The 62705-nt window shown below is 44.9% G+C and overlaps 8 protein-coding genes across 9 annotated transcripts; 2 read left to right on the forward strand and 6 right to left on the reverse strand.

Annotated features, from left to right (window-relative positions):
* Positions 1–4216: 4216 nt before the first annotated feature.
* On the reverse strand, positions 4217–9157 carry LOC100838590 (serine/arginine repetitive matrix protein 1). The gene is made up of 5 exons (XM_003569516.4): positions 8838–9157; positions 7502–8047; positions 6029–6350; positions 5840–5917; positions 4217–4852 (listed from the first exon to the last, which is right to left on the reverse strand). Exons 1-5 carry the CDS (start codon positions 8930–8932, stop codon positions 4802–4804), a joined length of 1092 nt encoding a protein of 363 aa, XP_003569564.1. The 5' UTR covers positions 8933–9157; the 3' UTR covers positions 4217–4801.
* A 5726-nt stretch (positions 9158–14883) lies between these two features.
* Positions 14884–17381, reverse strand: LOC100839701 (cytochrome b561 and DOMON domain-containing protein At3g61750). Its single transcript, XM_003569520.4, has 4 exons — positions 17087–17381; positions 16529–16925; positions 15768–16051; positions 14884–15432 (listed from the first exon to the last, which is right to left on the reverse strand). The coding sequence occupies exons 1-4, from the start codon at positions 17270–17272 to the stop codon at positions 15172–15174; spliced, it is 1128 nt and encodes a 375-aa protein (XP_003569568.1). The 5' UTR covers positions 17273–17381; the 3' UTR covers positions 14884–15171.
* Positions 17382–19723: 2342 nt separating this feature from the next.
* Positions 19724–23207, reverse strand: LOC100839207 (O-acyltransferase WSD1). 2 transcript variants are annotated; one of them, XM_014898304.2, is made up of 7 exons: positions 22665–23207; positions 21245–21874; positions 21073–21139; positions 20904–21004; positions 20586–20801; positions 20363–20500; positions 19724–20186 (listed from the first exon to the last, which is right to left on the reverse strand). In XM_014898304.2, exons 1-7 carry the CDS (start codon positions 22938–22940, stop codon positions 20028–20030), a joined length of 1587 nt encoding a protein of 528 aa, XP_014753790.1. In that variant the 5' UTR covers positions 22941–23207; the 3' UTR covers positions 19724–20027. The 2 variants fall into 2 exon arrangements, with proteins under 2 accessions (XP_014753790.1, XP_003569566.1); XM_003569518.4 differs by having other exon boundaries at positions 20904–20977; positions 22665–23202.
* Positions 23208–24946: 1739 nt separating this feature from the next.
* On the reverse strand, positions 24947–30970 carry LOC100840314 (beclin-1-like protein). The gene is made up of 10 exons (XM_003569522.4): positions 30296–30970; positions 29123–29481; positions 28590–28760; positions 27701–27825; positions 27147–27195; positions 26567–26725; positions 26346–26428; positions 26111–26182; positions 25626–25775; positions 24947–25421 (listed from the first exon to the last, which is right to left on the reverse strand). The coding sequence occupies exons 1-10, from the start codon at positions 30444–30446 to the stop codon at positions 25232–25234; spliced, it is 1509 nt and encodes a 502-aa protein (XP_003569570.1). The 5' UTR covers positions 30447–30970; the 3' UTR covers positions 24947–25231.
* Positions 30971–31326: 356 nt separating this feature from the next.
* LOC112270759 lies at positions 31327–32439 on the forward strand. Its single transcript, XM_024458850.1, has 6 exons — positions 31327–31578; positions 31675–31767; positions 31854–31904; positions 31984–32061; positions 32138–32212; positions 32290–32439. The coding sequence occupies exons 2-6, from the start codon at positions 31684–31686 to the stop codon at positions 32437–32439; spliced, it is 438 nt and encodes a 145-aa protein (XP_024314618.1). The 5' UTR covers positions 31327–31578; positions 31675–31683.
* Positions 32440–33428: 989 nt separating this feature from the next.
* Positions 33429–36731, forward strand: LOC100840006 (replication stress response regulator SDE2). The gene is made up of 3 exons (XM_003569521.3): positions 33429–34147; positions 34692–35250; positions 36398–36731. The coding sequence occupies exons 1-3, from the start codon at positions 33528–33530 to the stop codon at positions 36557–36559; spliced, it is 1341 nt and encodes a 446-aa protein (XP_003569569.1). The 5' UTR covers positions 33429–33527; the 3' UTR covers positions 36560–36731.
* A 1407-nt stretch (positions 36732–38138) lies between these two features.
* Positions 38139–38903, reverse strand: LOC104582838. Its single transcript, XM_010233841.3, has one exon. The coding sequence runs from the start codon at positions 38754–38756 to the stop codon at positions 38382–38384; it is 375 nt and encodes a 124-aa protein (XP_010232143.1). The 5' UTR covers positions 38757–38903; the 3' UTR covers positions 38139–38381.
* A 982-nt stretch (positions 38904–39885) lies between these two features.
* On the reverse strand, positions 39886–51771 carry LOC100832857 (glutamate synthase 1 [NADH], chloroplastic). Its single transcript, XM_003566949.4, has 23 exons — positions 51526–51771; positions 50624–50981; positions 50413–50532; positions 50210–50323; positions 49969–50121; positions 49785–49885; positions 49508–49604; positions 48930–49039; positions 48737–48840; positions 48463–48642; positions 48041–48384; positions 47847–47911; positions 47298–47767; positions 45454–46323; positions 44766–44920; positions 44519–44680; positions 42769–44298; positions 42379–42597; positions 41767–42041; positions 41321–41626; positions 40931–41198; positions 40526–40780; positions 39886–40445 (listed from the first exon to the last, which is right to left on the reverse strand). The coding sequence occupies exons 2-23, from the start codon at positions 50957–50959 to the stop codon at positions 40188–40190; spliced, it is 6492 nt and encodes a 2163-aa protein (XP_003566997.1). The 5' UTR covers positions 50960–50981; positions 51526–51771; the 3' UTR covers positions 39886–40187.
* Between the last annotated feature and the right edge of the window lie 10934 nt (positions 51772–62705).

Here is a 62705-nt window from a genome sequence, read left to right on the forward strand (position 1 = left end):
CGTTGCAGTCACAAAAGAAGGAAAACGTACCCCAGCAAGAGTATAACGGCAAGTTGACAGACCCACAACCATTGCTTGTTCAAGCGACTAGTTGAGTAACAAGAGGACTGGTTAAGTAGTATACTCTGAGAGGAAGAGTACGATGCGGAAGCACTAAGCACCAAAAGCTCTTTCCTTTTAGTGTCCTGTGACACCCGTCCGTTCTTGAGCACGTCATTGCCGGCCTGGTCGATTCGAGACTAATAACTCCACGTCGTTTCTAGTATGAGTGTCATATATATGCCGCTCGCTGACGATGGAGCTTCCCTCTCCCACACGATTCCTACGTAAGGACTATCCTTCTTCTTCTGCCGTGACAGCATTGAAGACTGAAGGAAAGCATTGTGTCCATATATATTCTCGCACAGGGGCCGGAGGAACGAGCTGCTGCTGCGGATAAATATTTCTCTGTGATGAACTAATGATTTCGCAGTCGACATAGAGAAGGCCGGAGAAAACAAGACATCAGTTGGAGCAACGTCTGTTCGACCGATTGCTCGAAAGAAGAAGCAGACCATCGAAACAAGGAGATGACAGGATGAATCTCTGCTTAGCCATATCCCCTATGATATGTAACGAGATGAGTGACGTGTGACGGAGCTAACCATGTTGCCCTTAGCTTGCTGCGAGCTCCCTCCGCCGTCTGTCTGACCCTTTCTCTTGCCCAGATGCTTAACCAAAGCGACTTTTAATCAGTAACGGTTGAAACCAGCCATCTAAGCCCAAGCAACACAAGAGCTAATAACTCGATTGTGCCATAGATACGCATTCAGACGCGCGTCACACGACCGACGGCCTCTTTAGATAGATAGCGTGACTCTGATGTAAAGGCCTACACAAGGTCTTTTTTTGTGAGCTCTACCCGGCTCCGGTGACGAAGGAGCAAAGATACCCGTCTTTGGTTCGTTCAAATGCTTATTCTCGTCGGTACGTGATAGAGCGATCTACGTAGTTCTCTTTGTACTGTTGTTGATGTACTAATAGATCATTCGTCCTATCCGAAAAAATCTATCTATTATATACTAAAAGCAATATGAGGGGTACCGAGAGGAGTCTTCGCGTTGATCCACATCACCCCAATTATTTTGACCGTTAGATCTGAGAGTTGTAGAAAATCTACGTAATATATAAAGAAAATTTAAATCGTCTAATTAGAACGTGGAGGAACCAGATTGATACGCATATATGTTTTTAACCTCACCGAACTCTAACCGACTCTAAAGGTAACACGAGTCCCCCTTCCCAATCGCACAGCACCTTCCCGTCCGAGGAGAGCTTGAAGCAGAGAACACGCCGCGCAGGACGGCGGCCGGGCTAATTTGGTTTTTTGTAATCTATCTATAATATACACGTATTAATCCCTGTACGGATGGTCCAGTAACGGAACTAGATAAAGAACGTACGAGTAGTTTGTGTTCACGCAAACGCTAGCATGCAGTCCTTAAGCTGCTTCGTTCAGGTGTTTGTATCTTGGTATATATTGGTGCTTCCTCAGGAATAGCCACGATTTAGAGTAGCGATCTATTCATATGTACGGCGCGTAACATCGATTTTCTAGAGCAAACCATCGGGTCATTCTTCTCGCTCGATTTATTTGATTTTGCGTGCATGATTATTTCTCGAGAACCCTGCGATTCTGTACATGGACCGGTCAGTTTCAGCAAAGCATACTATTGTTTCTAAGAGAAAAAGATCCTAACAGTCATCGGTCAGGACTGAGGATCCCAATATGGTACGGGTGTGTTAGGTCATTATTTTCTTTTACGGAGCCACATCTAGTAGATTAAAATGTTACGACTTCTCAACGGATTTTTCATGAATCATGAGAATATTAAATATTGAGCTGAACTTCATCTGTTATAATCTACCCTCTCCGATCTATAATAAGTGTCTCAAATTCAGTAGTACAATTTTGTATCAAGTTAGCACAAAATCTGAGACACTTATTATGTATTTATGTATCGGAGGGGGTATATTTTTGCAGGAATGAGTTATTACCGGTATTAAAAAGAACTTTAACAATTACCTATGTTCCTAAATGTAAAAACTTATTTGTCCTGAGTCATACTTTTTCTATTTTGACCAAATTATAGAAAAATGTATCAACATCTAGAATATCAAATAAATATAGTACTTCATCCGTCCCAAAATAAATGACTTCCCAAAATAAGTGACTTTGGGACAGAGGGAGTATGAAAATATATATTGTGAAAGATTTAACAAAAATAATTTAGAGTCATTTATGTTGATAGGTTTTTCTATAACTGTCAAAATTTAAGAAGTTTGACTTATGACAAATCTAGGACTTCTTACAATTAGAAACGGTGGAGTATATATCAATACACGACCCCCAATTCTAACTTTACTTACTACCGCAAATATTAACTTGGATTACTAATTAACATCAAGCAAATGACCAATTGATCAACATGTGAATTCCAGTTTTTTGTACAATCTGATATATGATGTATGTATGGTCAACCGTCTGAAGTAGAAACTAGCAAACTGGTTGATGATCTGAATTTTAATTCCAGATACATAGGTAATATCATATTGATCAATTTATAGTACTCGCTATTAGCTTATGCCATGTCACATATAGCCAGCACAATAGTCAACATGTATAATAGTTAGCTATCAATATATAGTACTTTATTAAAACTTGGCCCGCATCTCATTCTCACAAGGAGCCTAGGAGCACGTATGCAGCTGGCTGTTAGCTAATAGCCCACTTCTTTCCTCTCTCTCTTCTTATCTTTCCTCCAACTCAGCAAAATATAGTATTTAAATTCTTACAGCCCGCATGCATCATCCTATTATACTTGCTCTAAATGGCACATTACTATTATATATTTGGTGGTTTAAAAATAGTACAACAAAATATCAATAAAGATGTTTCCCGCGCAATTGCGCGGGACATCATGCTAGTTTAGGAAAAAGCCCTACACCTACACGTGCGAGCAAGACGAAGCGCGCTTAGCTAGACGTATACTGGTTATGGTTGAGGTGGAACATCGTGATCAAGGCTCTCTTACTCAGGAAAAAATATAGAAAGAGTCGGAATAGAAGGATGATTCATTAGGAGGGGTCAAAACATAAGAATATGAAGCTAATATGATGAAATTGCAAAGGTTATGCATGAACTTAAGTAGAAATACGAAATCATAGCGGGGTGCCAGGGCTGGCCTGGTCCCTGCCTCCGCCACTGCTCTTACTAATCAACAGAAACTCGAGCACTGGATGCTTCGTTTTCGGTGGAGATTACTAGAGAGAATATCTGGTGCTCCCAACCCCTTAGGTGCTACCGTGCTACCAACGCACGGTAGCATCCCTGATAAAATTTCAAAAAATTCGAAATAAATTGAGTAGGTTCATAAAATGTGTGTCTATCACTTTGCAAAGTTTCAAACCCAAATTCATTATATGTATAGAGAAACAAAAGACAAATGCAAGCATGAATAGTGTCAGGAATTTTGTCTTTTGCGACCTATTCACATCATGATTTGTCTTTTTTGTTTCTCTACGCATATAATGAATTTTGGTTTGAAACTTTGCAAGGTGGTAGACACATATCTTATGAACCCACTCAATTTATTTCAAAAAATTTGAAAACTTTTTAGTGGTACTACCGTGCGTTGGCACCTAAGGGGTTGGAAGCACTGGAAATTCTCTCGAGATTACTAGTAGCTCGTCTATTCGCCAGTTCTTGATAATTATTTTCTGGAGTGTTAATTAGATTTTTCAGCTATTGGATCAACATCAAATTTTCACCATCTTCAAGTGACGTTATAACTGTAGGGCGTAATTTTTCCGACGGCACGAGTTTTGAAAAAAGAAGAAGCAAGCAACAAAGAACTAACACAAGCGAAATTATAAACGGGTCACCGCGGCGCTTCTGTTCCATAGATCTGCTAGTTCAGACACCAGATGCACCGACAGGGCGACACTTTTGATATTAGTAGCATTTGGCGTACGAATCCGTCGTGCAAGAGGCACGTCCACATGTGCACGGCCATTGAAGAAAGCTCTTGGTGAGACGGGGGGAGCAGTTTCAACTCGTTTGACGGAAATGCCAACTGCAAGTAGCATATGCATGAACCGAGCTGCCGGCGTACACTACAGTAACAACGTTAAAGCTACGTAGAAACCAAAGAAAAATACAAAACAGAGGACCCCCTTTTTTCGAAAATCAAATAATCGAGGACCACTTGCTCAATTGATGCATCTCTCTACAGGCGTATTCTCCGCTTGCATCACGCACTGTCATAACTCATAAGGGCAAAGTCCTGTCCGCTCATATTCACTAACACGTCGGATCATTTTGACTCAGCCGGTCAGTCTCGCAGCAAACAGAGAGCTAAACACAAAGAATAGAAATTGGCGAATAGCTATAAGCGCGAAGAGAGACACCATTCCAAAATAAACCCCAGGTCAGAGGAGACGCGAAGCCGCCGGCCGAGCACGTCACCGTCTGGCCGCCCAGAAGCGTAGTACGAGAGATGCCACGCGAACCCCAAAATGGTACTCCGAAAAGAGAAAAACAGCCGGGGCATCATCATCATCGTCTGCCGGGAGCTCAAGGGAAGAACATTCATGCCCGCGGCGCCTCCTCCGTCCTCCATTTACAAAAGACACGTCCCTTGGTTTTGGCTAAAGCTCTCTCTACGGGTGTTTTTCTTCTAATAACTTTCCCTTCTCCACTCACGGCCAGCACATCCCCATCTTTGTTGTCTGGCTTCGCAGGCCGGCGTCTCCTCCTCTTTCACTCCGAGTCGCTGTCCATGCTCTCCATCCCTTTCAGCCCTCTTCGCCTCTGCAATTTCAGATGAACAGAGTTTTCAGTCAAGTGCCAAGGTCAAGAGGAAACCTTGATGGGACCAAGTAATACTACTGTCAGTGCAGCTTAGGCGCATGTGACAATCTATATAAGCTCGACCAAACCTTAAGCTAGGGTCTTTCGGGGTTTTTAATAGCCGTCAACTAAACTGTGGAGTTCACGTTACAAGATTCCGTTCTCCCAAATTACAGCAAGAGATCCGGTCTAGAGCCTTGTTACTATTGACAAATACACACATGTCACAGAGATTAAACCTGCAGCAACTAAAGTACAAGCAGCACCCACTTTCTTCTTTTTCTTTCTTTTTTTTATGGTTACGATTCCAAGCTCTATCCCGCGAGCCATCATGTGGTCCTAGCAAGCGACAGTGTAGATGTACCCACGTTGAGGGCCACTTGTCGGCGATCCTGAGTTCAAAATCCCAATTTGCAAGCGCGGAAGTGAACCACAAAACATGAGACTGACAGGTGGACTCCATGCCCCTTGCACATATGCTTTTTTTTTTCACTTGTTACTACTAGTAGGTACTCCGTTGAATTGTTCAATTGAGTTTATTATTTATTTTGCTTTGGCAACCCACATGACGGATATTGATAAATCTAGCTACGCCAAGAAGACTTCTCAGGTCAGGCCAGGGCAAAGGGATGCACAGAGATCGCTCGCTTGCATCTCCACGTCCACAAAAGGCGAGCCAAATAACTCGGTGCCGTCATCAATGAGGACACGAAGAAGCATCACGAGTCACGGGCCCCACGTGAGCAAGTGGGCCAGCCCAAAAGTAAAGGGGCAGCTAATTAACCAACTTTATTAAGGCCTTAATTTGCATTGCAGCCCATCAATCACATGCCCCCCCAAATCAATCAAAAAGTGGAATTACTGCTGCCATTTCCTTTTCCTTCGAACAGATGGCATGAACTGGGCCTGTCGAATGCAATTGCAAAGGGGGATAAATTTTGTTTATACCTTCTTCACGCATTTCTTCTCCCGCACCTCGTATCGGCTCCTGGTCAAATCCGAGAGCCACATCCCCGGGAACACGAACTGCGCATCACAAAGCACACATGTTAGTCCTGTGATCAGAGATGCAGAAGGAAGAAAAAATAAAATAAAAATAGATCCGATTTGGATCTGTTGGGGGTTGCAGGGGCATACTTGGAGCGACTTGTCCACGTTCTTGGCCCTCTTCTTGGGCCTCTGGGGCAGCTTGGTGCCCTTCATGGCCAAGAAGTCGTCCTCCTTCTCCTTGCGCGACAGCGAGATGTAGATCCGGGGCAGCTCGAACCGCTCGACGGCGCCCAGCTTCTCGCCGCCGCCGCCGTTGGCGACCAGCGGCGAGTCGCTGTTGTGGTGGTGGTATGGATGGTGGTGGTTGTTGCTGTTCTTGGGATCCATGTGATCCACGGCGGCCGCCTTGCTGTGCGCCTTGTCCGGCGACTGCCGCTTCTGCGCGCCGCCCGATCGCTCCTCGACGGACCTGATCGCGCAACCAAAGGGAGAAAACATGGCGTTAATCATGGGATCGTGGTGGTGATGATGATGTGGTGGAGGTGGTTGGGAAGGTTTGCAGCAGGCAAAAGGGTAAAGGGGAAGAAGGGTGGGTAGGGATGGGTGGATTGGTGCTAGTCGGACGTACCACAACAAAGTTGGGATGGAAACAAACAACAATATTATGCAACACCAAGCAAAGCTACTCTGCTGCTGCTCGGAGTACTACTGTTGATGCCCATATAGAAAAGGAAAAAAGATGGGGGAGTTGAGATGTGCACACATATTTATAACCCATCTGCCCTACCGGTGGTACTCCTTTTCCCTTCCCCTGCTCCTCTTCTTGATGTTGCAACTCATATTATCATCGATGTAATGATCCCCGAAGTTCTACCAGATCAACCCAACAATCCACCGAAAATAAAATAGGCGGCCCCTAACCAAGGAATTTGAGCGGATATGGAAATTTTGTTGGGGTCCCCCAGGCATGATATGATACAGTGTGTTGTGACAAATACGGGTGCTGCTGCGGTGCTGCCTATGTCCACGGATTGGTCAAGGAGGAAGGTAAAGTTACCCCTCCGTCCAGATCCAGACAGACACTGGACTTTCCACAGAAAAAAAGAATACGATGACCTCAAAAAAACGTAAATACCACGGCAAAAAATCAGCAAAGAAACATAGCGAGCCGATACAGATCGAGAAACCCAACCAGCTGAATATATATAATACAGAAAAAAAAAGAAGAAAATAAACTAGTCTAGATTTGGGGGAAAACAGAAAAGGAGGAAGGAATCTTTGGTCCAACTCCAGCGCTCTCTCGCTGCTGTGCTAAAAGACGGGGCTCGGTACAGCTCACCAAAACCAAAAGGAACACCCTAAAAAAAATCCCCAAGCAGGAATAAATAACGCCACGTCGCCAAGCCAACAACAAGAACAAGAAGATGGCCAAGCAAGCGGCCGGACCGATTAGTTTCCTCCCCACCAGGGGCAGAAGCGGAAACCAAAAAGTCACCGGGCGGAAACAAACAGGTAGTACAGGCGAGAGAAGGGTGAAGGAGCGGGCTACCTCCCCCACCCGGCCGGGCTTCCCATCCAGGATATGAAAACGAAACGAGACGGGGAGAGGCGCTCGTATACCTGTTGTTGCCGTGGTGGTTGGCGTCTCCGCCGGCGGCGCGGGCCGGGAAGGAGGAGGCGGACCTCAGGTTGGACCCGCGCGTGATGGCGGTGGCGGCCGGGGGAGGCGGCATGAGCTTCTCCGTGGGCGCCGACGCGCGGCGCTGGATCTTGCCGTTGACGCCGCCGCTGCTCAGCCGGCGCTGCGGGGAGGGGGCCGCGGACGACGAGGACGACGCGTCGCGCCGGCAGCGGGACCGCTTGTTGTGGCCCCACTGCAGCAGCACGTCGCCGGCGTTGGAGCTCGGGGAGGCCGTGTCGGAGGAGTCGCCATGAGCGTGGTCCCGCGCCGGGCTCCTGGCAGTGGCCGTCTGCGGCGGCGGCGCGCGCGCCCGCGCGGGCTTCGAGGAGGAGTCCGGCTGGGAGGCGGCGAGGTAGGAGGCCAGCCGGGAACCGTCGGTGGCGGCGTCGTCGTCTTTGAAGGAGGATCTCGACGCCGGCTTGCGGGCCACGCCGCTGCCTCCGCCGTTCGCGAGCGGGAGGCAGTCCGGGCTGAGTCTTTGGTACCTGCAACGGCGACGCGGATTAGCGATTTTGGACCGGACTAAAGGGATCTGCTGCAGAATGCGAGGAACAAATCGGGGAGTGGGTGACGAAATGAAACGAAGAAGCGCACGGATCGATCGAACACGATAAGACTCAAAAGGATCGAGAACAGAAATGAACGTAAAATTCCAACAACCACTTAGCTCTTTCGAAACGCAAGTAAGATGAACGAAAGAGAACAAGGAAATACTTCGGCCGTGAACCATGAACTCCCATGGCCACAACATATCTTCAGGAGAAGAGAACCCAAGGATGCAAACAAAGGAGAAACGGCAGGATGCTTTGTCATCCATTCGGAACAACTGGAAAAGCATTGGAAACACGGAAATTGAGGAGACGATTGAGATTACGAGCAGAGAGACTGCGAAATACAGAGGGCAAGAGCACCGAATCCAGAGTCAAACGCAACCGCCCGAATTGGGAAAACTCGTTATCGAAATACCATAGCACAGATCAACCAAACCAGGGAAGAACAGAGACGGACGGTGGAGAGGGGACGCATCAGACAGATTAACAAAGCAAACGCAGAAAAGCTGGAAAATTTGCAACGCAAGCGGCCGGCCAGTTCCGGCAGGCGGCCAAATCGATGGAAATCACTCACCAACCGAAGCAACACGGAAGACCAAACGAAAAATCAAACGCACACAAGATAAAAAGTAGAGCACCTTCGATCTGAACACAAAACAGGCACGGAAGAAACGAAGAACCACGAGAAGAACAAGAGGAGAGAGCGCAGAGATCTGCCGGCTACCTCATCATGTCCAATGCCGGAGCAGATTTCAGTCTCAAGGGGCTCGGCGACGCGACGTCTCTGCCAATCGCATGGACCTCGAGGAGGCCACGCATCAAAATTGGCCTCCGGCCACCGCTCCAGTCAGGTTCCTTCGTCCTACCGCTCACCAATCACTCTCTTCTTTCTCTCACCGTCGGCGCCGTTCCAGTACGGAACAAACGAGACGCTTTCCGCCAGGAAATTTACAGGAAAATTGTGAGGAGAACAACGGACAGACGAGGGGAGGGAGGAGGAAGAAGAGAGCAGCAATGGCGATGAGAGCAGAGCCGGGGGTCCAAATAGAGGCTTTATCTTTTGCGCTCCTCCGTTTATGCCCTCGAGTAGGGGTGTTTATTCACCGTTCTGCCACCGCTTCTCCTTTGCCGAAACTACCCCGGGTGGGCCGAGGCTGTGGGGTTATTAATGCAGAATTTACGGGGTTTTATTTGCCAATACCGGGAGATCCGTGCGAATCCTCTCTTCCTTCTCTTCTCTTGCGTTGCTAGCTGGTACTGGAGTTTTCTCCAGAGACTAACGCCACGAGACACCAAAACGGGTGTTAAAGAAACGGGCAACGAGTGTGGGTTTTAAAACTAAAACAAACAACGAGTGTTTCTGCATGTCAAGGTTGTGGTGGAGCCACGATTTTAGAGATAAAAGGGACAACCAAACGAAACAATGCCAAAAAAGTTATGTGGAGTAAAAGCTTATCGTCAGGGGTTTCAAAATTCCTATCAATTGCTTCTAAAAAAAAATCCTATCATGTGCAGTGATGCAATATGTTTGAGTCGTGTTAGGAGCAAATGTAGAAATTGCGTTGCTGAGTTTGCTCCGGTTGTGCACCGAAGGCATACGAGAGTCATCACACCTCGGATTTGATGGAGTGGGCAATTTAAGGTGGGGCTCAGTAACGCTCAACTTTTATCTACGTCCCCGGACGTTGGATCGGCTGCAAACGCGGGCTTCGGCAGGGTGACCCCTTGTCCCCCTACTTGTTTCACATCGTGGCGGACGTCCTGCAGCGCCTGCTGTGTGACGCCTCGGGGCCGGGACGTCTTCTGCATCCCACTATGGACGATCTCCCCTGCCCTGTTGTCCAATACGCGGATGACACCCTCCTCACCCTGCGCGCCGATGAGGGGCAGCTCCGACGTGCGCGCAGTACTCTGCTCGAGTTTTCGCGTGCCACCGGCTTGGACATCAACTTCGCCAAGTCCGCGTTCGTCCCCATCCACGTCTCGGCCGACCGTGCCCAGCGTCTTGCCTCGATCCTTGGATGCTCCCCCGATGTGTTCCCGCAGAAATACCTGGGCCTCCCGCTCACTGCGAAAAGTTGCGTGCCTGTGATCTGCAGAACCTTGTGGTCAAGGTGGAGAAGCGCGCCCCGGGGTGGCGTACGCACCTCCTATCGGCGGGCGGCCGCATGGTCCTCATCGATGACGTCCTCTCTGCGCTCCCCACCTTCGCCATGAGCATCGTCCGCCTCCCGGGGTCCATGGTCGAGCGAATTGACCGGCCTCGCCGCACACTGTTCTGGAAGGGCGCCGCTCACTGCTCAGGTGGGGATTGCCAGGTTGCCTGGGCCCGTGCTTGCCGCCCCAAAACTGACGGCGGGCTTGGCTTCAAAGATCTCCGGTGCCAGAATGTTGCCCTGCTCCTTCGTTTTGTTCACAAGCTCCTCGCCGGAGCGGACACTCCCTGGGCTCAGTGGGTGCGTCGCTGGTACGGGCCTGCCGGCATTTGCTCTCCGGTTGTCGCGTCTGATTCGTTCATCTGGCGCGCCTTCAAGAAGGTGTTCCCCGCTTACAGGGCCATCTCCTCTGTGTCGCTTGGCGATGGCATGTCTACGGCGTTCTGGTTGGACTCGTGGCTCCGCGCTGGCCCGTTAGCCGGCCTTATGCCGGCCCTGTACTCGCACTTAGTCGCCCCGGCGCAGCTCGTCTCTGATGCTCTGCGCGACGGAGAACTGGTGCTTCACTTACGCCCCCGCCTGTCTGCTGCTGCTGCTCGGGACCTCGAAACTCTGCGGGTGGCGTTGCAGTCCGTCCGCCTCGCCGCGACGCTTGATGCTCGCTCTCTGGCCGGCTCACGTTTCTCTGCTACACGTGCGTACCGCTTACTCGTCGAGCCCCAGCCGGCGGGTGACATCCCGTGCTCCGATTTGAACTGGCGTTGTTTTGCTCCCCGGAAGGGCCAGATCTTCTTCTGGATTGCTCGCTTCGGGCACACCCGGATGCGCGTTCTGCTGCACGAGCGTGGGTTTGCGCCTTCCTCTCTCTGTACCTGCTGTGGGGATGTCCCGGAAGACATTCCCCACCTGCTGGCGACTTGCCCATCGCTTCGGAAACTTCACCTCGCGCTTGGGGTTGATCGTCGTGCTCTGAGAGCCCCCGTCTCTCTCACCGGAATCTGCGACGCCCTGCTGTCCCCGCTCCGCTCTTTCCCACCGCCGGTGGCGCGTACCCTTGTGCTGCTCACGCTGTGGGTCGTATGGAAACGGCGGAACGAATGCGTGTTCGATGGGGTCTCCGCCACAGATCAACGGCTCTCCGTCCTCCTCTCCGACCACCTTCATGTCTGGGTCCATCATTTCCCCCCGTGTTTTGTCTCTGTCCCCGTCGATGTATGGTGTTCCTCGGTCTGCGAGCACCTCCGTTAGTTGCCCTCCCCCCTTCTGCTAATCAGCCCTTCGCTGGTTAACTTGCAAAGATCCCTGGACGTTTGTATCCCCTGTTTCCTTTTGAATAAATTGGTTCGATTTCAGGTGCCCCCCCCCCCCCCCCACCCCCCCCACCCCCACCGTTGATGCTTCAAAAAACAACCCTGCGATAGTCAACTTCAAGTCGCATATGCTAGAACAATCGCCAAGCGAACCACCAAAAGGTTTTGTTTGAGGCCCTCAGAGGTTTCGGGGGCTGCTTCCCTTTGGATTTCATGTCGGAACACACGGTTAATTATGTATGATACCTTCTTCGGCTTTTGTGTTGTTGTTTTTATGCTCTAACTCAGAGCAGATCCATGAACGGCCTAGCGGGGGCGAATGACCTACTTGATTTTTAGGTCATAGTATGTGTTGCTCCACTCATCCCATGATGTTTGCCCTCACTCCTCGAGTTTTGTTGGTTATATTTTCAAAGCCCGTGCACGAGAAACAAAGAACTCGCAGCTCAACCCACTAACACGATATGGTCACACATGATATGTTCCAAACCAAAAGAAATGCACGAGGCATATATGTTTGTACTATGTAAAAACATATCATAATGCGTCTAAAAGACGAAAGGTAGAAAAGTGAATATCAAACGCGCAGGGCAAAGATGCGACTCGCCGCCTTTTTCCCTGGCCATGCGCTTGCCGGCCTCTGAGCCGACTTTCATCCTTCAAACTTGGAGAAGTTGGAAGATTGTTAGTATGACATCAAGGTAAGCTCTTGGCCCTAGGTTCTTCATTTGTCCCTATTTCTTATTTTCTGTTCTAATATATAAAATGTTGTTGACTTATTCTTTTCTATTTCCATGTTAGAAAGTATAAAGTGAGTGAGTTTATGTTCATCCAAAAACAACCATGTGTATAATTCATCAATTGGATTTGGGTTGATTAAGTCTAGCTTCACGTAATAATCTTATATTAAATAAGTTTAAGTATGTGAGAGTAGAATAAAACTAAAGGAATTTTCTAACTTCATACTATCATGTATGGCATTTTATTTATTGTTTCAACCATTTGATGCATTGGCAGGGAAACTAATGGAGAAATTTATGCAAAATCTACAACTCGGAACAAAGCTTTAAATAGTTCATTTGAACAAGCTTCATGTGGAAGATTATATATTTCAATCCCAATCAACATAAGAAGTTTAGGACAAAGTTTTTGATTTGCGTACCAGCCTTGTCCATCCAAGTTTAAACCTAGGATGATTGCAAATATTAAGTGCTAAGTCAATCTTGATTGCAAAGATCATTGCAATCAAGATTGAGTTAGCACTTAATCTTTGCAATCATCCTAGGTTAGCTAAAGTACAACCAGGGGAAGGACAGGGCATTTTGTTTGTGTGGTTATTTTGTTTGGGGACAACATTAAAGGTAACAGACGTGGACATGGCGCATTTGTGATGTGGTTCATGTGGGTGACCGTGATAGTTTCTACAACAAGCCTTTGAAAATATTGAGGATTTAATGAAAATAGCTCAATCAATCACTCACCCTTCACCCTTGCATAAGACAAATTCTAATATTGGAAAAATGTGCATCTTAACCACATAAATGATGTTGAAAATATGTTCTAGTAGGCAATAATAAAGTATTATTTTATTTCCATGTTTGTACTTAATGTTTATATTTCTATGCTATAAATGCAATCGTTCTTGAATATGAGATGATTTAGAGGAAAACTTAGTTGCATGTGTAGAAACATAAACACCAAATAGATCCCTAGTCTCACCTCTAACACTAGTTCATGTATTGCATATGATCATGTTTTATTGACATAGGGCATTGTTAAAGTAATAAGGATGCTGGCAATAATGAAAAAAAAATGGTTTTTTTTAAAGGATGAAAATACATTGTTAACATAACAATAGTGTGTTGCACAGACCCAACTTAAGATATACTACGAGATCACATCGTCACCATGTTGTCGATATTATCATATTACGTGTTAACGCTTACAATATTATGCGTGAACGCTTACGTTCTCAAATCATGAGAATATCGTAGACCTTCATACCAGATGGTTACCTTGGTGTTGTCAAACGTTTCCCATAACTAGGAGATAATAAAGGTAGTTTACATGTACACCGTAAAGTATGTCAAGGTGTGCTTGATGATTCAAAACGGGGAGTTGCTCCTTCGACGATGGAGAGACGCTCTCTAGGCCCACTCAGTATTAAAGTATCTATCATCGTATGGCCAGACACAACCGTGATAATGAACACGGGGATAATGGAGGAAAAAAAAACATGTAACGAGGATAACTTGGTATAGTGCTCAAAGAGTTGATGCACAAGGATACAATAAAGTCTTGCCTCGTGTTTTGTAACGTATTGCCAAGCAAAGGGGATTTTATGCGGTAACAAAAGGTTCGCTCGACAAAGATCTTCATGAATATGTGGGATTTAACATGGGTGTTGAGAGTTGAGACCCCGTTGTGAATTATTGACCAGAAGGTGTTCCAGGTCATGTCCCATATTACCGAACTGTAGGGTCACACGCTTAACGACCAGTGATTTTCGATGAACTGGATATCATAGAGAAATGAGAATAAAACTGGAAGTGTTCAGGTAATATTGAGAAGGTGTTGAAAGTATCCAGAAAAATCCTAGTAGAAACTTTTGAAAGGGTTTGAAACGTTCCAAATCTTTCGGAACATTTTTTAGGCTCCTAATTGGGGACCCCTTGGCTAGCCCATGGGCAAAGCCTATATGGGCCCATAAGGGAACCCTTGTGGGGATGCATGTAAAGGAGGAGGGGGTGCCCACAAGGCCTTGTGGGCACCCCATGGGCTTCGGGGGCACCCTCCTCCTCCAAGTCGGCCACCCCATGGGCCTCGGGCCCTGATCCATCCAAACTGTGTCTATTTCTTCAATCGCTTTGCATGTGGAAATTCTTTGGAATCTCCTTTCATAGATTAAAATTAGCAGAACTGACGTTGTTTTTAGCAAAATCTCCGTTCTGTCTTTTTCGCACATATGCGGTAAGCCTGTAACACAACTTTTCATTGAGCAAGAAGGACTCTGTAGGGATGGCAACTCGCAAGCAAGAAACATCATTAAACTGATGAGGGCGCTTTGCCGGACGGAATGAGTAAGAAGAACTATGGCTGCATGACCATACCACTCGTTCAGACTCCAGAAACCAACCGGTCTAATCACACTACTACCCGTACCAGGGCGGCGCTGCAAGCGGCCCCCAACTTAACTGAACCATGAAAGACATCACCATTCACTCCTCCTCGGGCGCACCAGTGAAACAAATCAGAACTACGAAACTGAAATACTGAATGCTGTTCTCCAGGATTCAGTTCTACAAGGGCAAATAAACTGTGCTATATACTCCAAATGGTAGTACCACCTTCATCATCGCAGGAAACCACTGGAGTGGCACATCTCAACACATTACACATACACTGATACAACTGTGCGATGGTATGTTTTTTTGCATCCAAAACTCGTCATCATAGGCTAGTCTTGCAGATCTCTTGCTAAAAGATCATTTACAAACATTACATGTTTACAACAACAGCATAACAGAGAAGAACTTGAAGGAACAGCAGGCTCAGCAGCTCCCAAAACTAGAACCTAACTGATCGTACTTGATTAGTATGTCGTCGTCGGAGTGCTGTTGTTTTTCCACCTTGTCCACGCCAGGACTTCCAGGGTGATAATGGTGATCAGAAGGATGGCCAGGTTGAAACCATAGCCGATCTTCCAAGAGTTACCGGCACCTCCAACTTTGATTCCCACGACAATGTTGATAGCTGCAAAGAAGAGTACAAGCCTGCCAGCCCAGTGATGGTACCAGTTCCAGTATTTCCGATACTTCGAGTCCTTGTTGGGCCTTAGGAAGAATGCTAGAATCTGTACAGTTCACATAGATTCAGATTCATATATGAAGCCTTTGTTTTAAAAAAAATAGTTGGATCATACTGCCTGTATTGGCATTAGTTCTTACTTCTTAGAGCAATTTTTTAAATCTTGTTGCAAGACTAATGATTAATTAACACAAAGTTGTAAAACAAGTACTCCCTCCGTCCCATATTAAGCGACTCAAATTTGTCCAAATATGGACGTATCTATATACTAAAATATGTCTAGTTACATGTAATAGAAAGTCACTTAATATGGGACGGAGGGAGTATAACACTACAACCAACTGACACTACTGGTGCAAAAGGGAAGCAGAAGGCACATACCTGGAGGATACCTAGCACAAGAACAAATATGCCAAGGCCCCTGTGTGCTGGATGGTCTGCTTGGATCTTGCCGTATAGTGATACTCCAGCCACAACGCCTGCCAGACCGAGGATGAAGCCCACGAACTGGATACCGGCATGAAGGTAGAACCACAGAGGGTCCCATCCCCTGCAGTACCGAGCTACAATGGCCCCGATAGGCAGTAGGACACCCCACGCGAACAGGTTGAGTGCCCCATGAGCCTTCTTCAGGCTACTTGGGAAGGAGGAGCCTGAAGAGCTGCCTGCAAACAAGGTAGTGCCAAATTAATTGACGATCTTTGGAATTGCTTAGTTTGTAAGATGAGCTGATAGCATAAGTTTCAAGAAAAGAATGACTTGGGGATTGAGTCATCACATCACTTGTGATTAAACTGCCCTCCTCAATTTATTTGTCAAAGATATATGGTATCTGATTCGACCAGCACAGATCAGATCACACTGAGCTGTCACAGCACGATTTCTTACAATTTATGTTAAATTTCTCGTCAATTATCCTTAAGGTGCTGGACCATAAAAAGTCAACTGATTAAATTTACCGAAGCAACGCTTCAGACATACAGGTATTGAGATTTCACTCTTTTTGATGGTCCACACAAAAATCTACTCGTATATCCATTTGATCAAGATAAGATTTGTATTTTCTTTAGAGATGATAGGTATGATCTGCATTATTAGATGGTTAGCAGAATTGCAGAACTGAGGGAAGTGAAGTGACTCACCCGTGGTGAAATCAAAGTTGACGGACGTCTTGTCCTGGTGCTCGGCGAGGCGGTCGTTGACGGGGATGGAGGAGCCGAAGGCGAAGAGCACCTGCTGCTGCTTGAGCGGCGAGGGGAACCTGAGCTGGAAGGCGAGGTAGATCTTGGCCTGCTTGACGAGGACGGTGTGGTCGCGGCCGTTGGAGACGAGGAATCCCCTGTCGGCGACCACCATGGAGGGGCTCTTGCCGTTGAGTGCGAACTGCTTGACGTGGGAGAGCCCCGTCTTGCCGACCCACCCCACCATGGCGCTCGAGCCCACCATCATTCCGTCCTTGGAGAACCCCATCCCCACCCACCCCGAGCTGTACATCGCCGACAGCACCACCCGCAGCACGTTGTCCCCGTCCTGCGCGTACTGCACGAACGGGATCCACAAGAGACAGCAGATTAGATTAGGCGTGTGACAGTGTGAGGGGGGAATTAAAGCGCTGGCGCTCCCCAAATCTCCGTGGATCTAGCTCTAGCCTAGCTCCTATCGGCTGGAACTGGAAGAAATGCCCGGGCATTGGTACGTACCCGGAGCACGAAGTTGTTCCAGACCGGGCGGCAGGCCATCCCGGAGTAGTTGCCGGCGAGCTCGGCCGGCAGCGCGTCGTCGCAGCTGCTGGTCTGCGCCGTCACCGCCGGCGCGAAGAAGACAGCCGACGCGGCAGCGAGCACGACGACGACGAGCAGCGCGCCGACGCCGGACGTGCGCGCCATTGCCGAGAGATCTGATGCTACCTCGGAGGGCAAGCTGAATGACTAGCTAGGCTCCTGCTGCTGAATTACTAGCTAGCCACGCTCGTGCTCGACAGCTCCAGAGCCAACAAACCAAGTGCTGACCCGATGGATTCTCTTTTGAGGCCCCTCCTACCACGGTCTTTTCACGATTTTTTTTTCTTTTTTGTTTCTCTCCTGTTGTCTGCCACTACGATTGTGAAATTTCGTTGCGATCCAACGATGGAATTTTCATAAAACTGCAAAACACCCGGTGATGTTTGGATTTCTCGCGGCCGTGCAGGACAGAACGAACATCCGACTTGTTCGCATGTTTCCCGTTGGATCAAGAAATATTTCGCTGATCCCTTCGGTGGGATTGTGCGGAATTGTGTCTACTACAATCTTGTGAAATTTCGACGCGATCCAACGGTGCAATCTCCGGCAAAATAAAAAACACGAAGTACTGTTCGGAGCCAGGTGGAAGGGATAGAAGAAAATATTATTTAATGTCCATCCTGTCTTTTTTAATGAAAGGGTACGGAGTGATCTGAATCATCCTTGTGTTTTCGTTGGGGAGGAGTGGCGTATTAAATCAGAAATCTTCTCTTTTCTTTTGTCTCTCGCTTTTGATGCTGGTGGGGAGGCAGGAACTTCAACTGCAGCTGGATGGATGCAGCTTGTGATCATGTGCTTAAGATATTCCTTGCTGGTGAGCTGGGCTTGGCGGAGAGCTTGTCCTGTGATGAGGGAGTAACTCGATCTGGAACCAGCATATAGCACACGAGGTAACGAGCACCATGTGTGCGCATGCGCCGCTAATTTTGCTTTTGTCTAGGCCCGTGCTTGCCTCCATCGATCCATGCCCATACGGGTTCAGAAGTCCTTATTATCTTGTCACACGTTTCAGTGTTGGATTGGTTAGCAGGACAAAGGATTGAGGAAAGGATTTCTCGTACGAGTTTTCGCCGAACCAAATATTCCGTTGGACGTTACTACCCATGTTTAGTCATCAGGAAAATGGATACCAGCGCACACTGCTCTCTTAATTAAACATTCATTATCCACGCCTATACTTGCAAGCACGTTGTTCTGCCGCCTCCTCGCAAAGCGCTGAAACCCTGTCGCCAAAACATAAAGCAGCAGGCTACAGGTTCAATGCTACCTAACTGCAGAGAGTTTCGCAATCGCGCTTCCCTCTGAATTTCTGTTACGTTACTATCAGACTTTATACAAACAAATTCGTATCAGACTAGGCACAGCAGACTTTGCTGCAGCCACGCAACATACTGATCATTTTCTGGAGCCTTTTTAGTAGACGACGGATGAGCTTCGTACCGATCTTATATGATAATCCAGCTCGATACCATGATTCCAACAAACACTGGATCTAATAAGGCGGTGTCGTTGAGCAGCACTCAGTGTATCGCTGCTATATACATTACTTAAGGTTTGAGCGTGATCGGTGCCTTCTTTTCTCGGTGGGAGCTGGTGTCAGTTTTTTTTGGACAACAAGGAGCTGGTGTCAGTTTTTTTTGGACAACAAGGAGCTGGTTCCAGTTGATTAAGAAAGCATCACACGACAAGTGGCCATGTTGCATAGGCAGCCTTACGGGAGGCATATGTGGGGGGTACAGGAGCAAATTAAGTGCTAGATAAACATAATTGGAATCAGCTAGGGCCTGAGAAATAGATTTTCTAAGTCGATGCGCGTGGGACGTTGGATCAGCATCAAGATTTGTGCAGTAGGAAAACAACGGATATTTTTAAGGAATAAATAAGGCAGCTTTCGTGAATATTCTGTACTATTGTTGTGGTCTCTTTGTCATGTATTGGGTTTCCGAAATGAGGTCTTGTGTTCGAACCTTCATATGGCCTGATTTATGTAAGTTTTTTTTCTTCACTTTATATCTTTTTTGTTTCTATTGATTTTTTTGATCATAAACACAAATTTTCACATTTTATTTGTGCAACCCTAGCATACTAACTGATGTTTGTTTGGTTGCACTGTAATTTTCTTAGTTGCATCAAGGGAGCAACTGTAATTTTTAAAGTCGTGCCCGTAATTTTAAAAATTGCACGCGAAAGTTTAGGTGCAAATTGTAAAATTGCAAGTGAAAGTTTATGCACAATTTAAAAAATTGCACATGAAATTTTAAAAATTGCAAGCGAAAAAAAAGTTTTAGCAGAGACTGTGCACATATTGAGCTAAGTTTTCATATAGCTGAGTGGGAGAAGCTAGCTAACTTCGGTGGTAGTGCACGTTGAATTTTTAGGGGACGCCCATCATGTTATACGGAGAAAAAAACACAAACACAAAACACTAATCACAAGAATAAAGAAAGGTTCAGGTCGAAGTGGTTACCGGCCTGCCATCGACTGAGAAACTAATTTCTCAGTCGCCTGAGCTCCAGGCACTCCCAACATAATTACTTTCAAATGTCGTTGCGTTCATGTTGTAGTTATCCAAATTTACAAATTAAGTAGTACACATGTATCGTCACAAAAAAAATTGAGGGAGTAGTTGTCAAGAGAGGAAAATGGCACCCAAAAGCATGTATTTTCGGGATTAATAGTAAAATAAAAAAAGTTGGACATGTAAATATTTGAGTTGTTTACATGTCTGTAAATTTTCATGACAAATAAATTTTGTGTTCCGTAAGAAAAAATTAATGCCCTAAAAAGGTACCCATCATCCACTGTGTTATAAAGGTATCCATGTGTCCCCCTATCCATGTTCTACCGAGAACACATCTTTTCATGTGTGTTGTGGTTGTCCTGGAGCTGCCTCCCGAATGAGCTTGAGAGATTCAGTGAAGTCATCTAGAAGCTCATGAGCATCTGGAACCTGTGTTTCATCGACTGCAAGGACTAGTTTGATAATTCTCATGTAACTCTGGTAATGCATAGTCAGGGCCTGTAGTAGTAAACACATTGAAACGAAATGATTAACATTCACATATGAGTCAAGCACGTGCCATTTCAAAAAGGAAAAAACAAGAACCAGAGATGTCCTATGAAAAACTGCTGAAAAAGACATACAAGGAAGAAGAAAATCATAATGAGCTCAGTAACATTGGGAGGAGAACTTACATGTGGATGGCCATAAACGCTGGGGGCAATGTAGACGATCGGGTGGCCGCAGAACACAACCTGCTCGCTTGGCCCGGCCAAGCTGGAGAAGGACAGGGTGGTGTTCCTCATCATGCTGTAGCAGAGAGAAGCTGCCGCCTGTACAAGTAAAGATATATGTTGAATTGGCAACCCGCTTTACATGGAAAAGATGAAGAAAAGATTAAAAAAAACGATCGAGCACCTTAATGCCGAAGATTTTCATTATGATTGACGCGCTCCAGTAGGTGAGGACCGATTCCATGGAGCTCTTCTTCCTGCGCGCAACCTTGGTGGCCTCCCGGACATACTCGAGATGGTCGTCGTGCTTGGCTAAGTGGAACGGGAGTATCATGTAGCCAAGCCGATTCCCCCACTTGGCTCCGCTGTCCTTGCCAGACTCCATCATGCTAGCGAGTGTCTGACGGCAACAAAAATTAGCAGGCGTTGTTGAAACCATGTGTCATGTGTGGTCTTTTTTTTCACAGCATAAATATCGATGAAACTTGGGGTCGGGGATTACATGTAGGCCAGGCGTCTTCCTTAGGTTGACAAGAAGGGTAGACCGCACCTTGATGCTCTTTCTAACATTTTCACCTGAAAATAAATCAAGCACACAACAACCTTTTATAAAGTCGGGCAGGGGCCAGGGAGTACTAACAACATAACCGGTTCAAATTACTCAAGCTCACCTGTTTTCCGAAAGTAGTATCGAGACAATGCGGCGGAGGCCACTCCAAGCAGCACATCGTTTACAGTCTGCGGGAAGATGAACGAATTGCAATTCACTGCTCCCGTTATTTGTTTCACCGTTCAGAGAAACAAAGAAAAAAATACTCACGAGGCTGAGGGATTCACACATACGCAGTTCATGGCGTTCTTGATGTGCTTGACGTCGTCAAGGCTGAGAGTCCGGTTCACGAACCGCTTGGGCCGGAACTCGACGCCCTCCTCCGCGCCTCTGAAGAGCGTCGGCGGGTCGCGCGCGGCCGACGCCGCCGTGGCGACGAAGCACGCCACGTCCACCGCCGTGTGCCACACGAGCACGAGGAACGAGCCGACCCACGCTACTAGGAAGACCAGCAGGGCGCCAAGGGACTGCAGCCGCGGGCGCTGCGGCGGCAGGGCGTAGACGGCCGGGCCGGCGCGGCGGGCGGCGGGGATGATCGCTGGCAGGGCGCTCGGGTCGGCGGTGCGGCGGGTGCACGCGAGGAAGAGGGACAGGAGCGAGACGCCGTCGCCGACGGAGTGGTGCACGCGGAAGGCGAGGGCGGCGGCGGCCTCGGAGGTGGGGAAGTCGAGGACGTGGAGCTCCCAGAGCGGGCGGGAGTGGTCCATGGGGAGCGTGGAGAGCGACGACACGTAGTCCTCGAGGGCCCTGTCCGGGTCGGCCGGCGTGGCGGTGATGGCGTCCAGGTCCGGGACGACGACGTGGTCGTCGAGGTTCACCGTGGTCCGGACCCACTTCGGTCTCGCGCCCTCGGCGTCCAACACCTGCGCGCATATATATGTGGACGTGGTTGGGTGCGTATGCGTATAATGAAATGTACGACGACACTGCGAGATTTGGTGTGCATGCATCCCTTTCGATTAAAGTTAGTTCCCGAATCGTGCACGTCAATCATACATGATTGCACATGGCACGAATTGACACGGAACGTATGATGCTGTGCAGAGTGCAAAGCGAGTTAATCCGTTAGTTCATTCAACTGCTCCCTCCGTCCCGTACTCTTTCCGTCCCATATTATACTCCCTCGGTCCCATATCAAGTGACTCAAGTTTGTCTAAGGATCTGCGCTAAAAAATGTCAGACGATGAGACGGAAGAAGTATCGTGTATTGCCCGGCCGGAAGCTTAACTTGCTGTGCAGATATACAGTATCGACCAGACATCTAGGTCAACAAAGGTTCCCCGCAAAATGGAACAAGGTTAATACTCAACTTCCAGCACAGAAAAGTTCAAAAACAGATCGCTGCTGGTGATTTACTTCCGGTATCAACTACAACAGGAAATAGTTTCGAAAAGAAAAGTGATATGAAGTGAAGAGTTACTAATTAATGGCGGGGAAGAGCTAGCGACTGTATAAAGCGTGATCCGCAAAAAAAAAAAAGAGAGTATAAAGTGTGTAGACAGAATAGTCAACAGGTTAACAAAAATCTCAAGTCCAAGGGCGGCGCAGCACGATCGTCCGAGAGGCACCGCTTCCTCCACGAGCGAGCAACGAAACCCTCGCACAGAGCGCATGAACACAGAAAGTAGCGTAAGAACGAACGCGCGTACGTACCTGAACGCTGTGGAATCGCGGGTGGCGCGCGAGGGTGGCCTCGAGCCCGGCCCGCACGGCGGGGAGGTCGACCGGCGCGCCGAGGCCGAAGACGGACACGATGTAGCAGTTGAAGTGCGGTTCCCGGAACAGCCGCCCCGTCGGGCTCACCGGCTCCGGCTCCTCGTTCTCCCCCGCCGCGTGAATCTCCTCGCTCTTGCCGTGCTTCACCGCCGTGTCCGCGCGCGTCGGGTCTATCGCCCGCTTCCGCAACGTGCCGCCGCCCCGGGAATCCATGCTTCAGGCTTCCGTTCCGTGCCCGGGCGCGCGCGCGCGTTCTTTCTTTCCCGTGGATGCCGGACGCGCGGGATGGGAAGATCGAGTACTAGTCACGCACGCACTGGACCGTGGTGGTCGTGGCGGGGCAGTGCAAGAGTATCGACATCACGCTCGGCCGCTCGCGCCCGTCTCTCGGAATTGGGTGCCGGAGCGTGCAAGACCGTGTGGCCTGACTGTTTGAGTTGTCGTTCTGTAGTTGGAGGAGTAGCAAGTTGCGACCAGGCAGCGCATGTAGTAGGTCCCCGAGAGGTCAACAAGAGTAGCATACCACCGGTCGAGTATGGAACGATCATACAACGGTGCGCTTCACCCCCAATAGTAGGCCCTACACGTGGCTGGCTTAGATGGTTATAAAGCTCCCTTGAAGCAACACGCTTGATCCCCTCAAAAGAAAGAAAGAAGCAACACACTTGATGAACTGCGCTGTGTACGTTTCTCCTTCCTAAAATGTAAAACCCATTAAGCAAGGAAAAGAAAATTCCACCAACGGTTTGCTTAATGCATTATTTGAAACCATCTCCAAAATCCACATTATTTATAGTCAAAGGCATTTATTGTTAATGCCGCTAATGATGTGGGCAATTTATAAAAGTGCCTTAAGCTCGGAATAATTTCATTTGGTTGAACGTGAGATCTAGATTCAAAAATCATGTTTGCCTGCCACATGGATTTGTACGATGAGAGATTGATCTAGAGAAATTATGACTTTTAGAAAGGAACTAATGTTGATTCCATGAAATCTCAACAATTGGGTACCAGCCAAATATGTTAGTTCTTGGAATTCCATAATGTATTTTATTTTAGGATTTCAAACCCAAATGTTGAGAACATTTTTGCTATTGAGAAATCCCATATATTTTTTAGTTAAAGATCAGTCGACGCATTTAGCCGTCGGGTCTTAATCCAACAAGAGCATGTGGGAGAAAAGGGAGGGAAGATGTCAGGCAGATTTTAATTCAACGATTCCGTCGCATCAACTAACATTTATGTTTTTCTGTTTAGAAAAGGGCGCATAACCACAATGTTCTTTTGACGATTAATGACAGTTTAGATAGATACCTTCAAAATTCTACCCACCGTTGTACACTTTGTAAAAACAAACTTCGGAAAGTTAACTAACCCACACCAACATCCGACGCCACGTGCACGGTCTGTATTCCCAAGTCCTGCCGGTTCAGTGCTATCGTGGTATCCTGTGTGCGTCTCCCTTCTAAAAGCAGAAATAAAAAACGTTGATCGATCCTGTATTCCGTCGCCGCGCCGGGCTTCATCAACGCCCACCGCGCACCGTTCGTGTGCCGCTGATCCCTGTCTCGCAGAGCCGTCGGACCATGATTCCGCTGCGTGGCGTTCGAGTGGAAGCAACTAAGCAAGGATGATGATCTGTTCCTTTTTTTAGTCGCGATGCACGTGTCCGGCCAGCGCGCGTCTTCGGCTCGTCGGGACTTTTCAGGAAAGCTCTCGTCGGCCGTCGCTGGCCGGTGTGTTGTGCACGTTTGTCCTTCCGATCAAAGCCGGACGCTTTACTCCTGGGATGCGTCGCTCTCGATCGATTGAACTACAGATCACCCCTTCTGTTTGTGAGGAAAAACGCGGCAGCGGAGCCAAGTCACGCCACCTGAATCACAAGTCCGTTTGGCCGACAGCGTGTGCGTTTCATCCCCAAGTTGGCAGCAACTTTCGGCCACCGAGGAATAAAGAAAATAGTTCTAAATTAGGGACGATATAAAACCTACTCGCCCCACCAAAGAAGGGCATGCATGTTGATGGACATCGAACGTCAGGAAATTCCGAGCAATGAACACGCAAAGATTTCACAAGAGATGCATATCAATTCCCCATGCTCATGAATTTAGATATGAAATCTTGTGCAGGAAAGATTGGTTTGCGCCAATCCAATAAATTCTTTCAACATGTTTCTTGATAAGTCGCGCCACAATGAAATTGACTCAAATTCAAACATGTCAACAAAAAAAAAGTAATTTGAAGTGCACTTCAAACAGGGAATTCAGTACGGTACTATTTTGTGGGCAACTGATGCATAGTAATGGGATTCATGCAGTCCATATACACACACAATGGGCAGGTACATAAATCCATGACTTGCAAGGAAGAAGAAGGCTAGCTATACCTGGTATATTATGTACTGTACATCAAATGCACATGTCATTGTCATTGGTCAACATCACAGCTACCATGAGAGACTTGGGGTCTAATGTCAGTGACATCGTCAGTGTTTAAACACGACGTCAGCTCGTTTTGTTTGGAGACTGCGCCAAGTACAAAGATGCAGAGGGTGGTGCAAAACTTGTATTGCCAATAAACCAGTAGAGAACCCACTTCAGGTTGCACAACATATATTTTAGCGCCTTTGTCCAGCTCTCAAGTTTATTAAAACTTAAGAAGATGGTGTGGCTCCCAACTTTGTCGTTATCAATCCTGCGAAACAAAAGGAGAACAAATTTAATAACACATGGATACAAAAAAAGATCCAGAAGGTGGTGCATATCTTCCGCTTTTATGATTATTTATTTCCACTATAAGTGAACCTTCAGTGACGAGTCATGAAATTGAGACACTTTAAGAATGGATCATGAAATTCAGAAATACTGCCAGAACCAAGAAAGTTGCAGTAACAGTTACTTGTAAGGAAGCTTCAATGACTTGTCACTTGGAACATTGTTCTCTTGATCCAAACTTATGGCAAACTCAGCGAACTCTTGAAGGCAAGTCAGAAACCATGTCATGGCTTTGTCAAACCGGGTGCTCCAGAATAAATTCACAGGACCAAACCTGAACCTCAACAATGCATGTTATAACTTATAAACCATAATGAAATTGCACTACCAACAACAGGAGAAAAAATTATACAAGATAAAGGTCCAAATAAATCAATGGTGATATTATAACTTCCCCTTTAACGAATATTCTTTCCATAATAAAAACATAATGAATCCTAAGAGAAAGCATATCGGAAATCATAAATAGATATGTAAAATATGTTCAATCCATCTATCTTACTATCATATATGTCAGCATGTTTCATAAAATAAGCATCATCCGGCTATTTAATGAGACCAGATATCTTCCAAGGCAGAAGGGAAGTAAATTTCCAGGATAAAGCTTACAATTCATAGGTATTATTGTTGATGTCTGTGACTCTTGGATAGCTTCCCATAGGGTGAATCTTGATCCGGTATCTTGATAAGTTCAGGAACTAGATAGCAAAATCATTTCAGAACAATTCTAGTGTACAAAATTATTACTACCTATTATCATTTTTATGCTATGTAACAATAAAAGAACATGCACTTATCAATAGTAAACAATTTGTGGTAAAAAGGTCATGTGCATCAAGGATACTGAAATTTTGGGAAGTACTGAGCCATGGTATGCAGCAGAAGAGCAGCCTGACCCCAAGCAGCATTTATTTCATCCCACTCAACCTAAGGTCAGAGCAACAAAGATTTGTGGTGTTAGTACAGAGGATAAAATGTGTGTACTCCAAGTATGAATAGAACACAAGTGAAGCACAGAAGACAGTTAATGGACTGACGTGGCATCTGCACTATTTGCATAGTTACCTGTACATTAGGGAGGCGACCGAGACGGAAGTTGTTTATTGTTCCGATCACTCCATCATGTGAAATATAGAATGCATCATTAAGGACATTTGTACGCTTTAACAATTCCAGGTGAACCTGTGAAACTTCTATCTTGGCCAAAACGGCATCTCTTTCTTCCTGAAAAGTCAAAACATAAGGAGAAAGTGTTAACAAATGGTTCAAACATAAGAAAGAATGCATATATAGAAGGAGGAACAAAATAACGATGGTCTAAAACAAAGATATTTGGAACACAACAACGCAGCTTAAAAGAAAGAAATAGGCAGCAATACACACATTAGGCAACTAAGCAAATGGCGTCAACAATATTGGCTTTTCAAAAGATGTTTATTTCTGCCAACAGAATATAGAATCATAAAATAAATGACCTGGAACAAAATGTATTGCTGATTGTACTTGTACTATCAGTTAGAAAATGCTACTGTATTATTTTTTGCGCAAACGAGAACAAAGGAGATCCCAAAATGTGACAAGAAGAAAACAGTATATTGTTATTCTGAGAAGCAGATATTTGAATGCCTTGTAAATAGGTATGCACCTGGTGAGATGTCAGCTGAAATTGAAAGCTGTTGAATTCATGCCAATACCTACATAGAAATATTGATACATTAGTTCTGTTTAAAAAGAACTTGGCATTTACAAATAACACAAAGTCAACAAAAAGGTTTATATTGCCCAAAAGGCCAAAACGATACCATGCCTGTGTGGCGTTGGTCTCTTTTGGTACCAATATACGAAATACTGTTTTCAGTGGACTACTTAATATAAACAGTCGGTTTAATTTCAACAGCCATATCATGAAGTGAGAAGTGGCTGGCTATACTAGAATATAATACTGTCCTAGTGCCTTTACCTTAATGCCTTTTGCTGTAACTGTATTGTACATTTGTACTCATACTAAAGAACAGTACCACAACACATCATGAAGACAAAGAAAAAAAATGACTAGGTGGATAGCCTCCAATTAGTGCATGCTCACACCCAAAGTTAAATAAAAATTAATTTCAGAGTGCACCCTTCTTCCTGTAGAATAATTCAAAACTAATAGCATGATGCCTGAATGGGAAGTGGCATTGTGAAAAAAAGACAAACCGCTCTTCTAATTCTTCAAATTGTTTAGATTTTGTTTCAAGATCCTTCATCTCAGAAGTAACTTCTGAATATTGCTTTTCAACTTCTTCAATAGCAGCCTTAAGTTTCTTTTCTTCCTCCTCTATCTGAAATGGCAGAAGGTACATATTGCAAATGGAATTTGTATGAGTGTTGAATGTTTTTGTACAGCTGCAAGAAACTAATGAAGCTGACTAGTTTAAAAAATAAATAAATTTAAACATATAAAAAATGTCTTCTACAGAACCACTACACATATTCATGAATGGCAACACTTTATTATCATTATAAACAGATCATTTCTTACACTGAAGTATTGGAAATTGACTAAATTTTCATTGAAGGCACTGTCTAGTGCCTACATATCTGATTTACTAATGAAAACTATTCCTTTCTCTTTCGTTGTCTTCTTCCAAACTGAGCACCTCTCTTATATAGATAACTTTTCAGTCTGTTCGGCATACAAAGCATAAACTTTTTCTACTTACCAAGGTTGTAACTAGCTGGGTTGGAAAGTACAACATGTCAACTACACAAATCATACAAAAGTAAGTCCAGAACTGGAGGTATCATAGAACGTTTCATGTAATTTCTGCTTTAGGGCTGTTGACATGTGCGTCAAGGTGTGATTACCAACCATATGCTTAAACTACAGTTGCTTCCATGTTTTACAGACTTGCTGCTAACTTCTGTCCGATTATTCTATACTCCCGGGTAGCTGTCCGAGCACTAGCACACATTTGAAACTTACTAATATTTTATTTCAATTGGGGAAGATTTATATACATTGTATCATGACTAAGCAGTAAACCAGGCATATTTTGAACGTATTAATTATCATCTAACATGTATATGTAACAGAGATTGACACCTTTTGTTTCTCCTTGTGGAAATCAGCATCACTAAGGATGTTGTACGATTCTTGCTCCAAACGTTGAAGACAAGCGTCATAAGATTTAATGTCAGTATTTACGTCCTCAACCTCCTTATCCATCTTATCAGAAAGCACCCTCATACATTCCAGACACAGTGGCTGCTCAACCTGCAAGTACATTGCATATTCACACTTTTGAGCATTCATTTTCTAAAATTAAAACCCACCTTCTAATACTGAAGGCACTAATAAATGTAGTGATGTCCATAAATGCAGCAGAAAAATTGATGCCAAATCTGATGCAATAACAGCAAAAGATTTTTTTTTTGCAGAAACATGACATGCATAACGCGCATACGCATACATCAATATTAAGACATTTTAAAGCCACTTATTGCACCTGAGTTTGCGAAGCAGCAATCACAAATACCCGTATTAAGCTAACTGTGTATAATAATATGAAACAGTAACAAGCACGTGCACGCACGCGACACATTCAATACTGAGACATTTAAAGTATCTTACTGTACCTGAGTTTGTGAACTAGCAATCTCAAATGCCCGTTTCAAAACAGTCACACTAGAGTGAAATCCCGAATTGTTTCCTGGTGAAGGGCTAGTGGAGTTAAGATTTGGAGGTGGCAGATGTGCACCACCTCCTTCAGAGGCAGATGTATTGTATATGGAAGCAGCAGCAGGTGGAAGCATTATATATGACCCCTCTATTGCTCTTGTTGATTGGTTTGGCTCAACATGCCGGGCTGCTGCACTTGGTGGGCGTGGGGGGATTCCAGGGCCTGGAGATTTGTTCTGCTTGGATAGTACCACGTAAGAACTATCCATCCTGCTCGCGCCCATAATACTGCCCTGAACAGAGGATGCATGCATACCTGTATCCATTAATTAATGACACAATAGATAAGAACCACTAATACCATAAAACAGAATACTCGAGAAACTTCATTAGTGATGTTCACAAGAAATGGAAATTTAAACTGCTTTGAAGACAAATCTGTTACAACAATGCACCAGTTTACAGAAAAGAAAGCAAGCAAATGTGAAACCTTATCTTAGGCTAAGCAATGGAACAGTTTAATTTTTGAACTGACGCAAGTAGAGGCAATTCCAGCAGGTAGCATCATGAAAAGTAAATAAAGAGGAATGGTTAGCACCAACCCATGATGAATATAGAAACTTTTTTCCCACTTTAACTTACAATGATATGGATATTTTCCTTTGTACATGCGAGTTATGTAGGTGCCACTACCATATTGAACAAAATGATACTCCCTCCGATCCATATTAATTGTCTTAAATTTGCCCAAATATGAATGTATCTATGCCGAAAAAGCATCGAGATACATGTAATATTTCGACAACTAATATGGATCGGGCAAGTACCACAAATTGCAGACTTGGATTTCTCGCCTAATATCGGCCAGATAAAAACTACATTTCTCCAGAAACAGTTACCAACAAAACATATCTCCAGAAACAGTTACCAACCATGCATTCCATCAGAACCTTATGACACACACACAAAAAAAACTATTTACTATATAAACTGCACTTCTTGCAGACAATTCAGTTGTGCAGAATTCTCCGGCTCCCATAGCACTAAAACTATTCAGCATCTTACAACAAAGTAATGCTATCGCGACGGGCTTGTTAAAAAAGAAAGGGGAATGAATCCCAGGGGGCTACCGGAGTTGGCGTGAGCGGGAAGCCTATCGGCGAAGGACTCCACGCCGATGACCACGAGCGCCCGGTGGCACTCCTGGCACTTGAACCGCGGCAGCGAAGGGTCCACGCCACGGCCCTTATCGCCGCCGCCGCCGGCAGCCTTGGGCTTCATGTCGCAGCAGACAGTCGGGACTCTGCGGTCGCTGCTCTCGCGCCTGTGGGATTCCAAAGTTATCTATCTGCTGAATTTGTCCGCGCTTTGAAGCAGCAATTGATCCCTGATGAGTTCCGCTGTGAGGGGATCGAATCGGAGGCGGCGAGCCCGACCTGGACTCCACCTCCACACCAGGACTAGTCGCGAACGGTACCGGGTGACTTTAACCGCACGCAGAAATAAGCACGGAAGTGACTGACATGTGGCCTAAACACAACGTCTTGGCCCCGCCTGTCGGCGGGCGTAGAGCGGTATTTACGGGAGAGCCCGGCCAAAAAAAAAAGGTCGAGGACGATGGCGGCCACCGAGCGGCGGGGAGAAGGGACAAGGCGGAGACGAGAGGACAGGACTGCGCGGGGCGGCCAGCGGGCGGTGGCGGCTCCAGGCAAGAAGGAGAAGAAGGGATGGGAAGGGGATCGGGGCTCCGCTTGGTGGATTTCTAATTTCTTCCGAGGGGAAGATTTCCTGTTGGTTGGGCAGCCGTGTCAGTAACGCTAGACGTACATGCAACTTACGGAATGTCACGGGCTGAGTAGGAAAAAAGTACTACGTGGCCTTGAAGTAAAAGAAAAACGAAAAAACTAAATAAAAGTCAGTTCCGCTAATTAGGCAACTCTCCTCTCCCTCGGTTCAGATTGACCAGGGCGCCGCCTCCGTTCCGTGGGATGAGAACTGCGCCATCTCTGTTAGCTCGGCCGGCTGCCGTCTTTTTCGTATAAATTTCAATACCCGTTGATCGACCGACAGATCATCTGTCTAGGAGCGGCGATGAGTTGCCTGTACTCGTTCGGATTGACCAGCGACGCGACGTGCACCTCGGTGATCGGCGGCCAGCGGTTTGTTTCACGATTTGTTCCTCCTTTCGTCTTTTCCTGTATCGCTTTCAACGCTTGATGATCGATCGACATTGCCGTTGATCGTGTGTGCATGAGCGATTACAGTAGCTTGTCGTCGTTCAGATTGACCAACGCCGTGCACCTCGACGAGCAGCGGCGAGTGGTTTGTTCGACGTGCACCAGCCAGACGGCGAGCGACAACCTCAGATTGCCAGGGCTGCAAACAGCTACATCTTCAACATCAGCATTAGCAGGTAATTATAGTATTTATGTAATCGTTTTTGCATCTTTCATCTGGTTTTGAAAATCTCTATACTTTTTTAAGTTTACTAATTTAGTGTTTATTTCAGACTAGTGCCATGAAATTGAAAAATAAAAGAAGCAATGCAAAAAGAAAATCATCTGAGAATGACATTCTTCGACAAGAGGAGATGGAACATGAGGTAGCTATTTTTGTTTCATATCTATTTAACACCATCTATGTCTACCGTGTATATTTATAAGTTTACGGTTATGTTCTCTGATACAGATTCAACAAAGTTCTTATTTGGATGGACGAGATTTTTGTAGCACAATTCAAGTATCTTTGTTTCTTATCTCTTTATTTTTTTAGTACATACTTGAGCATCCACGTAATTTTATGACTTTATTTGGAGCAGGAATCTTTTGACTTGGGCATTAGTTCTAGCAACATAAATCGAAGCATAACAACTCCACTACCGTATGAAACATTTGAGGTACATATTCTCCTCATATCTTTGCTTCTAATAAATACTTTGAGATTCAGATCATTTTATGAATTATTAATTGCAGGGATCAATTAACTTGGGCACTAGTGGCGAAATGAACCCAACCATGACAGCCGGAGTACCATATGGGACAATTGAGGTATCTTTGGTTTTGGTCTCTTTATTTGTAATAAGTACTTCAACATCCCATTCACCTTATGAATTTATTTGCTGCAGGAATCATCGGCCGTTATTATGCCCTCAATTATAGGAAAATATACAAGCATGTTGTTTCAAATTCAGCAAAGTTCTTCTGCTATATCCAGATCTCCACAATTAACTTTTGATGGAATTGGAGGGCTCAAAGATACGATGGATCAGAGATAAACATTAGTTGTGTTATTTAATGATTTTGGATGTAGTCCTTTTTTTGCCTCTGGCAACTGTAATGTAATAACTATGAGTATCTCCTAGGCTTTATTGTTTAGTTGACATTATCTTCTACACACCAGGATACCTTCATCTGAGAGGAGACCATCCATCTATTTGTTTCAGATCACGAAGAAGATTAGAAAATTAACATGTCCTCGTGGATTTCAGATCAAGTTCTATTTCACTGATTAGTTATGCTGGTGAACATATATGTATCCAGCCCGGCCAAAAATTAGCATTATAATGAGAACAGTGCTAATGCAGACATATCGATATGGTGGTGGAAGGAGAGGGAAGCAGCTAAGCTAGAGTGATTGCCGAATTACCTCCGTCGTGTTCATACAACAGGCACAACAGAGCAACTAAGCTCCTCCTCAATCGGCTGGGAGCTAAGAGGAAGAGGCCGAGCCGGGGGGGAGGTGCCCTCGCTTCTAACCCGGCCGCCAACCTCCTTCCCCGCCGCTGCCGGTAACCACCGAGCTGCCGTGGTGACGGCACGGCCTTAGCGGCTCAGCCACTACTCCTTTTGCCCTCCGCCGCTGAATCTCACCAATCCAAAACCAAAATCTTCCCATAGGTCCGCTAGATGCCACCGCCAGTAGCCTTGCTCCCATGCGCTCGATCTGGGGAAAAGTGGCTCGACGGGGAAGGATTGAGGGGGGTCGCCGGGGAACCGAGATGGTCGTCGTGGGGGAGGAAGCTGAGCGGTAAAACCAGACAAGGAGGGAAACAGGGGATCGGGAGAGATGGCAGGATGAGACAGAGGCGGGAGTGAGGCGCCACGTCTGAAGACCCGACAGCGCGTAAAGTTTCCGTAACCCATCGCGTCCGTAGGTGTAGCATTACTGCAGCCGTGTGGGGTCGGCGGGCACACATGGACGGACGGATAGGCATCTTGTGTCGGGCCCGGATCTTAAAGCCTGGCTTAACAGTCAAACATTACCTCTCTCTTTCCTTCTGTTCCTCTCTCTCTTTCTCTCTTCGACGACGTCGGCGAGAGAGATAGGAGGAGCCTAGGGTTTCGCCGACCACCACCGCGCGCCATGGCCGAGACCTCCCAGTACCAGATCCTGGTGCGGCTCCTTGACGGCCGCACCCGCTGCCTCCGCTTCTCAACGCCCACCTTGTCCGGCGGGGCGCTCCTCGACGCCGTCTCCGCGCTATCCCGCGTCCCGGCCGCCTCCCTCCGCCTCGTCACCGGCCGCCTCGACATCTCGCCCTCCTCCGTCCTCGCCTCCTTCTCCGACGGCCAATTCCCCACCGCGCACGCGCTCCTCCGCCTTCGTGGCGGCAAGGGCGGGTTCGGCTCCCTCCTCCGTGGAGCCGCCTCCAAGGCCGGCCAGAAGAAGACCAGCAACTTCGATGCCTGCCGCGACATAAACGGCCGCCGCCTCCGCCACGTCAACGCCGAGCGCCGCCTCGAGGAGTGGAAAGCTGAGTCCGCGGATCGCCAGCTCGAGAAGCTCGCCGAGAAATTCATCAAGAAGAAGGCCAAAGAGGCAGGCCGTGGCGGCGTCCGGGCTGCCGAGGTCGACAAGTACCTTGAGAAGTTCCGCAAGGATGCCGAGATCTGCGTCAACGCGGTTGAGGAGTCGGTACGTGCCTCTCTTGGGAAGAGGAAGGCTGCCCCCAAGCCACGTGACCGTAAGAAGCTTAAGATTTGGTGAGTGCTGAAAGAACCACTTGTATTTTGTGGTGTGTACCCAAATTGAATCTCATTATTTGCACTAAATTGGCTTAACTGGTGCATGTTGTTACAAAGTTCATTGGGTAAATTAGGAGCTCTTTTGATCTTTTGATAAATGTGTTAGGTTACTCATGGGTTTTGGTGCTTCATTCAGTCGAGAAGTTTGCCTAGTTATCATCTAATAGCTTGGCTGGTACAATTGGGTCCGGATGTAGAGTAAAAAGTGTGGATTATAGTTTTGCATGCTTGGCGTCCTTTCTAATAGTTACTTTAACTTTGAATTGCTAACTAAATACTACTGTAGAGGTGTTGTATATTTGATTTGCGAGGAACGTATATAATTTTGTAAGTGGCTAGTTTAAGTCACTGAGCGGTTTGAGGGAAAATAAGGCTTATCCATTTGCAAATCTGCATTTTTTTTAATAACTACTGCAATCAAGTATGTTCCACTGAAGAGTGGTGGACTGTGCGTTATTCTATTTTGTGGTGCTAATTTCCTGATTTAATCAAATTGTTTTAGGATGGGCAAGAAGAAGGTAGAAGACGATGATAGTGACAGTGACTGTGATGTGGATGATGATGTGCATCCAGATGCAAAACCAATAGCTCTTGATGATGGGAATTGCTCAAATGGATCCAACAAAAGTGAGGAGGAGAAGGTTGATCTGGGTTCAGTTTCTGCATCACATTCGGAAGGAGAGTACTCAGGTGAGAAGTCCCAGAGCAGTGGTTCCGGGGAAAATGAGAACTGTCCTCATGAATCCATGGAATTGACAATTAGATCAGGATGTGATTTTGAGTCAGCGAGTAGTTTGGAATATCAGGCGGAAGTGGTGGTTCAGCCTGCTACTGAGAGTACTTCTGAAAATGGAACTTCTGAGAATGGTATTAGTGCTCTTTCAGAAGAAGTTCTGAAAACAGAGGGGAAAGCTGATGTGGATAACACTGGTTCAGCTACATCACTTCTTGATGAGCCTGAGGTGCCTCCGGTAGAAGAATCTGTTGATGGAAATAATAAGTCTCTTCTTTCAGAGAAACCGGTCGACTTGACCGAATTTACGTCAGCTGCAGAACTGGAGGTATGTTGTGTTTTTCTACTTCTTCACGATAACTCTGCACCAGACGTGTAGATAATTTAGTAGTGATGTGGTAACAAATAAATGCAAACGTTTGCTTTAGCTATCTGGACTCTCGTGCGAAGTTCCAGAACTTGATAGGATGCCACTTCCTAAGACAAATGGGTGGTGATATAGCATTATTAGCACAGGCATGTCATGTTAGCACAGTGACAGAACCACAACGTCACTTAGGCAGGAGTTAAAGATCAAATCACTTTTCAGCCCATCCAAATAGCACTCGTAGTTCTAATTAGTGTAGTTTATTGTCTCATAGACACAACAAGTTTTACATGGGGCATAATCAGTTGATGTAGCTCATATATAATTAATTCCCCATCTATTCATAAAAATAGATGTCATGCTGGACATGGCCGCAGTCTCCATCATGCAACTATGACCATTGCTTTTTTCATATAAATGTGTTGGTAAATGACAAATCTCATGCTACTAGTATGTTCACTTGACAAATCTAATGTTTTTCTTATATATTACGACGAACTGCCATTGTCATGGCGTGGACACACACACACACTACCTTCAAATGGCGCGGACATGCACACTACCTTCAGATGCCATTGCTTTTCCTATGGATGTGTTCATAGAAATATATAAAATTATTTTATTTTGAAAATATATTTAATGACAAATCTAATGACAATGCCATGATTAGCCTTTTCCATTCACCGAAATAATTAGCCTTTTCCATTCACCAAAATTCTTCTCTCTTTTCTGTAGTCTATTTCTCCCTGATCTAGTATCTCATCTCAGCCCTGCCATCCCAGCCTCTACTGTACTTCAATCATTTCATTACAAACATGTATAACCAGCTCCTCACTAGTTTAGCCTCAGCTCTTCATTCTAATTTCTTCCACGTGTTCAGTATGTAAATCCATTTATCATCTTCTGGTGTGTGACTCATTTTGTCTAAATCCTGGATCGTGTATACACATGTTCACTTGAATTGAAAAACTCTTTATATGGTTTAAAGTTTGAAGTATTTCTCCATATCATGCATGGTGTGCCTCTGTTTTAACGAATGGTATATTTGCTTGTGAACTTTGCTGCTGCCCATATCACTAACCACATCAACTATGATGTTGTCTTCCAGGTGCTTGGCATGGAGAAGCTTAAGCTAGAGCTGCAGACTCGTGGATTAAAATGTGGTGGAACCTTACAAGAGCGTGCGGCCAGACTTTTTCTTTTGAAAACAACCCCACTGGAGAAGCTACCAAAGAAGCTGCTCGCGAAGCCCAACACCGGAGGGAAGTGAGATGTCATAGTAACAAATAAAATACACTATGACTAAGAACAAAATACAATGTCAAGTTGTTTTGTGATGCTGTGCTTGTTGTAATGTGATCGTAAATCTTTTAACTTGGCATTGGAAATTGATGATATTTGTGTATGTATTATGTTCTTTGCAGTTACTCGATCTTTGCTTATATTACTTGTTGATACTGTCAGTGGTTTTTTGGTTTAACGATAATGGAGTGTTTGGTTGCCGGCCTCGCTCAGCCAGGCTGCACTGCACGAGTACCTTTTTCGCTAGTTACCTGCATCAGGGCTGATGCTTTCACCTTGCTCACGTCACGTGGTGAACCTACAACCATTTCATTTGAATCAGATTCAAATCAAAGGGTTTACCTTCTCTGTCTTTGCATTATACTTGTGATGATACACTGTAGAATTATTCAAACTGGATTTCCAATAATAACAGTCCTTAAGCCTACTTAATACACAAATAGGTGTATCAACCTTCTCTCCGCTAACAAACCTAAACACAAGATGGCTTGTTCAAACCGTTTGTAGCAACTATTTTCGAAGTCAATGGCTTGTTCATGGTGCAAATGGCGCAATTGCCACGAACCATACAGTCCTAGCCTCCTCCCTCCATAGACCAGATACCAGGTCACGAAGACACGAAAATCAAAACTGTTGGTGCTCTTCTAACAAAATTTCTTAGTGTTTTTTTTTGGCAAGGAAAATTATCCTTAGTTAATATGCTGTTTTTGACTCTGGCCATAAGTTTTTAACAGGTATCCTATATCTGTCGACTAGAAACAAAAATAAAGTCTGATTCATGAAAGGAGCATATAGAGAACGAACTGAAAAAACACATGATTTTCCTACTCGTTGTTCAGAGTTTACAGAATCGCACAACTCCTGAACCTGCAGCTAGACTGAGTCTCGTGAATAGGGAGTAACGGGACAGTATGGTTTGGAGATCGATAAGCACAAGAGATTGTCCAAGATCAGGCAAGTGAACTCCTGGAGTTATTGAGGCGTGGGCGTCAGCCATGTCTCCATTGCGCTTTTGCTTTCCCTCCTTACCTTGTTCGAAACGGTGTTGGATAAGCCTCACGTTGCCTTCTTAATAACTTTGAGCCGGTCCGCAATGGCGACAGTCTGACAGCGGCTTCAGGGTCACGGAGGTAAAGAATCGACCATCCCTCAGGTGGTAACTGTACAACGTTTTCTTCTCCTTTTCTGAGCAAAATGCAGAGTGGGCGTAACTCACGGAGCACGATCTTTGAAGAAAAAGAACAGAAGTGAGACAAATCGGGTATGATCCACAGGTAGACTGTGGGCTCGTGGGGGCACCAGGTGATGCCACGTGCATGCCTGGAGCGAGAGATGGGCGTGACATGGCCGTATAACTGGTGCGGCGATCGACCGCATCGATCGTCTTGTTGCTTTCGATCCGGTCGAGTGCCTGGCAGTGGCTGGGTGACTGGGTCGCCGTCCTGTTGCGAAAACGGCCGCTGCACGGCCAAGAATAGGCCGGCCATCTTATCGCTATCTATTTAGGAACGGAGTATGCACGTCATCGGTGTAACTGGAAGCCAGAATGAACTCGGGAATGCAGAACGATACTGAAGTTCGTATAAGCTTGTCGCCACCTCCTTCCACTATACAAATGCAAACATAGCTGGGCGACCAGCTGTTGATTAGCCACAGTCCTTAACTGGTGCAACGTAAAATTAAAGTACGTCCTACAAATACTACTACAACTAGTAACCACAGACATAAGCAAACATGGCTTGAGCCGGGCGCGGGCTGCAGAGATACGACGAGCTAATTAATCAATCAAATCAAATCTCCTGTATCGGCGGGAGCCTGTGCGTAGTACTCGACGCGCCGGAGTCCCCCGCCCGGAGCTGGCCCGTGAGCTCGGCCATCCTGGCCTTGCGCTCCCTCGCGCTCCGCTGCTCCTTCACGTTCAGCCTCGCGATCAGCTTCTCCGCTTCCTTCCTCGTCACCACCACCTTCACCGTCATCACCACGGTGCCGGTGCCGCCTCTCGCCTGCTGCTGCTGCCGCTCCCCGACAGTAGCACCGCCGCGTCGTCCTCGACGGCGCCCCTCATCCCCGGTGCCATGCCTCCTCCGCGCCGTGGCCACGCGACCGCCCGGCGCGTCGGCGATCTTGACGTCTTTGCACATGCTTGGAACGACGGCGTTGCCCATGTCTGTACTGTGCCGGACGCGAGTGCACCGCGGAGGGACTGGCCAGTGCCCAGTGGTGGTTTAATCTTGTTCGAATTGCAGTGATACGAGCATGCGAGGCGCGCGCGCGCGGTCGATTTATAGCGTGGCGATAGAAGAGCTATGGGGGCTGGAAAGAAGAGAGACTCGTTCAAAAGGGTGAAAAAGAAAATGACGTGGCCGGCGCGCCGGTGGAGCCGAGCGTGTAGACCAGGGCGAAGTACTACTGTTTACCGATATATACGTTTCCTTGAGTTTTTTCTGGGTAATACCGACGTCGTTGATCGAGTTCGCCCATTCAAGCTGGACCGTCAAGGCTAGGCCGTGTGTGATTCCTTCGATTTGACGGTACCCAGGTGGCGCCTCGCGGTGCTTATTCTTGACGGTCAGAGGGAGAATCTTGGGTGGATAGTAATTGGGAAAATTCTTGGTTTGGGAGCTCCGTGATTTAGATAGGACAATTGGACATGCACATTCCAAATGGCACACTGACCAATCATCCCTTCCATGTGAGGTACTAGATCAGTGGTGGATTAGGAATTTCTAAAGACTCAGTGGGCTGGGCTGTTATTGGGGAAGAAGTTGGGCTGAATTTGACCTTGACGGTTGATCGGTTAGAAAATTGACAAATTATTACCAAGGAGATTTTGCCAAGCACAGCCTTAGTTGTTCCAAGTATATTTCCGCCCCTAACCTAAATTTTGGTTCGTGAGCGTCATTGCACTTCCTCTTTATCTGCTACATGCAGATATTTTTTCGGAGAATAAGAGTTATTTTTTCGGAGAATAAGAGTCATATGGTTGGATGACAAAGCCACAAAGGATGAGATGATGGTTTGTTCCGTAGAACAGAGCTTTGTCGATTAGACTTAAATGAGAGAAGTTTTTCTGAACTTATGTCCTCACACCTCTGTAGCGGCGGGCGCCGCGGGGAACGCCACCACGGCGTGACCGAGCAATCAGAGGTGGAGAAGCGCAGCGACCAGTGATTACGTATGTTAACTTACAAAAAAGCATTGCATTACTTTCATTACACGAATCATCTTGGTCGAACAAAAGTACAGCGGTTGCAGTGACGCGCACAGAGAGAAATTAGAAGACCATATTCCTCAGGAAAAAAATATTACTCGACAAATTTACATCTATTTAATTAACCAAAAAGACTGTACACATTATTCAGGCTACAAAACCACATTTCAACACGCAAAACATTATAGCTAGACAAAGAACCAAGAAACAATAGCCACCAAAATTTCCAATTGTTTTGTCTATCGAATTATAAAACGGCTCTCTTCGGAAACTCTTTCTTTCCCTATCGAGCCAGGCATTATCTTTCAACTAATGCACAATTTGCTGTGGTCAAAAGATAAAACCACCAATCCTAAATTACGTCACTATATAAGGCTTGCGATGTTTATGCAGTAATTGGCTGAACAAGACCTGCACCGGAGGGAGTAATGCCTTGTGTGCTGTTCTGTTCATCCCTTGACAAGTACTTATCTACCGCAGCAGCAGCTTCCCGACCCTCGGTGATGGCCCATACGACCAGTGATTGCCCACGTCTGCAGTCCCCAGCGGCAAAAACACCATCTACACTGGTGGCGAAGTGCCCAAATTGGGCTTTGAAGGTGGACCGGTTGTCTTTCTCTAAACCAAGTTTCTCAGGAATAGTCTTCAAAGATACAAAACAGTGAGTCAGTTGTCTGAACATAACCTGAGGTGTTACAGTAGTTTTGAGTCTGGATTACTAACCGCTTCAGGACCAAGGAATCCCATCGCAAGAAGAACAAGGTCTGCCTCAATGATCTCTTGCGATCCTTCAATCTCCTTGAACTGGAACCTTCCATCTACTTTCTCCCATTTCACGCGCACCACCTCAAGTGCCTTAAGTTTTCCATTTTCATCACCAATGAAGCGCTTGGTCAAGACTTCATAAGTTCTTGGATCCTTTCCAAACTTGTTAGATGCTTCCTGGTGCCCATAGTCCACACGGAAGACTCTAGGCCACTGCAGGCAATAAGAGAAATGCTAAAATTAGAACTTCCAACCCGAGAATTATATGGGCAACCCACATATGTAAGGCAAAATTCTCTTATTTTGAAAATGGACCTTAGTTTGCAAGTAGCACTAAACCATTACAATTAGTGGCATGTTTACCTGAGGCCAGGGGTTGTCAGCAGCTCTCTTGCTTGGTGGTTTGGTAAGAAGTTCCAGATTTACAATACTGGAGCAACCATGCCTAATAGAAGTACCGATGCAATCTGTGCCTGTGTCTCCACCACCAATGACCACCACCTTTTTCCCCTGGGCAGATATGTATCTACCATCCTCCAAGTTGCTGTCAAGTAAGCTTTTGGTGTTTGCATGGAGAAACTCCATAGCAAAATGAACTCCTGATAGCTCACGTCCAGGAATACTAAGATCCCTGTTCAAGAATATCCCACATGATGTTAGCGTCAAAAGATATCTATAAGAAAGAACAACTGTTCATTTCTTTTCATTTTGAGGTCGCTAATTGTCCTTGTTTGAACATTTCAAACTCGTTACCTTGGTTTTGTAGCTCCACAAGCCAAAATAACTGCATTGTTCTCAGAGCGGAGACGTTCAATTGAGTATAAAGGATCACTCCCTACATGAGCATTCACCACAAATGTAATGCCTTCTTCAGCCATTAAATTCACACGGCGTTGAACAACACCAATCTTGTCTGTCTTCATGTTTGGTACTCCATACATCATGAGACCTCCAATACGATCTGAACGTTCAAACACAGTTACAAAATGTCCCATTTTATTCAGTTGGTCTGCAGCAGCCAAACCAGCTGGGCCACTGCCAACAATGGCAATTTTCTTTCTGCAAAACGAAACAGTTTATTTTCAGTAAAATGCAATTGAAGTGTTACCAACTAATGCAATAAAGAATATATTAACTAAAATATGTAACCTAGAAGAACTGCTGGAACTTTGAATAGTATTATAATTGAACATATATACCCTGTTCTTTGAAGTGGTGGTCGAGGTACCATCCATCCTTCTTCGAAACCCTTGTCTATAATTGAACATTCTATGCTTTTGATTGATACTGGATTTTCAATAATGCCAAGAACACATGACCCCTCACAGGGAGCAGGGCACACTCTCCCAGTAAATTCAGGAAAATTGTTTGTCTCAAGTAGACGATCCAATGCTTCACGCCATCTGTTCTGGTGAACTAATTCATTGAACTCTGGAATTTTATTTCCAAGAGGGCAGCCAGCACCTGAGCTTTCCTGTACAAGGTATCATGAAATCTTAGCATTTCAATGGATCTGAACACTAAAATACTTGAAATTCATATGTAGTCACCACACAAAGAACTATACATAATTAGAATCTACGACCAGCTGTAACAGTCATGATCAAGAATAGCAATGAGCTAGTTTCAACACAAAAGGTAGTATGACAGGGGAAAAATTGATGGTAATAACCTCTTGTTCTCAACAAAATGCATAAGGTATTAATTATTCTTGAATTCGGAAGCTGAATAATTAAACATATCAATCCTTAACCTCACAATATATCCAACAATTGATGATGTTAACAGACAAGATGAAAACTGAGCATCACCTGATGACAGAAAGGGGTTCCACAATCCATACAACGAGCAGACTGTGTGTTTAATAGCGGCCCTGGCACTGATTCAATGGCAACTTCCTTCCAATCTTTAACACGCTCGTTTGGATCACGGTAAGAAATACCCTCTCGCTCATATGATATAAAACCTCGGTACTTTTTAGCATTGGCAACACGTGTTGGTCGGCTGGTTGACTGCTCAGTTTGGATTTTCTGTACATCAAAGTTTATCTAATTAGACAGATTAAGTTTGCAAAGTAATGGCAGTGTAAATCATTACAGTTTCTGATGGATAACCTTTCAAATGAAGAATACTTTTGTCCATGATATCTTAAAAATAAAAATGTATTACGTAATAGAACTATCACTTAAATCATTTAGTACCTTAGTTGTCACAGATACACCATTTGGAACCTTAGGTTCCTTTGCATGACTGGCTGCTGCCTTTTGTGCCTTCATTTCTTCCAAAACCCTCTTATAATCCCTTGGAAATACTTTAACAAATTTTGGAAGGAGGCTGCTGAATTTAGAGAGTATATCTTTAGCCAAAACACTCCCTGTGTGAAGTCGATGTTGCTCTATCATCATTTTTAATGTGGTTATATCATCCTCTTCCTCCACATGATATAGATCTACTAACTCATGGTTACAGTGGGCACTGAATGTACCATCAACATCATAAACATAAGCGATGCCTCCACTCATCCCAGCAGCAAAATTTCTTCCTGTTTTACCAAGGATAACCACAGTACCTCCTGTCATGTACTCGCATCCATGATCACCAATGCCTTCAACAACTGTTATAGCACCAGAATTGCGAACACAGAACCTTTCTGCTGCCATTCCATTGAAATACGCCTCTCCCTTGGTAGCACCATACAGAGCCACGTTACCAATGACAATATTGTCTTCTGGAATAAATGTACTGTTCCTGGGTGGGTACACGACAATTTTGCCACCAGATAATCCTTTGCCAACATAATCATTGCTGTCTCCTTCAAGCTCAAGGGTAATTCCAGGACAGATAAAGGCACCAAAACTCTGACCAGCACTTCCAGTGAGTTTCACATGAATGGTTCCAGAATCTAATCCCTTCATGTGATAACGTTTTGTGACTTCATGGCTGAGTGTAGTGCCTACTGCCCGATTAGTGTTCTTGATTGGAGTCTCAATGAAGACACGAACTTGTTTTTCAAGAGCAGCCTTTGATAAAGCTATAAGTTTGTTATCCAATGCCATGTCAAGGCCGTGATCTTGCTTTTCGACACAGTACTGAGCAGCCCCAGGACGAATCTCTGCAGCTGGTTTCAAGATCAGTGAGAGATCAATGTTCTCAAGCTTCTCATTGCTCTTCACTACTTCTGGATCAACTTCAAGCATATCAGAGCGTCCAACCATTTCATTAATGCTGCGGAGGCCAAGCTGAGCCATGATTTCTCTTAGCTCCTCGGCAAGCATGAAGAAAAAGTTAATGACATGCTCTGGTTCTCCAGCAAACTTTTCTCGTAACACCGGGTCTTGAGTTGCTATACCAACGGGACAAGTGTTAGTATGACATTTGCGCATCATAATGCATCCAAGTGTGATCAATGGGGCAGTGCTGAAACCAAATTCCTCTGCGCCAAGTAAGCATGCAACAGCAACATCTCTACCAGTTTTTAACTGCCCATCTGTTTGTAGAACAGCTCGACCACGAAGCCCATTTGCGACTAAAGTTTGATGTGTCTCAGCCAAACCAAGTTCCCATGGAAGTCCAGCATTCTTAATGCCGGTCCATCTTGATGCTCCAGTGCCGCCATCATGGCCAGAAATAAGTACATGGTCCGCATGTCCTTTTACAACACCGCTAGCAACAACTCCTACACCAGCCTCAGATACTAACTTGACACTGATTCGAGCTTGAGGATTTGAATTCTACAGAGAAGACATGGATATCATTAGAACACAGGCACCATTTGAATATTGGCAACACACATGCATATGTGCAAGTTCAATTGTTTGGGCAATATAACAGGTGATTCTTTAACTTCCAGGTCAGTTTAAAGAACCAAAGTAATCTAGAGGTCACAAATAGCAACCAACATTAATAAGCATAGATTGTTTGGCTATAGGAAACAGCACCACAATAGTGTACCTTGAGGTCATGGATAAGTTGTGCAAGATCCTCGATAGAATATATATCATGGTGAGGAGGTGGGCTAATGAGCCCCACGCCAGCTGTAGAATGCCTGGTAACTGCAATATCACCAATAACCTTGTGACCTGGAAGCTCACCACCTTCGCCAGGCTTAGCCCCCTATACATATAAGATACATAAGAGAGTAAATTTCTACCACATGGCATATTGAATACAGATGATTTCAATAAATGTTGACAAGTACCTGAGCCATTTTTATCTGCAGCTCATCTGCATTAGTAAGATAATAGCTGGAAACTCCAAACCGTCCACTGGCAACTTGCTTGATTGCACTTCGCTTTGGATTCATTGAACCATCAGGAAGAGGTTCCATACGAGAAGGTTGCTCCCCTCCCTCACCTTTATAAGTGTATTAGAATTAGTGCATACATATCACAATTGTAAAGTTATGCAAACTAGGAGATGGTTAAAATGAATTATTACAGACTTGCACTAAAGATAATAAATACTAAGATTTAGCATTATGTTGGACAGGAAACATATAAAATTCAAACAAATGCAAAGGGGGAAATAGTAAGTGAATACTGGACATAGATTATTGGTATGTATTCTACGTAAGCAGGAAAAAGTTTGATCTTGCTATAAATTACGATAATTTGTTTTCAGAATCACATTCAACATCAGGGGGAGATGAAAAGTTTAGCGAATAGGTGCAGTACAAGTTATCTACAAAGAATAAATATGTGACAGTATAGTTTCCATTTGGATTGCAAAGGCATGCGTAAAATAGTAAAATAGTAGGCAGCACAAAACTGTAACAACAAATGTAAAAATGTGTGACATAACAAGGCTCCGAGAACTGATGTGCAAATAAAGCTACATGACTTCATCAGAAGGGTAACAGCCAAAGATAAATGCCAGATATGACATACCTGTATTAGATTTCCCTCCAAGTTTGTTCATGGCCACAGCAAGGGCAGTATGGGCTTCCAACGAAATAGATCCATAACTCATAGCTCCAGTACAAAAGCGTTTCACTATCTCACTTGCAGGTTCTACCTCATCCAAAGAAATCTTGTTACTGATATCTTTAAATTTCAGCATACCACGGAGATTGCATGCCTTGTTGAGCTCCTGAATTCGCTTAGAATATTCTTTGTATGCTGCCCGGCTGTTTACTTTAGCTGCTTCTTGTAATTTTGCCATTGCAAGAGGATCATTGAGGTGGATTTCACCATTTTTTCTCCAGTGGTAATCCCCTGGATTGGGAAGGGCCTTTGCATCTGCACTGCCAGCTGGAGGTAGTCTTGATGGGAATGCCAACTCATGAAGATGGAGAGCATCACGTGCAAGCATCTCAAATGTTGCACCCTCAATTCTACTGGGTGTACCTTCAAAACACTTGTGGATCACTTCAGAAGAAAGGCCAAGAGCTTCAAAGATCTGTGCACCTTTGTAAGACGCAAGGGTGGATATTCCCATCTTCGCAAGAACTTTCATCATTCCATAGATGGAAGCATAAAAATATTTCTTGACAAGTTCCTCCTTTGAGTCTGGTTGTCCATCACCATTAGGAGGAATCTTCCCATCAGTCTGCAAGCACCAAATTGCCTCAATAGCCAAATAAGGGCATATAGCATCTGCTCCAAACCCAACAAGCGTACAGAAATGGTGCACTTCACGGGGTTCAGCTGACTCGACCAACAATCCTACACGTGTCCTCTCAAGATTTGCAACAAGGTGTTGATGTACTGCTCCAACTGCTAAGAGAGAACTAACAGCAACACGATCTGACGAAAATCCTGTATCAAGAGAATGCATCAAGTTTCAGATAAAGAACTGAAATTGAATTGCACAAAGTTCAATAAACATTTTAGTTATGTTCAAGGCGACAAAAGTAAGAATGTCCATCTTATAACACACTAAATTGGAAACAATGACTACAAGTATTTTAACCAAAACTGTGGTCATATTCGAGTTATTACTAGATGATGCCCGCACGTTGTTGCGGTAATTTTTAGTTAGCATACATGAGCGAAATTAAGTAGCAACGAAAGAGTATCCAAAATTGGAATCATGTAATGAAATTGTATGATAAATTCTTACTTTCTAGACATCAACAAAGTTAAATCAATATTTAAGAATGGTACCAAATGTTTATCGTGGTTCACTTGATAAGGGAATTGCTACGCTCAGCCATAACCCAAAGGAATCTTGGAAAAACACAAAGAAAGAACAATCTTATTGTCTAACTAAATAACAAATAAATATGTAATGATTTATATCCAAAGTAGCTGGTCTGTCAATCTTATATAATTAACCATGTGATGTGGCCTTGATTGATACTCCCTCCATCCCATAATTCTTGTCGCTAATTTGAACTAAAACAACGACAAGAATTATGGGACGGAGGGAGTAGCTATGATCTTACCTAGGAACAATATGGTTAGCGAAACAAATTGATGGAATGTGCAAAAAAAACACATTTTATGATGAGATCCCACTTAGTGTGAACAAATTGATGATGTGATGATGTGGCATGGCTTTATTTTATTTTATTTTTTGTGCTGGAAACTTAGTGGCTTGATGGCCAGTTGCATGCATGCATGTCCAAGACAAAGACATCCCACTAAAAAGGTGTGAACAAATTAATGATACCATGATGTGGCATGTTTGCATGTGTAGGAAAAATAGGTAGTGGGAATGGCTTGTATAGGTATACAGGATATGGTGATGCTATATGCAGAAAGTACTGTAAATGAAATATATCACTGACCTCTATCTGAGAGAACTAAAATTTTATATCCATTCCGTATAGCTTCCCGGGCTTCAGCACAAATTCTATCTAAAGTGTCTTCCAAGCCCTTCCTTCCAGACTTCTTAGGATAAGTTATGTCAAGCACCTTGCTCCGCCAACCACGGTAATCCATCTTCTTAATAGACTCCATTTCATCAACAGACACCAAAGGACCTTTAATTGCAAGGCGGTTGCATTGCTTTTCAGTTATTTCCAACAAATCCCCTTCTGGCCCAATCATGCACTCCATAGATGTAACAATCTTCTCCCTAATCGGATCAATAGGCGGATTTGTAACTTGTGCAAACATCTGCTTGAAGTACTCAAAAGTCAGCTTCTCTCTGTTTGACATCACTGCCAGGGGTGCATCATTTCCCATTGATCCAAGAGCTTCCACTCCATCTTTAGCCATCGGCAGCAGCAACATTTCTAGGGCTTCCACTGTGTATCTGGAGTTAATCAGGTGGATAGTTAGAGAGCAGAAATCGGAACAGCAGTGACAATCAACATTGTTGGACCCTTGCTTACCCAAAAGCCTTTAGTGGAGTCACAATTCCATTAATGCCTTTACATTCCTTGTTGTCGTTCATTTGCTACATAAATTGAATAGGAAACCAAAATCACTATGTTAATTATGCTTGACCAAAGTTACCATCAATAACCCAAACGGAAGTTGCCACCTGATAAAATATGTAAAACTGGAGGATGTAAAAGGTACTTACAGGAATTGAACCAGCAATGCTTGGAGCAACTCTGTCAGTTTCTGGGACAGATTCTACAATGTCTTTGAGGTAAATCTTTTGTCTCTTGAGCCATTCCCCATATGGATGAGCTTTAGAATACTGTGCCTTAAGTGCTTCATCATCTACGACAGTATGGTTCTCAAAGTCAACCAGCAGCATCATTCCAGGGTTCAGTCTACCCTTTCTGAGCACATCTTGGGGAGGGATATCCACAACACCGACTTCACTACCCATGACTACACGTCCACTGTGGGTCACATAAAATCGACCAGGCCTCAGGCCATTGCGATCCAGGGTAGCTCCAAGGTAACGGCCATCGGTAACTACAGGTTAAACCAAAGTTAGCTCAAGTAACCCATCAGAAATATGATCAAAATGAAAATGGGTTTAAATCAAATTACAAGAAATTAGAGCAGGTCCATCCCAAGGTTCCATAAGCGCTGACAAAAACTCATACAGAGCTTTCTTCTCAGGTTGCATGTTTGCATCATTCTGCCATGCCTCAGGGATCATCATCATCACAGCTTCTGGTAAGCTTCTTCCACCTCGGATAAGGAGCTCAAGAACACCATCAAATGCACCTAGAATTCACATGTTTTTCACTTAACTCGCTGAAGGATGAGGTAAACTTTCATTTCCCAAGTGCAAATCCATATTACATATTGCACTACAGACCTGAATCTGAAGAGGTGGCGTCCACAATTGGTAGAATTTTTGACATTTCATCCTCTGATAGGCCAAGCTTCTCACACTTCAAGAGACCCTCACGGGCTTTCATCCTGCCATATATGCAATGAGAATCATAATTCAAATGGCAAATGCATAATGAGAAATGGATATAACACAGAAAAAGATTTCACAAGATTACCAATTCTTGTTCCCTCTGAGGGTATTAATCTCTCCATTGTGGCCTAAGACACGCATTGGCTGTGCACGGTCCCAACTAGGGAAGGTGTTGGTGGAGAACCTTGAATGAACCTGTTTTGATATGCAACTTTTAGTAAGCATATTAAATTCATCTTTTGAAGGCATGCAAATTAAAACAAAGCATCAAACTGAAGCACAGAAGCTGTCAAAAAAAAAAGCGTCAGTTGCATATAATTTCATGCAAAACAGTTGGGAGCCCTAAGCTACCTCAAACCAAACACAATTTCGTCGGTCACATCCTGAAGAGTCGGCAAGCAGTCGGCCATAGCAGAACTGCAGCTGGACTCTGCAACATGGTTATCGGGTATCAACTAATGGAGATTTCTAGTACTTCACTTAAAGTCATCACAAACCAGGACTGAAATAGCTTATGAATAGCAGTGAGCGATAAGACAATTCAAATTTCAATGCCTGCACAGGAGTGAGTCTTGATCTTACAACTGCCTTCCTATTATTTGTTCCCATCCGCCGACTACGACCATGACTTTTGGTGTAAGAGTATCAAGGTTTCGTATTTACCAGAGCCATATAACTGGTGAAGTTTTCATGACCTATATCTGCATAGTAGTACCCCTTAAGTTGAGACGGCATAAGCTGGCCCTTGTATACAACAGTCCTGGAAAACCAAACCAAAAACACTAAGTAAGAATCTTTCACGTGGTACATCAAAACTGGAATGTTCTTAGACAGCAGATTTCTAATGTTCCGAGTGAGTACAGAATTTTCCCCCAGATCTCATACCTACAGATTTTCTTTCCGTTTTTAATATTTTATTGAAAGAATAAAAATGAAATACCTTGAAGATAGAGAGCACATATAGAAATCTCTCTCTCCACCACGCCGAAGATTCAAAGCGGCTCTAATAGATATTATTGAGAGCCTCCTCAGGATAAACAGCTGTGACGTTCATGTAAAATGGTTAAGAAGAAAGCTTATCACATGTGTTCCAAAGAAAATCAAATTTTAAACTCATGGATGACCTGCTGCTCGAAATCAGCCTTGGACTTGGAACTCTTGGTGAGGAAAACCTGCTCAATCGCTGGCTCGGTGTCGAGCGCAGATTCACCCAAGTCTGAATTGTCAGTGGGAACTTGGCGCCACCCAAGTATAGAATGTCCTAGCGATTCAGCAACCTGCATGAATCAAAAACCCAAGACATGAGCTTATCTTCGAAGTTTGACGTTACAGACTGTCTAATTGTCTACACAGAAACCCACAAACCTTTTTAAACTCAGCTTTGCTCCTATCGCGGCGCTTCTCATCGGTTGGCAGGAAGACCATGCCAACAGCATACTCGCCTGGCGGTGGTAACTCAAAGCCTGCATCCTTTGTCACCTGCAGGAATACAAGAGAAACACCTAAGATGAATAACCCTGTTAAGAATATCTGATTATGCTTGAAATTTTCGTTGAGAAGAAACTCACCTCTCTGAAGAACTTATGTGGCAAAGCTACGAGAATGCCGGCACCATCACCTGTGTTCTTCTCACAGCCGCAGGCACCACGGTGTGCCATTCTCTCAAGCATCTGAATGGCATCGTTGACCTGGAAAATAAATGAAAGCAAAAATTACTATCTCAGACGTGGTAGATCGAAGAAAGAAACTGAAGTGGTTTCCTTAGACGATAGAACTCACGGTCTCCCGGTTTTCATCACCCGACAGTTCGGCAATGAACCCAACACCGCAGGAGTCACGCTCGAACGCGGGGTTGTATAGCCCAATGCTGCTCTCTGGGAGCTTCGACAGCGGCCTGATCGGTTCGGCGTCGCGGGCGGCCGCCCGAGGCGGCCGCGGCGCAACGCGTCCCTCAGTGGGCTGCGTACCACCGACGAACCCGCCCTCTAGGGACATGCCTCCGTGGGCCTGCCTCGTGGAGCGGCACGGCGCCGAGGCAGACTGGCTGCGGCGGGCCCTGCGGCCGGCGCCCGGTGGCGCCGCGTGCTTCAAACCAATCCCTTGCGCCGTCGGCATGGCAGTACCCCACGTCTATTACCTGTCATGCAACAATCAAACCACGAGCATCAGATGGTTGTACACGATGGACAAATAACCGATCTATAGGGGAGGCCAAAAAAAAAATACAAATCCCAGAAAACAGAGGATAAAAAAACTTAAAAAAAACAACAGAAAGCACAAAACTGTCCTCTTTCCCACATGTCACCACCAAACGCAAGTTAGCAGCACTCTGCAATGGAACAGACTACAGAGAGCTCGTGGAGAAAAATAATCAGCAGACCAAACACCTCAGCGACGGAAACACACACACACCAGGGACGAACAGATCTACCAACCCCCACACAGCGGTGTAGATTCCTGCGTCGCCTCTTCCGCACGGAAGATTCACAGCCTCAACACACGCACGTACGGGTGCAGAACCGAAACGCAGCAGATCGAATAAAAATAATTGAAAGGGAAAACGGCACCCTGCGCCACCTACTGGTACGCACGGCCAAAGCAAAACCGACGAGTTCGCTCTCTGTCCATCTATCTATCCACCTATGGAATCTCGGTGCGGCAAGCTGGGATGGGGTAGGTACCTCTCTCCCTCGTATTACTCCCTCCGCCGCCTGGAGATGTGACCGAGGCTCGCGTACGCCGTACCCGCGATCTCTCCCCCCCTCCGGCTTCGCAACTCTCGCCCCGATTCGGCCCTCCCACGGGCCCTCTCGCCGGCCGGCAGCGACGGGGAAGGGCGGGGGCTGTGGATTGGGGAGCGCGCCGCCTCTCTCGCAGCGGGGTTGCCTTCCCGTCTCCTTGACCTCTCCTCCGAGTTTAGGGGCGTTTAAGGCAATGGGGCGGCCCTGCATTTATAGAACGACGAGGCAGGAGCTCGCCGCGCCTGCCTGCCAACCCCTCCTCGTCTCACGGCCCCACAAGCCCACTATATTTTCGCCCTCTGTTTCTCTTCAAATCATCCTTTCTTTCTTTCCTTTTTTATCCTTTGAAATTAAAACACTCCATATTTTGATGGCAGCAAGATTTTCGCGCCTGTCCCGGGAAGAATAAAGAATTCCTGGACGTCTGTCAACTTTTAAGCCAATGCGTTTAGGTTGGCCGTGTAGTAATTCCTTGGGTCTCTAGGGACCCAGAAAAAAAGAGAAAAGAATCGCTTGACCAGGAATTTTTAAAACGGGAAACGAGTTTGCGTTTTGCTTTCCCGAATCCATCGATCTCCCTTTCTTGCTCCGGTCCAAACGAGCGGACGCACCGCAGCTCGGGCCCACAGCCAGATCAGCGGCGACCGCGACCGTGTCGGGCAGGCAAGAGGGGAGCCGCTCGTGGCGCGTGGGGCCTACACGCGGCCTACTGATCGGACGGCCGGGCGCCGCGGCAGTGGAAGCGGCAGCCAGCAGCAGCCGCCGGTGCGGAGAGCCACAGCCGCTTTGGAGGTTACTGCCAGTCTTCCTTCCGTTTTTTTTATCTCTTTCCTTATCTGGATCTGGTAATTAATCCTCTCATTGATGGATTTTAATATTTACCCGGCGTCCGTATAAAATCCGGATCCTGCCGTTCATAATTGGCAGCAATATGCTGCCCATGCGTACGTCCCTATACCTCGTCCAGGGAGCGGCCTAGCAAAGCAGTGAGGGCCCACGTGTCGGACGAGGTAGTAGGTGCTTTCTGGGGAAAGCTTCTTCTGCACGTGTTCGTTGCCACGATGGATTCCTGCCAAAAAATGCTATGTGCACAGCCGGCACATTGAATTCACTATAAATACTGCCAGAGTACAAGAAAGGTGACGTGTTTTGTCCACTACTCACTCCGATCCGACTTAATGGTCGCAGGTTTTTTAAATGAACGAATCTACACATTGAAACATGTCTAGATACATAACCTAGACCAAATCTGACCAAATTAATTTGGATCGGGAGAAATATGTGTAATCAATCAGTCAGTGTATTCGTGAGTTTGAAAAAAGAAAGTCTTCGCCCTAATTTTACGACGATGTACACGGATTTTTTTTACACAAAGTACACGAAAATTAGCATGGCACACTCCCAAGCCAGCACATTGTTTATCCACGGGCTATAACCAACTGAAATCGGGGTTAATTTCATGAGTCTTACTAAAATTGTAGAGAGAAATCATGCGCCCACCAAGCCATGTGTTGGTACCATGCTACCAACTCACGGTGGCATAGCACTACCAAGTACTCCGTAGTTACAAAAATTCTAAAAATTTGGTATTGACATAAATTTTCAAATTAAAATGTAATCTACACAATGAGATGACATGAGGACAAATTATGTGATAAATTGTACCCTACGGATAAAAGGTATTGTAATTGCAATTTTTTCCTATTATTGCTCTTCACATGTATCGTGTGGATAAAAATGGACGCTAGATTATGTCAAATCTATGTATACAAAAAAAAAGGTATAAGTTTGTAATTTTTTCCTATTTTGCAGCACTAAACTTAGAGCGAATGTACACACGTGTGTAAACTCATGTCTCAACAACTCTAACTCCATCCAGAGATGATTTCATATATGCTCATGGTTCGCTACACGCTTGCAAAATTACTACTTCATCTTTCTCATGTAAGACATCCACGTGTTTTAAGGTTCAATGTGATCAACGAATTATGCTAGTCAAAATAGTATCACTAGAAAATGCTTTCAATACAAATATATCACCTTTTTGTCGCATGACCCATCATTTGTTAACTTGAAACTTGTAGGTACAAGCATCTTATATTTGTAAATAGAGATATCGTAATATTAACATTGATAATGCACCTATTGATCATCATGGAAAATTATAGACCTCTTTTAAGACGCTCCAACTTATATCTCGAGCGGCAAGATGATAATCTAATATTAGCCATCGATTTATCAAGAATATATTTTACTATGGCACTTGTTCCATTTATAGCAAGTACTATATATTACGTTGCAAAGGAATGATTCTAATGCATTTAATTTGAAATAATTAAAATATAAAGCTCCCCTCGATTAGTGTGGGATTTTAATGCATTTAATTCCAAATAACTAAATATCAAAGTCATTTGATTGATTGCACCTACATGACACAAAATAAAGGTAATTACATACATATGCATTGTTTGATAGAAATCACACTAACATTAAAAACTGAGCAGAGTAATCAAAATCATAACAATGTTGGTTACTACACAAACAATATCTTATTTCATTTTTCTTCATCGGATTTGGAAGTGCAGATTTGGGTGCAGAATAATATATCAGATTTGGCCCGGTACTACTAAAATAATACTGTATCTATTTTGTGTGTAGGAAACTCTAGGAAATCTTGAAAAGGACCAGGGATTAGCATTCAAGAGTCAAGACGAAGTAAACACAAGATGGGGAAGCTGGTGGGGCCTATTAGAGTGTCAGCGCACTTGGTTTGGTGCCAATCTAGGGCATGTCGGCTCTACAGGTGGACCACACTATATATTTGTCCATCCTATTACCGTAATTGCCTGCTATACATTCCTTTGGGGATTTCTCTGTTGCACACAGAGGAGAAGGGGCGAGAGAAGGGAAATCTTACTATAAACATCTCCGGAGGCTATTTTGGATTTGATATAGAATTATTTGGTCTACCATGATGTTTGCTGATCTTCGAAGGATGTGTGGATAGTCTCCATTGAGGATATATATTTGTGGTGTTAACTATATCAATCTCTCTATGCTATTTGTCTCGATCACATGAGTTGCTTTGCATGATTATGATCTATTATTGCAAGATCATATGAGCTTCCAAACATGATTACAAACAGTATATCTTGATGGCACCTTTGTTGTATGTGATGGATTATGAATTTTCTTCTTGAATTATTGTTTCTTGATACGACGATAGATTAATATGGTTTCCATGTTCTTGCAATTGATCCTGGGCAGATTAATGCATTGCTATGTACTACCCCCGTCCCATATTAAGTGACTCAAATTTGCCTAAATATGGATGCACCCATACCTAAAAAGCGTCTAGAAACATGTAATATTTCGTTACTTAATATGAGACGGAGGGAGTATTTGTTTACTTAATTGTTTGTGTGTTTATTGTTATAGGACACCTAGATGGAGTAGTATTAAGTGTATATGATCTTGGTTTATCCGTATATGGCACATATATTTATGGGCCTGATGCATATATAATTTTTTACATGACTTTAACGTATATAATTTGCATATATATATGTATGTATGTATGTATGTATGTATGTATGTATATGTGTGTGATATATATATATATATATATATATATATATATATATATATATGTATATGTATATATATATGTACGTACGTATGTACGTACGTACGTACGTATGTATGTATCAGTGCTCATCAATTCTACAAGTGAAGCCATGAACCTTGGCCTTTAAAACCCATCTTAATCTTTTGTTTCCATACTTTAAAAGCTTGCTATTTTATTTGAAAATTGAAATAAACTTTCCACTTGTGCTTAGATCATCTCATCAAAGAACTAGTGTGTCTCTAGTGCTCTTGTTTTTGCTTGCAAGATTTTTTGAGAAAAGCCAGCTTACAACGTAAGCTTCCTTTGGATTGATAAACCTTGAGTCACTCACTTATGAAAATCTTGCTACTATCTGCATCCCTCCGTGCTTGCGGCCAAATAAAATCTTTGTTCACCTCAGGAGCTAGTAGACACTGGTGGTGGTGATGATATCTGTCATTGGCTTTGATTAGATGATGGCAATAATGATAAACATGACCGCGGAAATGACGGTGTCTCTGATCTGTATAGCCCTCCCACGAGAGAGAATTAAAGGGAGCTCCACCTATATTATCTGTCCCAACGCCATCATCATGCATTGGATGACGATGTATGCTCCGAGAGTTTCTACATATGAAAAGTGGACCCCTCAGACCCGGCCTTTTGGCCGAGGAACCAGGCGCCTGCCATGCCACCTAGCTACTGGCCGCTTGGCCAACGCTCCCCTTTAGCTTGCGCGATCCCTTCTTCGTCTACATCTTTGTTGTATTTTCGAATTTTCTAGAAACTATGTTTTTCGTCTATGTACTCCTTCCATGATTTGCAGGGTAAAATGCATGTCTGATAAAATATATTCAATGTTACATGCAATTATAACTTCATTTGTCACGGTTACCTCGCAATTTGATGATACAAAATGCTTGTATCAAATATACTATTTTAATCTTACAAATCATGATTTTATTATGTCCTCAACAACCAGATAATTCAGAAGGTACGGCCAATCCAACCATACAAATATTCTAGCGTGTATGTACATAGATCTCCACCCAAACCTTGAAAGTCGACTACTATTTTCCCTTTTTTAGGGATATGGGATGGAGGGAGTATATGATATGATCATAAAGAAGATTTTAAGACGCGGCAAAGGGCCACGGAATGGATAGAGGTATATAAAACTTTTGTCGCTAACACATGTTATTTCTAACACCACGACAAATGGTGCTAAGAAACCAATGTCAAAAGGTTTTTTCACTCCTAGCACATAAAGATTAGAAACTAATACATCATTGGGGTAGTTTTTGTTAGGTTTCCCACAAAGCTGTGAACTAAAGATAAGGTCAACCCACTAGTAGTAATATGGTAGAAATAATGCGTGTGAGCGTATACAATGACAATTGATTAATATTAATCCTTGAGATAACATGCTACCAAGGCTATCCATGAAGATTAGGAGAGAACACGTACATATATATGAAGTAAGCCACTATGACTTCGGTGACGTCTTTGGACATCTCTCCCCTCCTCTGAAGCATTGTCGTGGCACTATCACACCACCCCCACTCTAGGCTCTCGGGTGAAAACCCATAGTCATCAGACGGGGCGGCGGCGACGCCCGGTGGTGGCGTCCTCTCCCATGGGGGCGCCGTGGGGAATCGCTAGATCTGCGGGTGAGTGGGTCATGGTCGGTGGACAACTACTTGGCATGTACTGCACGGTGGATCTGGCTGACATCGTCGATGCCAGTCCTGACAATATCAATGCTTCGATCATTGTCCCAAAGTTGGGTTGGCGGAAGACGGTGGTGGTTGTTCTATGGAGCGAGCGGCACACTCTACGGATTTGCCTAACCGGTTGTGTATTGGAACGGCCTTTGGATTTAGATGTGGGCGGTGCTGTGCGGTTAGTACATAAGGCCTCGATAATAACTACCCTTCATCAGATCTTTAGGCACAGCATGAGGGATTTGGATTGATTGACGTATTCCTTTTGTCAGACTTATTAAATAAATTAATAAATAGAATTATATGCATCATGTTTATGTAGATGCTGGGGATTTCAACCTCTTTTTCGAGAAAAAATAACATTGTTGACTTTAGTCCAAGGATCAACATTCACACGCGCGCTTAAGTGGAATCACACATGAGCACTATTATTGCCAAAGCCATGATTTTTTCCTTTTTTTTTCTTACAATACTGACGACATGTACACATCCTCCAAAGTTACACGACCATAATACTAGAACTTCATGAATCATGATCCGATCAAACTCGGCTAGTCTAACAATGTCATGTACCGTTCACCATCTAAAACTAACAACTTGTAAACCTATTACAGATACAAAATCTTGTTGAACAGCCGTGGATAAACTCGGAAAATTGACAACCCGTTCACACCAGAATACAAACAAGTTTGATTTTTTTCTTCAAAAAAGATGGGAATCCCTTACTGACAATCACTCCCCTATCTAAACCAGTCATCTCCCGTGCTCCTAACGATCTTGATTCATTGTCTTTACAGCTTGTCAACTCGACTCAAAGTATGGTTCAGACTACTAATTTAGCTTTTGGCTATCTATGGACTGAGCGGCCCCAACACGCGTGAGCCCCCGCATCACTCCCAGCGGGCGACTCGGGCGGCGACTTCCCGCGCACCGCCGGCGGCGGCTCTCCCCTCCTCCCTGCTCCTCGTCATCGCCTGAGAGGGTTGAAAGCAACGCCTTGTTGGCTCTCAAGGACGGCGGCGGCGAGGCCGTTGACTTCTCGCGGTGTTCTCGTGCTAGCTTCGTCCAGGCGGCGCATCTGCGTCTTGGCGGTCGGCGCGATGGTCTTTGACCTGATCCGGCGATCCAATCGACGGATCCGGCGACTGCCGGGCTGACGGCTTCCGTCTCCATCCTCCATCGTCGCCGTCCCCCCAACTCCTCCACCCGGTCGAGCTCCCCCGGATCTGGCCGTCACGGGTCTGATCCGTGTGTTGCCGACAAAGATCCGAGGCCACCTCGGCGGATCCGGCGTCCCCATACCTTGCGCGCCCTCCATCTCACCGGACCCTGACCCCCCTCACCAGCACCTCGCCGTCCTCCCCAACGACGCACACCTCCGCGGGCTTCTCGGCCCAGATCCGGCCCACTGCCAACCGCCTCCGTCACCTCGAGCCGGCGCTGGTTGCATGCCTCCAGGTCTCGCTCCCTCCTCCATGGCAGCCGTCGCCCCCTTCAAGTTTGCGCCAGCCACATCGTACGCTCCTCCAGCCCCGCCCAGCTCCTCCTAACCCCCTGACCAGCTTCGGTGGTCTGATCCTCGGACAGACAAGGGAGGACCAACCCTCTTCTACCTGCATCCGTTCATCCTCGTTCTTCCTCCACCCATCTCCTCAGATCATACATGCCTTTGCGGTGCTACAAGCTGATTTGGGAATTGATGTTCCTATTTTGTCCGATCCCTCCCTCTGTCGGTCGCGGCTTTGCCATGGCCTTCGGTAATCACTCTGCAGATGGCGTCACCGCCTAACGGTTGGTGTCGTGGCTTGGACTCGGAAGTCTCTATACACCCTATGATGCTATGCTCTAGGATCCATAGTTTGCAGTGGCAGCCATGGAGGCGGCATCCTCCTAACAGAGATGGCCGTGATAGAGGGTGTGTGTGTGCTGCCCACGGTCGATCTGAGATCCATCCACCTTCCGGTTAGCTCCTCCGAATCTCCAATAAACTTCTACTTGGTTGCCCTTGTAGTCATCCTACAGTCGTTGTATGTGTCCTTCTTCTACACTCCTCCATTGGGTAAATCAGCCCCTGTTGGGGAGATATCTTTCACTTGTGACACACTTTGAGAACATGCTACCATCTTGTCGTCCTTCTCCTTCCCTCGGAAAAGCCACCCTCCGGTGGATGATTTGTGTGACATCTATGTGTGCTCGACGAGCCTACGTCGTCTATTTCTCCAAGGATGGCATCGGTGCGACTTCTTGATGATGATGCTTCGGTTTCCTCGGCCTAGTTTCAGTGCTTTGGTTGAGCTTTCTGGTTATGCCCACCTCGCTCTCTGGTGCTGTCTGTGACAGTCCTCCTTCTATTGCTCGTGATACTCTGTTCGTTGGTTATAGCACAACATAGGCTACATAGCTTTGCTCCTTTAGTGGGTTCATTGGCGTTGTGTTGTAATCATGTACTGGTTTTTTTTCTGTTTTCTTATGTTCTTGCTACGGCAAGGTGTATTGCCCCTCGGGCTTCCTTTTGGGAATATATTCAGGTGGGGATTTCTCCCCCCCCCCCCCTTTGATCTCTCACAAAAAAAAACTAATTTAGTTTTCTTCATGGGAAATTTGTAGTCACGCAAGGGGCACGAACATGTTCACATGTGTACTTTTTTTTTCTAAAAGGTGCGTAAACGTGGCAGATCATTTTAAACACACACAAGCCCAAATCCACCACTCTAAGAAAACGAAATAAAACTCTGGATAGTTTGTGAAACAATCAGAGCAAATTTAAGACTTGCTTCTGATGTAGAAATTTATTATGCTTTTTTTACAAATCTTTCTTGTTTTGATATTCTCCTAGAAATATTATTAAAAATCAACTCATCTAGCAATTCTCATAGAACAAGATTTACTTCTCATAAGCCGCATCATCCTTCACAAAGTTCACAATCAAGCGTACCGAATGGTTTGTTTCAAAAGAAAAGATTGAATTATTGCGCATGTAGATATGAATTTACGGCTATTGAGGTCTCTTGAAGTGAATTTTTAGAACTAAACTTTGTTTTGAAACTTAGAAAAAATCATATATTTTAAGTTTTGAAAATTACAAAGAAAACATACGTGTAGAATGGGTATAAACATACCCTTGCAAGCTTTTCACTCAAAATATGATCACTTATGACCTATCCCAAAATCACAAAATTTGCGACAAAACATAAAGATACATCAGAAATTACGTGTTTGTTTAGTAGGAATTAATTTTATGATGTTTGCTCACAAAAAATCGTACTTTTTATGAAAATTCCATATAAGTTTCTGCCTGTCATCTAAGGTATTGTTTGGCACAGGTTGATTTCACGAGTTTTCTAGAGAATTTTAGGAATTGTAGTTCATTTTTAATTACAACCTCAAAATTCACTCAAATTGTGTGAAACTAACCTGTGCCAAACAAGCCTTAAGAATATGAGTTTCGTTGTGATGATTTTTTAAACTCAAAACACTAGTTCCGCTAAGTTTAGAAGATGGATTCACGTGACAACTTGTGAGATATTGTACCATCACAAAGCCACTGTGGTTGTTGCATACTTGCAGTGGCGGAGCCAGCCTAGAATCAGAGCCGGGGCAATATACAAGAATTATTACCAATCTAATCAGCATTTATCTTAAGATCACTGCTAATTATACAAGGAACTTCACAGTTTGAGCCTTGGCAAGTGCCAGGGTGGCCGGGCGCTGGCTCCGCCAGTGCATACTTGCATGTTTCTAAATTTCTAATAAACCAATGCACTAGCCCTTGGGCTGTGAGTAGAGCCAGATGCGTTCCCGGAGCTCGGTGCTTGGACGTCCCCATGGCCAGGAGGGGGTCCCTTGCAGCACCACACGAACATGGCAGCATCTGCGTTGCCAGATGCCAAGGAGAACTTTATTGATCGCTCCCCGGTGGCGGTGGCCCAAGCCGCCCAGGGTCCACAGCATATGAGCATTCTGGGAAAACGGCAAAAGCGTTCGTAGTACGCTGCGGAGTTGACCACGGAAGCTGTGTTTGTGTTAGGAGGAGATGCATATAGGAGTAGAGTCGAGGGATGCAGTCACACGTGACGCACTCCTGCCCTTCCGCGTCTTGATTTCCTCAATGGCTCTTGTCATCTAGCCTGGAACACTCCGACGTGATGAACTGAAGACGCTGGTTGAGCTAGCTTGGATGATTGTCATTGTTACCAGTAAAAGGCAGTTCTACTTCTGCAGTTTTTTTAACAGTTACACGACATGTAAATTTGATTTATTTATGTTTTGTTTAAATATGGTGTAAAACTGATTGAAAATTGGACTGTCTTCGATCTGAGAGCTGTTTCGTTTTCCTCTCCTACTAATGTTTTTTCTTCTTCTCTGACCGCTGCAGCGATGGCAGTGCCGAAGCAAGTGGCCGCGTGTACCGACCCATGTGAATTTGCTTGAAAATAAATTTTTGATGGATGATAAATGGAACCGACTGGGGAGTCCTCCAGTTGAGTGCCTCCACGTGATCTCCAGGGGACCAATCATTCATTTGCATCTCTGCAAGTTGCTGAAAAATAAAGCTAGTACGAAAGACGGTTGACCAAACCTAACTGCTTATATAAGTCCCCTCCTTTATCAAATAGTCTATTGTTTTCGCAGAGGAAGATAAATCCGTGCAACAAATACAGGTTGCTTCAGTTTTTCAGTTACTGTTAATCAGTTGTTCGTTACGGAGGAGTAGTGCTACTAGTTGTGGTAAGATTTGCTCCCTACCTGCCACGTCCTGGGCGTGCACGTGGTGTGCCCTTTCCTTAATTTGCTCGGGGAACACCGCTGAAATGCTGAATGGGCTCTATACTATTTTCTCCCTCTTCTCTAGAAAATCCTCTGTGGAAGATTCTAGCCGAGTTGGATCCTATCATGTTCTTTTTTCGCGCCTAGATCAGAACAACGAGACACAGCCCTACTGCAGCATAAGCTACACCGACGGAAGAAAAAGAAAAGGTTTTATGACACACCTTGTCCATATGTGTGGAGTTTTCTAAAATAGCACTGTAGTTTCTTAGATTGGAGTACTAGTTTATTATTTTCATGTTTCTTTAACAACGCTAGACATGTGACTAATTTGGTGGTGTAGATGTTGGTATTTTTTTCTATAAACTTATCAAACTTTTGATCTAGAACAAAATAAAACCATATGCCTTGTAAATATGGAAATGTGGGATTACTATACTAGAACATCCCACATGGTGTATTTCTTTCCCCGAAGCGCACACATGAGCATAATTTTAGCTATTCACGATCCGATATCACGTTGTACGTGAACTATGGTGCTCCTTGTTGTGCATTGTTATTGTCACTGGCATGTTTCGAAAGTCTATGTTTATTTGTCGTGTTTCTTTTGGCAAATATTGTAATTGTACCGGTTATATCTCGATTTTCTATATTCGATTGAAGTGGTTCAGGCTGTTTAATGCTCACTATAATTCACCTTACAAAAATGTACTCTCTCCGTTTCATAATTCTTGTCTTAAATTTGTCCAAAATGGATGTATCTATTTTCAAAAAGTGTCTAGGTACATGTAACATTCGACAAGAATTATGGAATGGAGGGAGTACATGGATTATTTGATTTTTTTAATGACATGTGTCTTTTGATTTATTTTTTTCAAATACCAGGGAATAAAGTAATGTTGTACAGAGTACTACTCTCCGTATAAAACAAATTTGTCAATTAGCTTCCTTCATGCAACTTTCGAGGGAGTGGTGAGATTAGATTTCATTCACATCGTGCAATTTCAGATATCACCAAAAAA

The sequence above is a fragment of the Brachypodium distachyon genome, chromosome 2, assembly GCF_000005505.3.
Source record: "Brachypodium distachyon strain Bd21 chromosome 2, Brachypodium_distachyon_v3.0, whole genome shotgun sequence".
Taxonomy (NCBI): domain Eukaryota; kingdom Viridiplantae; phylum Streptophyta; class Magnoliopsida; order Poales; family Poaceae; genus Brachypodium; species Brachypodium distachyon.

Excerpts from the sequence above, each read along its gene's own strand:
- LOC100832857 (XM_003566949.4), bottom strand. The coding sequence starts at position 50,959 with ATGCCGACGGCGCAAGGGATTGGTTTGAAGCACGCGGCGCCACCGGGC. Across the intron at positions 48,841-48,929 it reads CTCAGAGGGAACAAGAATTG|GATGAAAGCCCGTGAGGGTC; the intron begins GTAATCTTGTGA and ends CATATATGGCAG. Across the intron at positions 47,912-48,040 it reads GCATTGCTGGTTCAATTCCT|CAAATGAACGACAACAAGGA; the intron begins GTAAGTACCTTT and ends CAATTTATGTAG.
- LOC112270759 (XM_024458850.1), top strand. The coding sequence starts at position 31,684 with ATGAAATTGAAAAATAAAAGAAGCAATGCAAAAAGAAAATCATCTGAG. Across the intron at positions 31,905-31,983 it reads ATTTTTGTAGCACAATTCAA|GAATCTTTTGACTTGGGCAT; the intron begins GTATCTTTGTTT and ends TATTTGGAGCAG. Across the intron at positions 32,213-32,289 it reads TACCATATGGGACAATTGAG|GAATCATCGGCCGTTATTAT; the intron begins GTATCTTTGGTT and ends TATTTGCTGCAG.
- LOC100838590 (XM_003569516.4), bottom strand. The coding sequence starts at position 8,932 with ATGCGTGGCCTCCTCGAGGTCCATGCGATTGGCAGAGACGTCGCGTCG. Across the intron at positions 8,048-8,837 it reads CCGGCATTGGACATGATGAG|GTACCAAAGACTCAGCCCGG; the intron begins GTAGCCGGCAGA and ends TCGCCGTTGCAG. Across the intron at positions 4,853-5,839 it reads AGAAGAAATGCGTGAAGAAG|AGGCGAAGAGGGCTGAAAGG; the intron begins GTATAAACAAAA and ends CTGAAATTGCAG.
- LOC100840314 (XM_003569522.4), bottom strand. The coding sequence starts at position 30,446 with ATGAAGCCCAAGGCTGCCGGCGGCGGCGGCGATAAGGGCCGTGGCGTG. Across the intron at positions 29,482-30,295 it reads TCCCGCTCACGCCAACTCCG|GTATGCATGCATCCTCTGTT; the intron begins GTAGCCCCCTGG and ends TAATGGATACAG. Across the intron at positions 28,761-29,122 it reads TTGCTAGTTCACAAACTCAG|GTTGAGCAGCCACTGTGTCT; the intron begins GTACAGTAAGAT and ends ATGTACTTGCAG.
- LOC100839701 (XM_003569520.4), bottom strand. The coding sequence starts at position 17,272 with ATGGCGCGCACGTCCGGCGTCGGCGCGCTGCTCGTCGTCGTCGTGCTC. Across the intron at positions 16,052-16,528 it reads CAACTTTGATTTCACCACGG|GCAGCTCTTCAGGCTCCTCC; the intron begins GTGAGTCACTTC and ends CCTTGTTTGCAG. Across the intron at positions 15,433-15,767 it reads TTGTGCTAGGTATCCTCCAG|ATTCTAGCATTCTTCCTAAG; the intron begins GTATGTGCCTTC and ends TGAACTGTACAG.
- LOC100840006 (XM_003569521.3), top strand. The coding sequence starts at position 33,528 with ATGGCCGAGACCTCCCAGTACCAGATCCTGGTGCGGCTCCTTGACGGC. Across the intron at positions 34,148-34,691 it reads CGTAAGAAGCTTAAGATTTG|GATGGGCAAGAAGAAGGTAG; the intron begins GTGAGTGCTGAA and ends AAATTGTTTTAG. Across the intron at positions 35,251-36,397 it reads CGTCAGCTGCAGAACTGGAG|GTGCTTGGCATGGAGAAGCT; the intron begins GTATGTTGTGTT and ends GTTGTCTTCCAG.
- LOC100839207 (XM_014898304.2), bottom strand. The coding sequence starts at position 22,940 with ATGGATTCCCGGGGCGGCGGCACGTTGCGGAAGCGGGCGATAGACCCG. Across the intron at positions 21,005-21,072 it reads ATACTACTTTCGGAAAACAG|GTTGTTGTGTGCTTGATTTA; the intron begins GTGAGCTTGAGT and ends ACTTTATAAAAG. Across the intron at positions 20,187-20,362 it reads GCGTTTATGGCCATCCACAT|GCCCTGACTATGCATTACCA; the intron begins GTAAGTTCTCCT and ends TTACTACTACAG.
- LOC104582838 (XM_010233841.3), bottom strand. The coding sequence starts at position 38,756 with ATGGGCAACGCCGTCGTTCCAAGCATGTGCAAAGACGTCAAGATCGCC.